This window comes from Nelusetta ayraudi, unplaced genomic scaffold (genome assembly GCF_046127955.1).
Source record: "Nelusetta ayraudi isolate G7.1 ecotype Tasmania unplaced genomic scaffold, CSIRO-AGI_Nayr_v1 ptg000006l, whole genome shotgun sequence".
In the NCBI taxonomy this organism is placed as follows: domain Eukaryota; kingdom Metazoa; phylum Chordata; class Actinopteri; order Tetraodontiformes; family Monacanthidae; genus Nelusetta; species Nelusetta ayraudi.
Window position 1 is genome coordinate 3097907 of NW_027466056.1, and position 51565 is coordinate 3149471.

The window sequence follows — 51565 nt, forward strand, 5'->3', positions numbered from 1 at the left end:
ATCCTTTGTCAACTCTATGCGGGAGAGGTCGGTCACTCCGATTCTTTGCTTAGCTAGCGGACTGATCAAAGTTTATTATCATGCTTTAAGTTTTAAAGCCCGTATCTCTTGTTAAAAGATGGTCCATCCCAATTTGTCCTGGCTAACCCAAAAATATGGTCACTGCCAACAGCAGCCCAACGGTTTGGAGGCGCCAGTAGTGTGTGGAGAAATCATTGTGTGGGTGGTGCTAAAGGAAGAATTGAGTGGGCCTACTTATGCATGAAAACAAATGCAATTTATCAGCTGTTGAAATACGAAAACCAACTGCCAGCAATGCTTTCATCAACTGCAATATATATAGTGGAGATTTTTATTGAATTTTTTTTTTTTTTTTTGCATTGTTTTTTTGGCATGTGCAGCACGTTTGGGAGAAAAGAAATAAAAGCATCTCCTTTCTCAAAACTTCTCGAATAAATCAAAGTTTTACTCTTGGCTGTAAAACTGAAGAAGGGACTCAAGAGCCTAACAAACATTGACAGGTGGGCCAAAAATTAAATATCCAAATGTATTGGCACAGGAACAGTTTTTGAGTCCAAAGTAAAATTAGATTAGATGTGCTATAAAAAAAAATTAAAAAAAAAAACATCTTTCAACAGATGACTTTCCTAAATGTTGTTGGAGCCATTTCCAAAGATGTGAGCCAACTCAAACATCTATTGGCTCATGCCAGATGCAGTATATTTGCCCGGAGGAGTCACTCTGTAAAGCTGACAACAAAAAATCTGAGCAACATTAATCTATGTTTCAACAACTGTGCTTTAAAATTCCACCGTTCACCCAATGGCCACTGGGGCCACCATGAAGCTCTGACCTGTCCTTCTGGGACAGTTCAATGGGCCTTTCTCACAGATCCTATTCTCGAAATCACTGTCCCTTCCTCAAATTGTTTTAACGTTGTGTTCCGCCTGTAGAACAGCCACACCCTGGGGGGAAATGGATGGTGCGAGGCCCCCTGGCTACTCGCCAGGACGACAGGTGGAATCATCAGCGGGACAAAGAGTCGACGTTTCGGCGAGGAGTGCGTCGTCTTTCCTGGTACTGCCCGGTGACTTGAGGCAGACGGCACAAGGTACAATCGAATTTCAAGAGTGGAGCGTATGGGTTTCTTTTTTTCTTAAATTACACATCCTGTTTTTTTGGATGAAGAACATCTTGGATGGTTTCTGAAGCCTGTGGGCTGAGAAAAATAAATTGAGGAATGAGGTGAGACTTCTGGGAGTCTTGTCGCTGGAAGCAACTGTTTTGGAACAGGGTGATCTCTAACTGCCTCCGGGTTACGATCAAGTCCTGAGGTGGCCGCGAGGAAAGCGAGGCAGTTCCTCCTGACTATGGGGAGGAGGGAGCTCGGCAACACGAAGTCACAGATTGCCGAGCGTGGCTGCCGCTCTTGTTTCTGCCTGTGAATTACTGTGAGAGTTGCACCCACAAGTGCGCGCAGCTCCAGTTTGGCGAACATGCGCCTGTGTTTCTCCCTTGCGAAAGATAAAAATAAAATAAAAAAATTTTCAGAAGGAAAAATAGGAATACCAAAATTCTCTCTCCCTCGCTTGTGGTTCTTCTCTAGGCTGCGGCGTTGCGCATTTGGCAGCCGCTCAGTATTGATTTCCGGTGTAACAAGGTCTTCACACAGGTCATAACCGCCGTGCTTGACGAGATAGGGAGCCACTCACCCTCCAGTGTCAAAACATCCGGCTCGGCTGGAGGAATTCTGTTGCTCTCTGAGATTGGAGGAGGACTTGAATTTGGTGTTTCAGCAAATGTTAAAAAAAAAAAATGCACTAAAACTACATGCGCTGCCAAGTCATCTGCCTTTCAAGAAAGAGGAGAAAGAATTTCCCTCTGCTCCACTGAACTTCTCATTCAATGCAATCGTCCCTGCAATGACTCTGAGAGAACCGAGACGGTGGAGAAAATGACCTTAAACATTCCTTAATGCGTCGGTTCCGGCATTGAAATGGTGCACGGCTGTACTGCACTAAATTGTACTCGGGCTTCACGATTAGCATGCGGGAGCTCATTGAACAGACCGACATTGTCCTTCGCCAAAACACTTATGACCTTGAAGGAGGTTACACACGCACCTGGCCGCAATTGTTTTAGCTTGGGTGAAAACTCTGCCAGTGGTATATTCGAAAATCTTACATGCAAAGTGAGGGAACATTTAATCTTCTATTATTTGCATGAGAACTAGGGCTGCAACAAACCATTATTTTTGTTGTCGACTAATCTATCAATTATTTTTCCGATTAGTCGATTAGTCGCAATTATCTTCTTTAATTTCAACACCTATTTTGGACTTCTGTTTCACCTGGCTTGCTTCAATCTTCACACCTGTGTTATACTGCTGTACTGTGACAGCATACATTTTTAATCAAATATATCAAAATAGTGACACACAAAGCATTTACCTGTGACATAGTTGTTAAAATTTTTTAACATAAAATATCATCGGTATATTAATTCACGATTTAAAGTTTATATGCCATGTTTATCACAGTTAAATATCTTAAACGGATTTCTTACAACGTAAATATCAAATTATGTATTATGCCCTAAATAACACAGTTAATAAGTGAAAGAATTTCAAAATTCAGTAAACGCTGGTATTGACAGGGGCTGTAATTCACTAACTACTGCCGTAAAGTACGCATTTATATGTATACGCTAAGTGAACAATCGTTTGCTAAGCAAGCTAGTTCCATGACTTGCATGACATGCAAAAAAAAGTATTATGTACTTGCATCACAGGCTGATGATTAATTAACAAATAAGCATGTCGTTTAAAGAATATCTACAAAATATCTATCCTCAACGTTATTTGTGAACTCCTGTCTGCGGTGCGTGACGATACAGCGACTCTTGGGTGTCGGCATTGAAGGTGTTCCCTTATCGGCGTAGCGCTACCCTGGAATGCTATGTTAGCTTCACACAGTTTGCACCTCACGTGCTTCGCTGCTTCTTTTTCTACAAAATATTCCGAAACTTTGGAAACTTTGGGTCGGAGTTTTCGAGACTTTTCAGAGAAGAAGCCGTTCTTCTTCTCTGTTTTTTTGCAGGATGTAAACAACAAGCGACACTGCCACCCTCAGCGCTCAGCACTGCACTGCAGGTCCAAATGAACATGTAGCAGCAATTTACAGTAACAATAACACAACGCGTCGACGCTTCAATTTCCGCGTCAACTAATTAATGTTGTCGACGTAATCGATTACGTCGACAACAATTGTTGCAGCCCTTAATGAGAACCCTCTTGCTGCTCCAATGCCTCCGTCAGAAACCTGTGGTCCTTTTAAGTTGATCCCTGAAAAGAAGGGAGTCGAGCCAGAATGAGGGCCCTCTTTGGCCAGATGGACATCAGGAAACCAGGTGACTCACACATTAGATTCGTTGCGCGTCCCGCTGACAAAACTTGGCTCTGTTTATGCTTCAACGTTCCCAAAGTCATCCAGAGGGGTCCGAGGCACGGCCAAGTAAAACATTTCATTAAGCTTCTTGTTAGGGATTATTGGGTTATTACCCAATTCCAGGCAACTCTGAAAGTCTCAGCTACGGTTATTACTTCCCAAGTTGGCACTGGGTCTAAAAGGAATCCTCCCCGTATGCTAGTCGGAGGGTCCTTGGCGCTAAATTCTCTCTCTTTTCTAGTCCAGGGCTCTTAATCCTGCGATGGGATTAGCAGATGGTCGGCAGGCGAGGGAGGAAAGCTCCCAGCCTGGGGCGCCTCAAATGTCTTTCAAGTGATTTGAGGGTCCCATGTTGGCACACGGTCTGGTGTTTTCTCCAGGCCCGTATCCCCCCCAGCCTCCCCACCCTGACCCCTGCCAGAGCAGCAGACACACTCTGACTTCCTGCTGCTGGTTGTGGTCGAACACACTGGGCCAAAACACGCACTGTGGTTTAACGCCTGGGAAAAATATATGTTCTTACCTACGTACTGTATATTGAGCTCACGGATGACGTTTCAGAATGATACAATATCATTGTGGCGCAAACATTTTGCATAGATTTCACCCCAAATTTATATATCCCCATTCTGTGGGCAGTGTGTGATTCTGTCATAGTAAGTCACTAACTTAAAGCTTTCAGTAGGTCGCCACTGTCTCAACAGGACACATGGAAATGAGACAAGTCCTCCCTTATAAAAAAAACTGGTATATTAGTCATCATAATATGGGATCTCTGACACATATTGCGAAATTTAATGCTAACAAACTGACGACACCGTGAGGTTTTAGGAACACAGCCAACACTTCATCGTTGAACCAGCAGGCACCTTCCCAGAATCTCCCAGCTGACACATAACACTTTATAACCTCTCACCAAAGCAGGTGCACTGTAAACTTCCAGTCTAGAGGTTTTTTTTCACACCACACACACACACACACACACACACATACACACACGGCCATTAAATTAGCTGCCGCTAAAACAAACGGCTTGTGATCACCAAAGTATCCCAGTACGTAAGCATGTCTAAATACAAAAAAAATTAAAAAAAAATAGATGAAGAGTGGTTGTTTGAAGAAACTTATTTTCGTCGCATACACACTACCCTGCAGCGTCTCCCCATCTGAAAGTATCAGCATGATGCACGTTGCTCTCGTTCTCAGTCCAAGACACGCACACGCAACATGTATTTATTTGCAGGCAGGGCCGAGTCTTGTCTCTGCGACTTAAGCGCAGCTAACGAACAGACACGATGCTGTGTCAGCAGAGGAGGAGCGGGAAACACTAGGGTGCACCGAGGCCAAGTTCGCCTGGGCAACGCGGGAGCGTCGCTGCATAACAAAAGCCAACACAAAGAGAGAGAGAAAGAGAGGGTGAGAGAGAGAGAGAGAGAGAGAGGGAGAGAGAGAGAGAGAGTACGCTGCAACTGTAATTAATCCCAATGGGTTTGGAAGAAGAAAAAAAATGTGGATTCAAAAAAGTAGTATACCAGTGTTGGGCAACTCTGTGTTAAAGTGGGCAGAAAAAAGCATGTTGTTATTAAATTGGCAGCGCAGCCCTGATAAGAGGCCGCCAGGTGATTTGTTTGTTGTATTAAATACATATTTAAATGGTCGACTGATATTAAAGTAGAATTTTAATTTGCAAAGGAAAACAAAGGTGTGTGTGTGTGTGGGGGGGGGGGGGTTGACGTTCAGTCCGAGGTGTTTTACTGACACCTGCTGGTCATGTGGTTCATGAGTGATTCCAGCAAACTAATGGTCAAATGTAAAATGAATTTCAACGTTGCATAAGGAAGGTGGCAAAATAAGAAGTGGGGTTTTGGGTTTTTTTTTATACATCATTGCATTAAAAAAAAAAAAAAACTTAGATTACGAAGTAACTCAGAATCAATTAAAACCAAAAAGGGAGAAAAAAAATAAAATAAAACACGGTTGGAGCTGCAGACAATCTGGCACGGCAGCATTAGTGTTGCTTATCTCACCGGTGGAAAAGATAAAAGTACAAAGTAATCCATCTTAATGACCACAGTTAAAGGGGTTGCTGATGCAGTACAATTCAAAATTGATAAGGATTAGATAAGAAGTTAATCTGTATTTAAACATTAAAGCACATTCTACATGACAGGACAAGCTAGAAAACATTAGCATTAGCAGCGAGCCCGTATTTACCCGAGTCGTGCTGTTACTGTATGTCCTCATACTGATCAGACCTTTGAGCTTTAAAGTCGTCATGAAACTTTACTATTCCATTGACAGCCTCATTCTGGCTCATGAAACCTTGTTCTCTTATATGACCTCTGATAAACCAGCATGTTGGTTGCAGGTGTGGGGGCATTATAACATAACAAAACAGAGAAACATAACATGGTGTATGGACAGAGGCTAGAGCAGGCATGCACAAACTATGGCCTAGTTTTATTTACTATGTCAGTAAATAAAATAGCTGTTTCATCCATTTTTGTGTGTTTTAAGAGTCATTTCAATCAAAAGCTAAATACCGCGGAGCTTCAACACTTCATTTTCAATTGATATTAAAGCATGTTTTCTATATACATCCCATGATGTGTTTTTTCTCCTATGAGGTGGGTCACCAAAACACTCCGTCCATCTGCAGCTGCTTCGACCCCTTTGTCAAGTTTCAGAACCCATTGTGGTGCATGAGTCAAAAAGCTTGTCCATCCCTGGGCTGGAGAGACAGGATGGATTTTGTTTAATATTTGACCTTAAAAGATTACCAACAAAGACCCAATGTAGATATGTATTTACTTATTTCAAAGACATTGCTACCTTGCACTGAAAATCTTTCAACAAATGACACCTCGCCACCACCGTGAGGCTGAGCGTGGTGTTTTTTGCAATGAGCCCAGTCCCTCTCCCTGGTGGACGCTGTTACCGGTCAAGAGAGACGTCAAAGCAGCAGGCTGTCCTCGAGATTCCTCAGCCACGATTGGCTCTGATGCCCTCCCCGCAGCTAACAGCTACCGACTGCCACGTCTGGACCCGAGAGAGGGGGAATGGGAAGACAGAGAGGAGGCAATTAAAAGTTAGCGGCCGGGGGAAAGCGAAAGGTCACGGCTGAAACGAGGGAAGATGGGAGGAGGGGGCAGAGAGGCACCTTCACCGCTCCACGTCAATTCAGTCTCACCGAATCGTTCATTTGCAAGACGTCAAGACGAATAAAGGCTTCGCCGGTGAGTAGCGGTGGTCATTGCCGATACAGAACGAGAGGCTGTGTGATTTTGAACGTGTGCTTCCGAGCCACTTCAAACCCATTTGTTTCATTGCCAAATGGCATTACGAAGTTACCAGGCAGATTTTAAATATTAACCAAAGGCGAAGAGTCCATTTACAGTCTGTTCCGAGGCAGAAGGTAGATCTTTATCTTCATCTTATCCACTCTACTCACTATAAAGGCTTATGTCAGCCCCGGCTCGCCTGCTGTTTTTGCGAGCAGGGAGCTGAACTGAGCGCAAAAGCAATGTTTGTCTCTGCTGGCAAGTGCCTTCTGCTGCTGCTCCCAGTGCTGGGAGGAGTAGCCACTGTGGAGGGGTGAGTTTGTTTTTTTAATTCAATGACATAGGATGCCCATCATTTGTTTGAAAAATACAAAAAGTAGATTATTTAGAAATATTATTAGAAACCCAAGGTGGAATGTTGTTGTTGCTTCGTATGTCAATGTACAGTGTTTTTGTTCACGCTTTTTAGATCCATCAACCTGTCAAACTCCGGTGCGTCGAACTCTGGTCTATACCTAGAGATCTGTGTTAGGCTGTCAGATACATTGAGTTTATTCAAATACTTTGAGGGGTATTTTTTTTTTTTCATGCAAAAAGAAAAAAACGTTGTTTAAAAGTTAAAACTAATATCGAAGACTTATTTGTCACTTTAGTGCAGCATGACTTCCTGCTAAAGTAGGCTGGCCTTTTTATTTATTCATGATTTTGTTTGTACCGTATGTATTGCATATTTTATATATTCGCCCCCAGGTACATTCGCAAAAGGTGTTTTCACCGTTAGGACAGTGAGAAGTGTCGGATGTCTTTGTCTGAGAAAACAAGACTTACCTTGACCCCTTATCTCAATACACTGTATGTCCCCATACACACAGGACTCTAAGAATGAACGCTTATCAGCTGCAAGACATTGTAGACATGTGTGAGGGTGCTTCTCCTCCTCGCACGTATGCTGTTTAAAGTGTGATTCATAAATCATTTCTTTTCAGCTGTTTCCCTCTCGAGTGATTGAGTTTGCACAGGATGTCATTTCAATTTTTCTTTTTCTTTGTGCAACAGCGTAGAGTATGACTACTTCAAATACCATCCCATGGAGGAGGTGGGTGACAATATCCCAGTCATGTCCTCAGCACACACATAGATGAAATGAAAACACAGTGAGGAGTTGACAGTGCCGCTTATTTCAGATCAGTGACTGGATGGCGCAGATTCAAAAGGACCACTCTGATGTTGTGACCATCGTGGACTATGGAAAGACCTACGAAAAGAAAACCATCAGCCTACTCAAGGTATAAAAAAACATAGTATAGTATAGTATATTTACATATATAGATATGGAATATAGCAATAGACGGCAAATCATTTGTCCTTCAGATTGGGGTGAACACTGGAGCCAAAAAGAAAGCCATCTGGATGGACTGTGGCATCCACGCCAGGGAATGGATTGCTCCGGCCTTCTGCCAGTACTTTGTCAAACAGGTGACACAGATCATGCAATTACCTTTGGAAAAAAATAAAATAAAACGTCCTATCCTTCACATCCTCCTAAATGTTTTTGCTTTGGGCCTCATCAGATCCTGGATGCGTCCAAAACTGAGGGCAAAATGAAGGAGATGATGGCCAACGTGGACTTCTACGTCACGCCGGTGCTCAACGTGGACGGCTACATGTACACTTGGGAGAACAGCACGAACGACGAGGTCAGTACCCGCAATTAATGGGCATTTTTCACATTACTTCTGTTGGGCTCTTGAGCTCGGAGCCACCACAGGACGAGGAGAAGATGGAATTTGTCAATTAATACCAAAAAACAACTACTGGTAATGCGACCTCGGTAATAGTCTAGACGTTCCCAATATTGAGCGTAAAATGCCAGGAACCACCTGGTTTAACCTCCCTGCTTTCTTTCAGTACCGCCTGTGGAGGAAGAGCAGGTCCCCTGGGCCAGCAGGCTGCTTGTGTAATGGAACCGACCTCAACCGCAACTTTGATGCCAACTGGGGAAGTGAGTGCTTTGCTTTTCAAAATCTCATTTTGTTGTAATATGTTATTATTTCTTTTTTTTTAACTTATAAGTTAAAAGCACTTTTTGGGAACACCGTACCGTACCACAAAGGCAAAACAATGTGTTACTGCTACAGCCAAGTAAACACACACACACACACACACACACACACGGCCCAGTAATTTTAAGAGCTAGCGATAGGAATCATAAAAGGGTCGTTATCTTTTCATTTTGTCATGTATACAGCTATTTAGAAAGCACTTGTATGACATTGGGGGAGGAGGAAGGCAGGTGCTGATAAGTCGTTAATAACTTATTTAAACAACACAACAGTTAGTGGGAGGGGAATTAATTTTTGATGACGTTTACTGGAATATTGCATTGTTGCATTTTTGAAGAAGATAGAGAAGTTTTGATTTGGGTTTCTTTGATCATGGTTCAGAATATTGACAACAGTGACCTGCTCGCGACAAGACATCGAATAATTGATAGCAAGAGACGACCACTGCCTGCCAGAGTCGGTTCGCTAGCCCTTCAGACTTCGAATCGAACCTCGTGTTCCCCACCTGAATGTTGAGTATATTTCCTCGACCTCCCGGGTGGCCATGTATGTCCATGTCTTCGGAAAACGACAAAAAAAAAAAAAAAAAAAATTCTAACACACAGTGAGCTTAGTTGCGTGCTTATATTGTGTTGCATTTCTTACTTCTTTCCATCTTCTTTGCTTTCCCTTCCTTTTCCTCATCCATCCGTACGGAGTTCCGCCTTGTTGCTGCCGCTTCCGCTTCCGCCAAGTGCTATCAGCCCAGAGTGCAAGGCTTTTCATCTCATTTAATTCATTTTGTTGGCTCGACCCGCTGAGAGGAGAGAGAATATTAATATATAATATTATATTATTAATAATAATAACAATAATAATAATAATAATAATAATAATAATAATAATAATAATAATAATGATGATATGGCGTGTAAACACATCATCCAGGATAAACAGCCTCAAATGCCAAAAGCAATGGGAAAAATGTGAACGTGTTGCTTAGAAGCAGATTTAGTGTGTGCACACAACAGGCTTGGAGTTATTATTTCAGCTGCAAGCTCCCACAGTGTCATGACAATGGAGCAAATTAATGTTTTTATTTGAAAAGTACCACAGACAGGGACTCAAGATGCCCATGTTGAAAATCTATAAATCACTTGCCTCAATTTTTCTCAGCCATCGGCGTATCGAGAAACTGCTGCAATCAGACCTACTGTGGGACCCAGCCTATGTCGGAGTCCGAGGCCCAGGCGGTGACTTTCTTTGTAGGATCCCGCCTCGAGGACTTCCTGTGTTTCCTCACCATTCACTCCTACGGCCAGCTGCTCTTGCTTCCCTACGGACATCCGAATTTCACAGCTGAAAACTACGACGAGCTGGTATTTACATCCTCGCTCGCCCTGACACTGTTGCACCAATCCTAGGGACACAAAGTGCCCACAACCCAACGTAATCATTCCTATGTGCGATGAATAAGAAAATATGCTGTACAAGCAAGAGGTACACAAAATGATTTATTGAATCCACGCTGTCTGCACAATGTAATGTCCTTTTAGCAGCTCACACACATTGGAAACGGCAACGCGCCACATCACTCAGCGTATCTGCATATTCAACTGTTCTGACAGGGTGCGAGAACATTTCACACTCCCCCATGACGGCATTTGAGCAACATATTAAAGAAAAAACAAAAATCGTGAGGGGAAAAAAAGGTGTCACAAGCTTATTTTCACATGCAATTCATCTCATCTGTACTGAAAAACAGCCTCAGAATCACCCAGGTAGTGACACATGTTGGCAGACTGCAACAAGTGTTTGGATCAATACATCAAATAATTGTAAAGGGTTTTTCCTCTTCTCAGATGGATGTGGGTCTGGGTGCAGCTGATGCCATCCGGAAGGTGCACGGGATGAACTACACCGTAGGAACTTCACCTGACGTACTATGTAAGTGCAAGTGTTGCTTCTGGTGAGGTAGTCATCAACCATACGCAAGCACACACAAAAAATTGACCCAGGAGAAAGTATCTCCCAAAAGCCTAAAAATAAAAAATAATATCTGCATCCTGTTTCTGCAGACCCCAACTCTGGCTCGTCCAGGGACTGGGCCCGCCTGAACGGAATCCCCTTCGCCTTCACCTTCGAGCTCAGAGACAAGGGGACGTTCGGCTTCAAGCTCCCAGAGGATCAGATCCAGCCCACGTGCGAGGAGGCCTACGCAGGAGCCCAGCACATAATCACGTATGCCCACGACAAACACTTCCCTAAAACTGAGTCTGCAGCCACTGTTGCCGCTGCGAGCCTTTGGACCCTCCTGCTGGCAGTGTGCGTCGCTGGCAACGCCCCCATGTAAAAAGGCTATCCCAAAAAAAGCACTTGTAAGCCCTGTTCTTGGTGCTTTCTTAAATTTTGAATGAACTTTTCATGAATGTAATATTTCTGATATTTAATGTGACAAGGGTCAGTGAATATGAACACAAATGAAGAGGAGGGAAAAAACAGTAATATTTATTATTTATGTGCGAGTGTGTTGCGCACACTGAACAGGCTGTTCATGCACTTAATTCAATAAATTCAGCTTGCATAAAAGAAGCGATCGTGTCGACTCCATCATTTCCATTTGCCTTCCATCTCAATGTGTCCTGATGTGCAAATACCCATCGTGGGCGCAACCGTTTTTTTTTTTGTTTTTGTTTTTTTTAAATCCTGTCTGCCAAAAAAGTGTCCATCGCCGAACTCCCGAACGGGTGGAAGCCTTGTCGTCTCAGACCAGCGAGGGGCAGGAAGAGCTGCTCCTCGGGTGGAAACTGGTCCCACCGCGTCCACGTCCAACCTGGGAGAGATGGGGAAAAAAAACAACCCATCACACCAACAAAAACATACCCAGGGTGACACGCAGCACTACCTCTCCTGCGCACCCTCGTTTTTCTCCGGCTCCCGGTTCTCCGGCTCCGCCGACTGCTCCCGGTCCAGCTCCCCTCGCATGAAGATGGTGACGTAGTGGTACTGCTCCTCCACCCTGATGGAGTTGACCACTGATGCCAGGCGTACGTTCACCAGGCGCACACCTGCCTCCTCCATCACCTCCCGGCGGGCACACTCCTCCCACGTCTCCCTTTTTCGGAATGACACAGTTGTTGACGTCACGAGCGCTGGCTGTCATCGGAATTCGATCGTTTCACACATACAAAACACACATACACAAAAATAACCGTTTTAAACACTACCATAATCCCATTCGTCAGAGTCCTAACATACATTTAATGTTGCACAAATCCTTTCACAAAATATGCAATTTTGATGACCTTCCAAAAATTGTAACACGTGTTTAAAAAAAAAGAAGAAGAAGAAGAAGAAGAAGAAGAAGAAGAAGAAGAAGAAGAAGAAGAAGAAGATCTCAATAACTGTACCATACATTGGCATATTAACAGATCTGTAAAAGTCTGCACGGTCTCATAAATATTGCAATAACAGCAAATATGGGCGTTGTAATATGTCTATTTTCTTGGGAAGGTATCTTAACCGTGTGTTCCACAAGGCTGAAAACACATTCTGTGAGAGTTCATTCAAACGAGGAGTCAGTCCGCTAAGCATCATCTACTTACCTACCCGAACTCGAGGTGGCCGCCGGGCAGCTGGAACGTCCCTCGGCCCACGTCGCTTCTCCGCTTCCCCAGGAGAACGCAGCCCGGGTGGGTCGAGTCCGTCACCAGCACTCCGACACCAACCCCTGGACGTTTTAACACTTTGTCAGACATCCGGTTAGGCTAATAAAAGAAACCAAAGGAATTCGCATTCATGAAGTAAAGCAACCTGAACGCAACATAGCGTTTGTGCAACAGGAAGCACAGACTACGGTTCGGGGATACTTCCGGAACTTGTCGTTGTTGTGTTTTCCGATGTAACACTGCCACCTAGCGACGAGTTGAGAGTTTTGTTGTTTGTTTTTTTTTCACGTTTTGACGCTTCTCTTCACTTTTAAGTGCCCTTGAAAATATATATCATGTATTGTCTCGCGTGTACAATTGACGGCCATAGTTGTAAAAAAAACAATTTGTAATTTCAGGAAATTTACAACAGCACAACGCCAGCCGCCAATTCAAACCTGTAATAAACGTTTGGTAGTTGTAATCCCCATTAAATGAACTTTACAGAGACATTTAACAGCCCATTATGTACCAGTTAATACAATGTGCTGATGCATAATGGAATAAACATGGGTATGTATGTCTTTTAAAAAAAATAACAAAAGTCCTATGTGTGCTGCAGTCTTTCCACCGACACCCGTTTTCCCGGCTCGACCTGCCCGGTGGCTCTCACCCCGCCCCGATCACCCGTCCCGGCTCTGGTCTGTGACGAGAGGCGCCAGTTTCCTCCTGCTAGACGCCTCTCACCCCAGACTTCTCTTCACACCACTACGCATTTGCCGGCGCCAGGATGGCCTCCAAACTGTGGACGGAGGAGCAATTCAACTGCCCCGTGTGCCTGGAGCTGCCCAGCGACCCAGTCACCATCCCCTGCGGCCACAGCTACTGCATGGCCTGCATCAAGGACTACTGGAGCAAGGACGACGGCAAGGGGATGTACAGCTGCCCGCAGTGCCGCCAGACCTTCTACCCCAAGCCCCCCCTGTCTAGGAACACCATGCTGGCCGAGGCCGTGGAACAGCTCCGCCAAGGGGCCCGAAAGTCTGACGTCCGCGAGTCCATGCGACTGGCCTCCACCAAGGCGAGGCTCTCCACGGCGGCGGTGGCATGCGACATGTGCAAAGGCGAGAGGCGCGAGGCCATCCGGAGCTGCCTGTCGTGCATGGCGTCGTTCTGCGAGGCCCACCTGAAGCCTCACAAGACCAAGAAGGAGCTGAAGAAGCACGAGCTCATCCCGCCCACGGGCAACCTGGCCGAGAAGATCTGCGTCCAGCACAAGTACCTGCAGGAGTTCTTCTGCCGCCAGTGCAGGATTTTTGTGTGCTGGCTGTGCACCAGCAACCAGCACAAGGGCCACGAGTGCGTGTCCACCAAGGTGGAGCGCTCGGAGAGAGAGGTAGGAGGCTTTGGAGGGTCCTCTGTCCCGACTCTGTTCGGACTGAAAGACAAAGCTTGATTTGACCTGTGTCAAAATGACATGAGCAGTTTTTTTTTCCAATTGTCTGTTCAGCTGACTGAATTTTCAAAAGAAAGTAAAAATAATTAAATTCTATATGTTCACATATGTATATGTGTGTGTGTGTGTGTGTGTGTGTGTGTGTGTGTGTGTGTGTGTGTGTGTGTGTGTGTGTGTGGACACATATAAACAATGTATACACACACACACATATATATATATACAGACACACATATATATTTAATTATTTTTACTTTCATTTAAAAAACTACAAATGTTCCTTTCAGCTGTACTGACAACAACTGAAAAAAAAAACTACTCCTGTCACTTCAACACTTGTAGAATTAAGCCCTTGTCTTACAGTCAGTAAAAATGAATAAGTAAAGAAATAAAGCAACACGTTGCCTTCACTAATTGTATTTTGAGGGTTTTTCATTGGGTACGGAAAATGATAGACTCGCATTTGTATCGTCAGGCTTTTGACCTTTGACCTTGAACCACACGGCATCACCTTTGGTATTTCAGGCACATTTCCATTTGTCGGACGTGCTGCCACCTCGTCTCTGTCCAAGAGCGAGGAAGTGGCCCGGGCCGGGCCCTGAGGACATTCCTGATCAACTGCATTCCTGCAGCCGCCGGCAGCACTCCACCTATTAGTTTCCCAGTCTGTCCGCGTCACGCCGTTTCCTCGTGCCCGTGCCAAAGCTGCTTTTGTCGTTGTTGCAGAAAGTGCTGTCCGAGTTGCAGGCGGAGAACCTGCGGAAGCTCAAAGACCGAGAGCAGGAGCTGAAAGAGCTGAAGAAGGCCATGGAGGTGATGAAGGTGAGGCGGAGGAGCGTTAGTAGGCCCAAACTAACCTGGAAACAGGTCGAGTACATGCCCTTTGACCCCTGGTAGACGTCCCCTGACCCTTAATCTTCCTCCTGCCCCCCTTTTACGCGCAGCACTCGGCGGACCGGGTGCAGCAGGACGGTGGCAAGGTGCTACAGGAGCTGCAGCGCTCGATGGAGCGGCTGCAGGAGCTGGTGGAGGAGCAGATGGAGCAGGCCAACGTTGAGAAGATGGGCCAGGCGGAGGAGGTGGCCGACAGCCTGGAGGCTGAAATCCGGGCACTGCGGAAGAGGGATGGCGAGATGAAGGACCTGGCTCGGTGCGAGGACCACATCCACTACCTGCAGGTGGGAGAGGAGACGAGACGAGGGGGTGGGGGTGGGGGTGGGGGACGGGGGTTGACGTCGTCCACCAACAGTTTTTGTTTTCCCGCCAACCTCCGGGACCACAGACGTGCGAGTCCCTGAATGCACCGCTGGAAACGGGAGACCTGCCGGCCGTGGTGGTCCACCAGGAAGCCTCCTTCCTGCCCGTGCAGCAAGTCATCCTGGACCTCAGGGACCAAGTGGAGGAGCTGTGCAACCAGGAGCTAAGCAAGATCATCAAGCAAGGTCTGCAAAATATCTGTATACCTGTATCCCGTCGAACCCCCCCGCCCCCGTTTAACATATTATGTTTCTTATTGTCCTCACAGTTAACGACACGTCAATCTTCGCTTTTGAAGACCGTGAGTCATAGAAATTGTATCTTTTGCTATTCATTCATTCACAAAGATGCCGTCGGTTGTTGTTTTGAACTTTACATTTTCAATTTTCACAATCCAGCCAACCGCAATGCAGGACTGAGAGGGGGGATTCGGAAACGTGAGTCTGGGTAGTGCTGCTGTGGGTCTTAACTTTTATGGGGTTTTTTTCCCCAACAAAACGCTAATAAGTCCATCTCTTGTTCATTTCAGTGTTTTCTGGACTGGCTCCTCGACAAGCGGCCACTCGCTCCCCAGGTGCGTTTTCTTTTTTCTAAAGTGTCAATTTTAGATAACTGTGTATAACTGTGACTCCCTGCTCACCTGGCCTGGCAACCCCACAGCTCCCAGCATAACCAGCACAGCCTCGGTGGGATCACGGGTTGGAGACCGACGAGGAATCGGTAATTGCACTGCAATGAAGAACGCTGATGATGTGGCGACAGAAGGTTAGAGTTATATACTTATTAGGATTTGTTTTTGTTTTATACAAAAGGGGCGAGCCACAACGGTCCAGACGTGAGGAGCCGAGACGCACCACGAGCTACTCCAATCCTAGCAGGTGACAGGCGACCCACAAGTTCACCCAATCTGGGGAGTATGCTCAGAAGAGACAACAGTGAGTCTGACGCAATGGTGTTTTTTTCTACTTTGCCTGGCAGGGGGCGCCACTTCCTCTTCGACTTCCCCCTCCACTTCCTGATAGTGATTTGGCTGATTTTCCCCAATGCAAGAAAACATTTCTTTCTTGGAATGAATGACAAAAAAAGCTTGTCTTTGCCAAATGCTAATCATCCTAAATTGCTAGCATAGCTCAAAAGCTTTTAAATGCTGCGATGAAGTCATACAAAGTTATTCATTTGTCCCTGAAAAAAGGTGCCCGAATGTTTCTGTGTATTTCTTACATGTTTGTGCCTTAATTTAAACTGTTCTTGTTTTTTTTCTGTGTGTGTGTGTGTGTGTGTGTGTGTGTGTGCTAATAAAAGGTGAAAGGTCCCTCTGGAGCAGGTCAAGTCAGCTCAGCATGTCACCCACTCCAGCTCCAGCTCCAGATCCAGCTCCAGCTCCAGTTCCAGCTCCAGCTCCAGCTCCAGTTGCAAGTCCAGCTCCTGCTGCTCCAGCGTTAAGTGGAGGTACAAAACTGGCCAACAAGCCCAGAAAATTCATGATTCTCCCTCAACAAAAAGGATTTTTTATTTTATTTTGAAATGCCTTTTGTATGTTTTTTGTTTTTTGATTTTCTGCTGTGTCAGGCTTCAGTCGGCTGGGGTCAATCAGCAGCCTCAGCAGCCTCAGCAGCATCTTCCGCTCCCACCGCCGCGGCACCACCCCGGCCACCCCAGTCCAAAGCGACACCCCGCCAGCGGGAGGAAATCCATGTAAGGCCCAATTCTGCTTTCCAAAATAAGTCAATGGTCAGAAACCGAATAACATCAACATCCTGAACCCAAAGAAGCACAGAATGACAGAAGAATCAGTTTTAGTGTGTACCCTAAAATAACAAGACCCAGTCGCGTTGCATCACACTGCACTACACTAATTGACAACATGTTCACCAACGTCTTAGACAATAATATAAGTGGATTATTAAAAAATGGCCACTGGCCAGTTACCTGCGTATACAATATACGATTGCAATTACTATAAAGGCCATCGAGCCAAACTGCCCACAATAGAGACGAGTCAGGACTGAGGACTTTATGAACACCTTGGAAAATGATTTGATTGCATACAACTGGGACTCTGTCTGTATATATTGAAAATGATGTCAATGTAGCATATGATACATTTCTTAGAATTTTTAAAGTATTATATGATTAAAAAAAAAAAAAAAGTCTAGTAATGAGGAAAAATAAATCTAAGAATAATCCTTGGATTTCAAAAGATTTACAAAATGCATGTAGAAAGAAAAATACACAATATAGAGAATTTATACAGCACAGAACTGAAGAAGCAGAAAATTGATATAATAAATATAAAAACAAACTAATATTACGAGGACATGTACAAAAGAATGCTATACTAAAATATTAGAAAACAATAAAGACAATATTAAAGGCATATGGAGAGATACCCCAAGATATATCAATTGCCCTCAGTATTTTATATGTATTGTATTTGTAATGTATCTAGGTCATTAAAATGTGTCCTTTTTGCAGATGATACTACTGTAATGTTCTGGTCACTGAGGAAAATTTGCAGCAACTTCTGTTATGTTAGAAATTAGTAAATTCAAAAAATAGTTTGATAAGAATAAATTATCTTTCATTTAAATAAAACTAAGTTTATGACATTTGGAAACTATTAAAAAACATTCAGGCACAGAGATGGAAGGGGTACGTTTAGAGAGGGTACATGAAAATACATTTCTGGGGTTAAAAATTGAGGACAAAATTAGCTGGAGACCTCATACCAAACATGTTCAAACTATACTATCCAGAAGGATTTCAGTTCTGTCCAAAGCAAAGTATTTTCTGAACAGTAAATCACTCCATATTCAATATAACTCATTAATATTACCATATTTAAATTATTGCTCTGGCAAACACAAATAGAAGCTCTTTACAACCGTTGTGCATGCAGCACGATTGATGTTTAAAGCAAGGAATAATTTGCTACCTAATAATATACAGGAAATGTTCTTCAATAGGGAGCGGGGTTATAAGCTCAGGAGACAATTTAACTTAAAGGTTGATTGTAACTGAGCGTCTTGTGTGCTGTCGACAGGGGCGATGACTTCTCTGCCTGAGACGCCGACGGAAAGTAAGTTGAAGCTGCCTTCATTTTGAGTGTTGACCAAAAAAAATAAATGAAAAAACATGTCCAATGTGTTTCAACCTGCTTCTTGCAGTTAATCCCGGCCTCTTCCTGGACACACCCGCCCCGGACGCCATGACTCAGCCTCCAGTTTTCCCTGCACGTGCGTTCACCTGCCCACATAAACTTCAATGAGAAATAGAATTTCTTTTTTTTTTTTCTTTTTTTTTTAGAATATTGTACCTTTGAAAAATGTCTCTCCCTATGCGTTACTCTTGCTTTTTATTTTAATTCAGTAAGAGAAATCAACATTGACAGCATCCAGGCACCGGAGCCGAGGACCCGAGAGGAGTTCCTCCAGTGTGAGTCTCCACCAATCGAGTCGCTTCTCACTGACTTCAATCAGTCTGAAAAACTGTTTCCTTTAAAGTCAAAACGCTAAAAATAAATAAATAAATAAAAAACAATTTGTGAAAGAAAACACTACAATTTGAGATTATTCAGCTTAAACATGACCCACAGAAATAGAATTGAATAGCAAAAATATAACAGAAACTGGTGCACACTGCCCCCCACTGTCTCAGTTAGGAAGTCCTACTTTGCTTAATTTAGCGAACCAATTTAGCCTAATTTACGACGCAAATTCAAACAACACGAGACTGAACGTCCGCTTAAACCTCTCGTCTTTTCAGACGCCATCGCTTTGACCCTTGACCCCGACACGGCCCACCGGAGGCTGGCCCTCACCGAGGGCAACACCAAGGCCACCCTGCAGGTGGCGGCGCAGCCCCTCCCCGACAGCCCGCGCCGCTTCGACGGCTGGACGCAGGTGATGTGCTCGGCGCCGCTGCACGGCCAGCGCTGCTACTGGGAGGTGGAGTGGCGGGGCCGGGGCTCGTCGCTGGGCGTGGCCTATGGGGCGTTGAAACGCAAGGGCACGGAGGCCAGGTCAGGTCTGGGCTACAACGCCCAGTCATGGACCCTGGAGCTGTCGGACGCGTGCTGCTCGGCCATGCACGACAACCAGAAGAAGGACATAGCGGTCACTTACTCGCCGCGCCTGGGCGTCTACCTGGACTCGTCGGTGGGCACGCTGACGTTCTACAGCGTGGCCGAGACCATGACGCACCTGCACACCTTCAGGACCAACTTCACCCAGCCGCTGTACGCTGCCTTTGGCGTGGGCAGCGGGGTCGGGGTGGGCCTGGACTTCGCACTGGGCCAGTTCAGCTCCTCCTCTGACAGCGTTAAGATCTGCCCCATGTAACGCACGCGGCAGACAGTCAGGGGGCGTATGACTCTGGGAATGTCAAAGCAAAAAACGCCAACGATCATCCCTTAACAGTTTTTTTTTTTTTTTATTGCACTTTGAAATCACGTTTGTTTCTGTAAAGATGAACATTTGTTTGAAGTCATGCGACCCAGCGAGTAAGATTTAGCAGCATCTAGTGGTCAGATGCTGTTAAGAGAGGGAATTCATTCTAATTAATTAGACTGATTAATCAGTTGTCGAAATGACAATGGCCCTGGAGAGACCATGTGACTTCAGCATCGCTCACCACATTATTCTCTCATAATTCATCATCTCATTACCTTTTATTTCCTTTGACATCTTTTCTCATGTCATGATCTATTCCAACGTTTCTCAACTGGTGGGTCACGGCCCAAAAGTGGGTTGCGGAGCCGTTTTCATTGGGTCGCCCTTTAAAAAGGGGATTTTAAATATATATGTATATTAATAGATAAATAAACGTTTGGCATTTATTTTGCAGGACACACAATTCAACTCAATCATTTTAATAATTTATTGACTAGACATGACAGAAAATGGGCTTAGGATTTGATTTTTGTGAAATAAATGTGGGTCCCGAGAGTCCACCAGTTGAGAACCACTGATCTATTCTATCTATTCTCATATTATATCAGTTAATGCTAATTTATTTGAAGTGAAATTATACAATCGTGGGACTAAAAAAAACTTGAAATACGGTTTACTTGAAATAAAAAATCTGGAAACTTTTGGCCTTTATCGCTCATTCGCTCGGCAAAAGGCTCCCAGTCTGAAGCGTTTTCATCCAGCCTCAGGACCAGTCAGCACTGTTCAAGTCGCGACAGTTGCAGTCTTGTCGTCATCCTTCGTTAGATGGAAAGGAAGAGGAGAAGAAAAAAACGACACTGGCCGTGCCACGTCATGCTTTGTTGTACCTTCCGACAGACACGAGGCGGCACATAGCTCCACCCAGCATGTGGCTGTGACTGACCTATGGAGAGGTATCAGTGTGATGTCACAAAGGGCTTGGGTGTCCGCCAGCAGGCTACTGTTCTCCTTAAGGCTTGTGTTCTTTTGTAAAAAAAAATTAAAAAAAATAAAAAAAATTGAGTAATAATAATAACAATAAAAAACACTGATGGATGAGTCACTCTCTTTGTTTCCACTGCTTTATTTTAAAAAAGAGGCAACAGAGTAAATAGCCTTAAATAGTTTACAAAGGACCATGAGGGGGCAATATGTTACAGGTTTGGGGGGGGAGGGGTCAACCTTAAATTTGATGTATCCGAACGGTGTGAATGTCCCTCCTCCCCCCTGATTCCTTCACACACAAACATCAAAACCGATTAAAGCACAAAGTAGAACACAAGTGAGTGAGTCAGTGTGCTGTCCTTGTCTGAAGTGAAGCTCCCACGCGGGTCCCTTCTGTGCTGTTGAACAAACAAGCTCCACGTATATTAAAATGTTAGATATTATGAACACAGGCACGCGTAGCACGAAATTTATCCCGTTAATGTGTTAAAATCTATATGTGTATATATCTATACTTCAAGTGGCGGGAAAAAGTCGCCAAAAGAACAGATTCAATGTTAAAAAAAAATAAATAAAAGTGCGTCAGCTGAGCAGGCGGGGCCTTGTCGGCATGACGGGTTCAAAGGTCACAGGGCAGGTGGACTCTCAAGCTTCTTTGCCTTTCCCCCCCACCCCCACCCCTCCGGTGGCAGAAGAGCAAACTGCAACGCTAAAACAGACTCGGTACGATGTGCTAATTCCCTCCGATCAGACGGAACCCTGAACGTCCCACAGGCGCAGAGACCTGTACGGTTGGTGACGGCAAATAATAATAATAATAATAATAATAATAATAATAATAATAATAATAGTAATATTACCCTCCAAAATGGTGAAATGTATTTTTACTGAACCCCGAACGCCACCTCCACTTGCCACCAGCGTGCAACCAATATGAGCGAGTGTGGCTTCTGAACAGCGCCGGTGTCCACTTTAAGGCTTCTATAGCGCTAAAAACAAAATAGGCCCAGATGTCTGGGGGGGGAAGAGTCTGTGTGTGTGGGGGGGGGGAGGCTTGGACGGTCACCTGATGCAGGAAGTGGAGTTAAAAAAACGAGCACAAGGAGATGAGGAGGAGAGCTCGAGACGCTGAGCCTCTAGCCAGTCATCCGCTCATGCATTCCCTTATTTTCTAGCAGTTTGCCGACTGTTTTTTTTTTAATTCTTTTCTTTTTTTTTCTTTTTTTTTTTTTACAGACCTAAAGCTTTTCCGAACTACAAAGAAAAAGAAAAACAATAAAGCCCTTCAAAGTGACCCTGGATGCTCAGCCTCAACCTTTGACTTTTCACTCAATTCTCACTTCACTTTCCTTGATCAACTTTCAAACTCTCTCTTCTCGCAGCACGACACCTTCTTCTTCGTAGCGACATTTTCCGGCCCACATCTGAACAAACTTTCTTCACTTGCGTGTCCTCCTTCACTTCCTCCTCCTCCTCCTACCTGCAGCTGAGCACCCAGAGCCTCATGGGAAACACCTTAAACATGATACAGGAGAACAGAACTTCAGCCTTTTAGTTTAGTTTTTTTGTGCTTTAAAAACTCTGTCAGACAGGGGGAGGAGGGCTGGGGGGGGGGGGTTTGTTCTGGCCATTATCTTCAGGGGGGTAAAGTTTCATCCTCCTCCTCCCATCAGCGTTTGGTTGAGCCGGACGGCAAGCCGGAGGCGGGCTGGCGCCGCCGCTCCCCGAGGTCGCCCCACGGTGGCGGCGGGAGGGCGAGGGAGGTGGGGTGAGGAGGGGGAGGAGCGGCGAGGGAGGTGGGGTGAGGAGGGGGAGGAGCGGCGAAGGGGTGCGCCACCGACCTCGCCGCCGCCCGGCCGCCGATCATGGCGGGCAGGCTCTGGTTGCGACGCAGGCCGTCCAGCAGGCTGCCCCCGCTGGCCGACAGCAGGGTGGCGGAGGAGGGGTGGGGGTCCGGGCGCCGCGTTGGGGGCGGAGCCTCACCGCCACCGTGCAGCACCTTGGCGAAGCCGAGGCGCCGCAGCCTCTCCACCAGGCCCACGGCGCCGGCCGACTCGGCCCGGGCTCTGCCGGGGGCCAGGTTGGCGGCGAGGGCGGGGGTGGCGTCCCGGGAGGAGGAGGGGCTGGGCAGATCTGGGTGCGGCGCCCGACCCAGGTTCAGCCCGTAGACGTCCTGCAGGAAGAGCTCGGCCGGCCGAGACGCCAGGAAGTTGTCGGCGGCAGCGGGGTGGTGGTGGTGGTGCTGGTGGTGCTGGTGGGGGGGGGGGGCCGGGGAGGGCGAGGGGGAGGGCGACTGGGAGGGCGAGTTGGGGGGAGTGCACGGCAGGAGGAGGAGTGGTGGCTTGGGGGCGGTGGGCGGGGCTGGGCGAGCAGGCGGGGCCTGGGCGGCCGAGATGCCTCGCTCCAGCACCAGCTTGGCCAGCAGGAGGGGGGGCCGGGCCAGGGGCCGGGGGGGGAAGGAGTCCAGGCCCAGGTTCAGCCGGCAGGGGGTGACGGGCGTGCTGGGACCCGCCCGCAGGGAGCTGGGCGTGTTGGCTGGCAGGGACGAGCGAGAGCTGAGCAGGAGAGAGAGAGAGAGAGAGGCGGCAGAGGTCAGAGGTCAGAGGTCAGCGGTGGTGGTCGTGCTATTGCATTTCATCTGGCTCAGGCGTGGCCTGGTAAACTTTCCAATACGGACCCACTTGAAGAAATGATATTAATAGTCAGTAAGCCATGACAGCTGCATTTCATCCATTTTTTCAATAAAGAGCTGAAACACTGTGGGGCTTCAAAGACAGTGACTTGCTGCTGCTGCTCCGCTACCCCCCCCCCCCCCCTCTCTGTCACATCTCGAAACTCACTGTGGCCCCACCAGTCTAAAAGTTGGCCCACCGCTGCTCTAGCTCAGAAGTCCTGCAGCAGACAGGTGCAGGTTAATACCTCACATGCATCCTGTCATTCACCACATCTGCATCATAACCTGCACAGCAACAAACAGAACGTATCCACACGGCCTGCTGTCTCCCAGCCAAACCTTTCCTCCGCTTCTCCTGTTATTTAACTGCTGTAGAACCGAATGAGGTCAAACCTGTGCGTGACGAGTGTTCTTCCTTTTCTTTCAAACATGTATAAAGGACCTGCACCAAAATGATCCGTGTGCTTTTCTGCAGAACATCTCACCATCTGTTCAACCTGCACCTTCAAGCTGGAATCAAATGCGCAAGACCTCATTGATCGCTTGGACTTTTTCCCATCACAGGGGTTAACACACCACCACCACCACCCCCCCTTCCCCCTGCCCCTCCCCCCTTCCCCAGCGGAAGGGCACCCACCTGGGGGTCACCTGAGTGACGTCGCTGGGGTGCAGGATGCGGCAGGTGGTGAAGGTGTAGGTGGAGGAGGTGGAGCTCTGGCACTTGCCCGGGTGTGGCGCTGCGAGCGAGGGGGGGACGGACACAGAGGGTCAAAGGTCAGAGGTCACATGCAAAAAAAAATTAAAATAGAAAAATAAATAACAATAATTTGAGCATCTGGATGAAGGCGTCGCTCACCTGAAGATGTTGTGGTTGCCAAGGTGGTGGAGGTGGAGGTGGAGGTGGAGGTGGTGGTGGTGGTGGTGGTGGTGTTGGTGGAGGTGGTGAGAGCCTGTGATTGGTCCTGGCTGGGGCTGGAGTTCTCCGCCAGGAGGGAGGGGGTTGATGGAGTGGGAGGAGGAGGGGGAGGGGGAGGAGCGGGCGAGAACCGCTTCCTGTCCCGCCTCTCGTCGGGCGTGGACGATACCCGCACCTTGAAGGTGATCCCGCCCTCCTCCTCTTCCCGTTGGTCCTCCTTCTCCTCCTCCTTCTCGTCTTTCCCACGCTCGGCGGCACCCTTCTCCAGCACGCCTCCCCCTCCCTCCTCCTCCTCTTCCTGGTCGTCCTCCTCCATGTCGGACAGGCGGTAGACGGCGTCCTGCGGCAGCGGGCAGAAGCCCTTGGTGACCACGCCCGGGTGGGGGTCCAGGATGGTGGCCAGGTGCGGCTTGGCCAACTGCTGCCAGTGGTGGAGAGTCAGGGAGCCTGGAGGGAGAACAAAGAGTGGGTTTCCAAAAAAAAAAAAGCTAAAGAGCTCCATAATGTTACATGTTTTTTGAGAATGTGATTAAATGATTGATTGACTGAATGTATTCATTATTCAAATTATCGTCATTTCAAAGCACAGAAACACAAACAATGAAGGAAGTTTTAAATCAAGCGACCGTACAATCTGTCTTTGACTAAACAGGCTGAGGCAGAAGCTAAATGCTTATATAGAGTTTGATTCCGGGTCTGGGGCCTTTCTGTGTCTGTGTCTGCGTGGGTTCTCTCCGGGTTCTCTCCGGGTTCTCCGGCTTCCTCCCACACTCCAAAAACATGCATGTGAGGTCAACTGAACAATCTAAATTGTCCGTAGGTGTGCATGTGAGTGTGAATGGTTGTCTGTGTCTATGTGGTGATGAACTGGCCACTTGTCCAGGGTGTCACCCTGCCTTCACCCTAAGACAGCTGGGATAGGCTCCAGCAGACCCCCGTGACCCTGAGCTCGGGAAGAAGCGGGTATGGAAAATGGGTGGATGGGTTATGTGTTTTTGCTTCTGTAGATTAAGATGTTGCACTGCATCAGGAAAAATTCTCAATCAAAAAGCTCAATTAAAAGTGCAGAAAACGAGGAGGCCGGGTGGAGTGGGGAGGAGGCTCCGCCCACCTTCCATGGGCTTGACGATCTGCAGCTTCTCCGGCAGGAAGGTCTTGAATGCAGAGGAGGAGGAGCAGGAGGCAAAGGAGAGCTCCGACAGGTTGGAGAAGGAGGAGAAGGAGGCGGCGCTGCCCGTTGGCGAGCCGCACCCGCCGTCGTCGTCAGCCAGCGCCTGCAGCTTCCGCTCGCGCTCCGCCTGGAAGAACTGCCGCTCGCACAGGAAGTTCTGCCGCCGCAGCGTCAGGCGGTGGAGGGCCCGGGTCAGGTCGTTGCCCCCCGGCGAGCCGGGCCGGCCCAGTCGCACCTCCTCCCTGGAAAAAAGACGCTTTAGCGAGGAGGCTGAGGAGGTGGGGGGGAGGAGAATGCCGAGTCTCTCTCTCTCTCTCGTACCCTTGGGCCGACTGGAAGGGCTGCGCCGTCATCACCAGCGAGCTCTGGCCCGAGCCCGGGATGGCGGGCGTGGCCGCTGCCGCACGAGACGCCGAGGCGTTGATGGAGCGAACCGTCTGGAAAACTTTCTTCTGGGACGATCTGGAGTTGAGGGGGTTGACAAAATTTCAAAACTTCTCCGTGACTTTTCCACGACCTTTTTCATGATATTTCCATGACCTTACCACAACCAATCAATGCAGAATTTTCATACTTAAAGGTCCAGTGTGTAATATTTGGCCTGATTCAAGATTTTTATACTGGTAAAAGCTTAACATACTGCCCATAAATAAAGGTGTATAGTTGCAGTACAATAAAAGTAATTTGGTTACCCATAGAACAGTTCTTCTAAATATATACATACAAGACAAAAACATACATACAGCAATAAGGGTCTTGTTCCGAATCGGAAAGACACAAGACATTTTCTCTCCTATTCTTAGTCGATGTTGTACTCCCTCGACCCATCAGATATTAGGAATGTGATACAGAAGTGGGAACGTGATGTGGATGGGCAATTTATTGAAGATGACTGGCTGGAAGCAAAAGCCTCTGTCAAAAACACATTGGTATGCAACCCAATGAGAGAAACTCAATGTAAGATTCTGCATAGATCCCACACAACACCATTCATCCTTAACAAGATGGATAACCAGGTCTCTCCCTTCTGTGTTAAATGCAATTCATCAGTTGGGACATACATTCACTATTTCTGGGAATGCCGTATGATTAAGAGATTTTGGAACAATGTTGCCCAGGAGCTGAGTGAAACTTTCTCTCTCAGAGTCAAAAAGGATCCTGGCCTCTTCATACTGGGCTTGCCCGCCCTCAAAGAAGTTATCTCTGAGTAGATTCAATTTTAAACTTTGTGACAGGCTCCTGTTTCTGGCCAGAAGATGCATTCTGGGACGGTGGATTAGTGACAAACCCCCAACAGTCACACAGTGCTACCAAGAAACGTTTAAAGTTCTGCCCTTAGAAAGACTCCCTGCACGAATGAAGGGGGATGAGCGTCTATTTGAGAGAGCATGGTCGGCCTACCTAAGATATTTACCTCCACCCCTCCGCAGCAAATGTTTACTGCAGTGATGGGTACATTTACAAAATTGTTTTTCTCATCTCCAATTGAATCTGTCTTCCATCAACACCTTACACCCTGATACTGCCTTGTGTTCTGGTACTGTTCTTTCACTTATTTACTTGTTTATTTTTTCTTCTCTACCTCCATCATACAGGATGACTGACGTAACTAAGTGGAGTGTGTGTGTATGTACATGTGTATTGGTGACTACAGAGGGCACGTGTTGTTATGTTGTTTGTCTGTTCTGTTATGATAAAAACTAATAAAATCTATTTTAAATATATATTTAAAAAAAAAAACGGGTCTTGTTCCAAGTTAGCTGCCATCTTGCACCGCCATATTTCTACGGAAGCCTGGTGTGGACAAACCAGCGAGTCACCTGACAGCACGTTTCGTATTTAGAGTGAATGATCGCGTCCTCAAATAAACCAACAAAGAAGAAGGTGGACGAGGCATCCAAGTTTGTGCGCGCAGGCCACTGTAGCTGACTGGCAAACTCGGGGGAGGGAGGGTGGGTGAAAGAGCGCTGCAATCTAAAATGTAACCACTTGATGTCACCGTTTCCTCTCAGAATCTCCAAATATTACACACTTCACCTTGAAAAGACATGTGAACCGTTGTCAATTACCTTATGGAAGAAATAGTTGTTAAAAATATTCAAAATACAGACAAAGCATTTGCGTTGGTCTAAATAAAGTTAAGTGCAGGTGAAACCTGTCGTTGGTGCGTTGGGGTAAACTACATAGGCGGAGCTAGTTGGCAAGGCTAATTCTATTTACAGAGCATTGCATTGTTGGAGACAAAGGAGGCAGGGGCGGGGCATAGTCTACGTTAGAGTAGAACAAATAAATGTGCTAGTTTGTAAAATTCGGTCAAAGTTTGGTCAAATTTCAGGACTTTACCAAAACTTTTAGTGAATTCACAAAATTCCACGACTCTTCCAGGGTTCCCCCGACCGTGGAAACCCTGTCAGAAGGTCAGGAGACGTTTTTCAAAGCGGCCGAGAAAAAGCCTTTCAATCATTCATAAAAAAACGAGACGTGCAACTGGGCCGACCTTTGGTCCTGGAAGGCCGACTCCTCCTCCACGCTCAGCTCTCGCCTCATGGTGCCCTCGATCTCCGCCGCCAGGGAGTCCTGAGCGCAAAAAATATTAAACAGAGGGAGAGTTAGAAGGGGGCTGTGGTGGGCAGCGTGAGCCCCGCCCAGATAATTCCTGGCTCGGCCTCTCACCATGGGGTAGAGGCCGTAGGAGAGGTGCCGGCGCTGGCCAGCAGAGGGCGTGCTCTTGTTGCGCAGCTCCCTGATCTCCTCCTGCGACTCCTGGAGCATCTCCACGCACTCTACGTTCCGGTCGGCCAGCTCGTTCAGCTGCAGCGCACACACACACACACACACACACACACACACACACACACACACACACACACACACACACACGTACATCAGTCAGTAACTGTTATCAACCTGTGTGTGTGTGTGTGTGTGTGTGTGTGTGTATGTGTGTGTGTGTGTGTGTGTGTGTGCGTGCGTGCGAGCGTGCACGTACCTCTGCCGTGAGCTGCCTCTGAGCGTCCTTGGAGGCCTGCAGGTGGATCCTCAGCTCCTCCTTCTCCAGGGCCAGCTGTGGGGGACAGACAGCGTTTAACATGCCATTCCCCTTCCCGCCCCCAGGGGGTAGGCGGCAGACCGAAAGCACAATCGGGGAGCGGCCGACCTCACCTCCTTGACCCGGTGCTGCAGCTCGACGATCTGGGAGAGCAGCTGGGCGATCTCCTCCTGGTGCCGCAGCAGCTCCTCGTTCTTCTGCGACAGCTCGTCTGACAGCGACACCATCTGGCTGTTGGACTCTCCTGCAGGGGCGAGAGCGAGCGGGCCATATCAAAAACTCCCTTCTTCTCCTCCTCCTGTGTGTTTAACTGTGCGTGTGTGTGTGTGTGTGTTTGCACTCACGCAGCTCCTTGACGCAGTCGCTCACCAGCTGCTGCTCCTTCTCCTCGTAGCTGATGGTGTCGCTCTTCAGCTGACGCGCCTGCGGAGGAAATTTTCACCATTTAAACCAGGGGTGGGAAAACTAAGGCCCGGTAGAAATATGCGGCCCGTTAAACTTATTAATCTGGTCCGTTGAACTTGAAGAAATTCTATTAATAGTAAGTAAGCCATGAAATAGCTGTATGTCATCCTTTTCAATAGACCTTGAAGCACATGCCATCGTCATATCCTATGATATATTTTATTTTCTCCTATGAGGTGGATCACCAAAACACTCCATCCATCTGCTGCTGCTCCGGCCCCTCTGTCACATTTCAGAACCCATCGTGGCCCCACTAGTCATAAAGTTTGTCCAACCCTGATAGGAACCTTCAACTTCCTACTTCCTGTTTCCTCCCCGACCACTTCCTCTCCTCTGTCTCGCTTCTCGTACCTCAGACCTGAGCGTCAGGTTCTCCTCCTCCAGATCCTGCAGCTTGCTCCGCATCACCTCCAGCTGGCTGAGCGCGGCGGCAGCGGTGGCGGCGGCGCCCCCCAGGGACGGGTGCTGGTGCTGCAGCAGCGGCGTGGTGGCGCTTGAGTCCGTCTCGCTCTCCTCGGTGACGCTGGCCACCATCCGCAGCAGCTCGTCCTTCTTGCCGAGCTCGTGCTGCAGCTGGTGCACCTGCGGATGGCGACGACGAGCGCGTTTTGAGAAAATAAATGGTTCAAACTAACTAGCGGGTCGAGGCTAACCAGGCTAACCCGGCTGGCCAGGCTCACTGACCTGGTCCAGGGCCTGTGCCAGCTGCTCCTCCAGGGCCTCGTTGCGCTCCTGCAGCAGGTGGTTCCTCTGCAGGAGGGACTGGCCGATCCGGGCAGCCAGCTCCAGGTCTCGGTCCCGCTGTTCAGAGTCAGTCAAGTCGGCCATTCAGATTATAGGGGGTGCGGGGGGGGAGTTTAGAGAGAGAAAAAAAAAAACTTACCTCGACCAGAAGCTGCGTGACCACCTCCATGTCGTTGTAGGTCTTGGTCATCTGCTCCACGCGGTCGGCGCTGAGGACTGGAAGTGGGGGAGGAAGGGGGAGAGGAATTTTCACTTTCACATTGACTGGAGCAGACACAGTGAGTCCATGCAAAAACACAATAAGCGTGATGAGAGTACTGTCTTTTTGCAAATACGCAAAAAGGCAATAACAAAAACAACTATGAAGCAAAAAAAAAAACTAGAAATAATTCCAAACTATTACATACACAAGCACAAGTCTGCAGCGTTGCACTTTTAAACGCTACACAACAGTGTCCAGACCACAAGCAGCACTCAGCCTCGTCAACCTTGGCCACCTTTTAATCATCAGCATCCCATTAACATCAATGGGGGAAATGAAAGTGAAAAAAGCCGCTGCCAGTGGTCTGAATGCCCGGATACCAAACACATACACGCACACACACGATAGCAGCTCTACGCTAGTGCAAAAAAAATCTCCTGTCGGCATGCTACAGACTACTGCAGCTAGGATTGAAGATGTTGCAGAGCAGCAGCAGCAGCAGCAGCAGCAGCAGAGGAAAAAGGCAGCAAGTAGCAGGTGGGCGGAGCCAAGTGAAGAGGAAAAAGATACCTTTGGAGAAGCTCTGGGAGCCAGATTGGGAATAAGAGGTGGGCTCCAAAGCCAGATACGCTAGTGAGAGAAGTGGGGAGACAGAAGAAGGAGGAGGAGGAGGAGGAGAAGAAGAAGAAGAAGAAAGAGTTAGAGAGGAAGAGGAAGGAGGAGAGCTGAAGCGTTGGAGAGAATCGTCGTCACGTGGAGGGAAACATTAGTTTGTCCGAGAGTCGGAGGTTCTACACGGCGGCGGCTAACTCTGCCTCAGGACCTGAGTGGGCGTGGCCAAGGCGGCGCAGCTCAGCTCTGCCCCCACACCTGCGAGGAGACAAGGGGAGCGTCTCTGATCACCGGGTGCAAAGAAGACGCGAACGCGGCGGAGCGAGCAGTGTCCTCCGCTAATCCGAGGCCCACGGTCAAAAATAACCTCGGGTGGAGGGCGGGGCAGGGGCGGGGCTTGTGACGTCTAATGTCAGCGTGCACGCGAGTCCGAGCGCGTTTTCCCGCCCCCCTCGATACAATACGCGGCGTGTTGCGTAGCACCTGCAGCGTCACATCATCGCACACAGGTTCATAGAAAGAAAGGAAAGAGGCAAAATACGCCGTGCACAGTCACAATCACACACTCGCTTTTCTGGTTGAACTGAAAACTCAGTTTTCAGCTGCACTGACTGCGAAAGTTGTCGGCACGCACGTGACGAAGCTCGTTGGTTGCGTGAAGTCGGAAATCGGATCCCTTCCTCAAAATCTGTCAGCGGCGAATCGCTGCAGCTGAATCTCAGAAAACAAAGAAAAAAATCTAACGAGACTTGAGATTAGAAACACCAAGTAAAATGTTAAGGTCTGAAAACATGCAGTTGACAGCTGCATATTTCACTGATTTCTGTTTAATTGTGTTTGCGTACTCAATCTGAAATGAAAATGTTCCAAATATGTGTGTATAATATGCAAGGCAGCCAGTGATCATGGTGTCTCTAACGCCACGATTGATTGTGAATGTAACAGTCGCAGGGGGAGAGGAGGTTCACCAGAAGCCTTTCAATCATTCATATTAATACACAGTGAAAGAAGAATACTGACGCCGTTTGTGCTTCATTATCCTCCTAAAAATAAACAGCCATTGTATGGAACACCATGCATGCACCATTCCAGACGCATTCCGTGCGTGTGACCGCTGCTTCCATTGCGAGTGCGGGGCCACACGCGCTGCAGATGCATCAGCCTCTATTTATAGGCGGGGTTCAAGTTCAGCGCAGCACAAGTGGAGCACACATTTTCCTCCGAGCCGGAACCTGGAAACCCAAAGCCTTCTTCCCCTCCCCCACCGCCACCCGACGCCTCCTCCCTCCCGCACGTGCAGGGACGCAAACAAACGTACGAGCGACGAGGGAGAAGCGGAGGAAGCTGCAGGTCAAACAACTGTTGCATGCTGGGACTTTTTTTTTTTTAAACTAAATAAATCACTAAATGACTGCTGAGCCTCACAGGGAGCTCATTCAGAGCAGCTCCTCCCCCCCACCTTTCTGCATGACCTTGCAGTCATGAGAGGAGCAGAAGACAGACCCACCCGGCCCCCCGCCCCCCACCGGGACCTCCAGGGATTGGTCCTCCTATTTCCCCGCTCACCTTCCACCGTGAAGCCGCCGTCAGCCTCCTCGCCGCGGACGGCCGGCATGTTTCCCTCCGGCTCAGCCCGTCCACTCTGTGACTTTGGTGTCTAACACTCCTCCCTCCCTCATCCCTCTCTCCCTCCCTCCCTCATCGTTATCATCGTCGTCTTCCCCGGTCCCGTGATCTGGCTGGATTACTTGGATTCCTCTGCCTCACTGTCACCCCGCGCACACACTCCCTCTCTCTCTCTCTCTGTCCAGCTATCTTCCTCTAACACACACACACACACACACACACTTTACTATTTACTACCTCAAATTCTTTAATGATTCTCCTACTCTCTATGTCCTATTTAATGAACTGATTTGCTGTTGAATGATTGTGCGGCTGAGAAGTTGAATTTCCTTTAAATTAAGTACTCATCTATCTATCTATCTATCTATCTATCTATCTATCTACTCACACACAAACACACTTTACACTGTGCGCCATCGAACAACATCACTGTTAAACCCGTGTGAGTTTAATTGAAGGCGACCTCGGCCGAGCAGCAGCAGAAATCCCTCACGTGGCTAATGCACTCAGCTCGCCATCTGCTCGGCCAATGGCGAGCCGCGCCGCCCGGCCCTTGGCCAATGGCAGGAGAGCGGACCTCGGGAGGTATGGTGCGACGGGGGGGGGTTTGCATGTAAATTAAACAAAATTAGAAGAGGGGTCGGTTGGGGGGGGGGGGACTCACTCATGTAGCGGAAGGTCTCCTCGGCCAGCAGCGGCGAGATGGCGTCGGGGGGGCCAGGGGGGTCGTCAGGTGAGCAGCTGGGCGACACCACCCAGTCCTGGCTGTCCGACAGGTAGACGGAGCCGGCTGAGCCCGAGCCCAGGGAGCCCGAGCCATAGTGCCTGGCGCTGCTGCCCAGACCCTCATCTGGAGGAGGAGGAGGAGGAGGAGGAAGAAGAAGAGGAGGAGGAGGAGGAGGAGGAAAAAAAGACAATCAGGTTCCAGTCTGGGCTTCTCTGCTCGTGCCAGTGGTGTAGAGGTTTGAGGCACCACTGGAGATGGAAAAGAATGTTGTGCAATCAATGTTGCACTTATCTCGTGCACCTTTTATGGCACGTGCACGGTAAGAACGCTGCGGTCAATGAGTGACACGAGGGTGTGCTTTCTGCTTCAGCGGCTATGTGGTTCACTGGGGCAGATGTGGCTAAACCAGGCGTGGACAAACTGCGGCCCGGGGGCCATATGCGGCCTGTCAAGCTTTATAATCCGGCCCGCCGGACTTGAAGAAAGGATATTAATAGTCAGCAAGTCATAAAATAGTAGTGTTTCAACTATTTTGTCAGTGTTTTAAGAGTCATTTCAATAAAGAGCTAAACACCGTGGGACACTGATTTTGTTGTAACTTTGCTTTTGCTCCTTTTCAATTGACACATGGTTTATACATATCCAATTATATATTTTTTGTTCTCATATGAGGTGGGTCATCCTAACATTCCATCCACCTGCTGCTGCACTGGACCCTCTATCAAATTTAAGAACCCACTGTGGCCCCACCAGTCAAAGAGTTTACCCACCCCTGGGTTGAACTCTAGCAACACGAAGCAGAGACTTAAAAGAATAAAACAGACAAACACACACAAGAATGGGCATCTTCTCTAGAAAGGTGTGAGCGTGAGAGTGAGAGTGAGAGTGAGAGAGAGCGAGAGAGCGAGAGAGAGAGAGAGAGAGAGAGAGAGTGAGAGAGTGAGAGTGAGAGTGAGAGTGAGAGAGAGCGAGAGAGCGAGAGAGAGAGAGAGAGAGAGAGAGAGTGAGTGAGCGAGAGTGAGAGAGAGAGAGAGAGTGAGAGCGAGAGAGAGAGCGAGAGTACCCGTCTCAGTGCTGGACTCCTTCTTCTCCACCGCCGCCCGCGGCTTGGACTCGAACATGATCCGTCCTCCCGAAAAAAAGGGCGAAAGGGCGGACTGACGACTCACTCACATCCTGTTGGGGGCGCCGATGGGCAGTGCACCGTTACCTGCGGCAAGGAGGTTGGGGGTGGGAGATACATTAAAACATGTTGTGTACATGTTGAGAGTGTGTTAGTGCCTCCGACCAGTCGTGATGTCACAAAGGGGTCTGCGAAATACCCCCAAGCTGGGGTCGTCGTTGTCGATCCACCTCACAGCCGCCTCGTTTTGGCCTTGTTCGAAATGTGTAAAAGGTCCAACAGGAAGCGGAGTGTTTCTGCGAGCAGCTAGTGCTAGCAAGGGGCTAAATATATTGTATTAAAGCACTGTTTAAATCTGTGAGGCTGCTCACTGAAATAAAAATGCAGATCTTTATGTACTCTGAACTCTTCCTAAAATACAGAATTGCCATACAGTTTGCATTCAATACCGTAATCTACACAGCTGCAGGCAATAACATTGCACAGCCAATACACAACAACTGCATACCGGCTGTGTAGCTTGCATAGAGTATGCTATGAATCAGAATCGGTGGTTCTGTTCCACACATAAAGGACCAAAATTTGACATTAAGTCGTGTGTGATGGCACAGCCAGCATCACTATCCCAAGATGTACTTATTATTTTTATTTGCATTTTCTTTATTTAATTCCTTTGTAAAAAACCCATCAATTCTGCACTTTATTGATTATTGTGTAACATTTCAATACAATTTAAACATTATTTCTAATGTGTGTTGGTAACAAAGCAGTTCAAACTATGTGAACCATATTCTTTTTTGAAACCCTATTTTAAGTTATGATTTCCCACTGCTGGCGAGCCACTGGCCTGTGATGGTCATGGCCCCGACCACTGCTTGCAGGAGGCCTCCTTTATTTTTCTGAATGAAAGTTGGCAACACTACTTCCTATGCTGCTCCCCTTATTTCCACCTTCATTTGGATTCTAAAAAATAAATAAACTTGCCACATCCCTCCAACAGCCCTCTGGGTCTGTTTCAAGGAGGCCTCGAGGAGGGACAGAGCCCCTCCCACATCCTGTTTGCCATGTCAGACAGGAAGGAGGCTGATCTCCCTCCAGCGTCTCTCTTACTGTAAATGCAGCTGTCTGCCGCTGAACGCACACTATTCACTCACATGCATCTGTCTCACTGGAAACATCGGAGTGAAGAACTCCATGCTGCTCAGCAAACCTGAAGGCTAATTCAGTCAGCCCCTGAATGCAACACATCCCATGATGCACTCTGACCACAGTTCCGCAAGAAAAAAAAAGGCTTGGATCATTTTCCACTCTGTGCAACAAATCACTATTGCATGACCGACACTTGCAGCTGGACTTGGCCGGCCGCACTGGTTCTGCGTCCGCTCGAGCAGCATCCCCCCCAGACCCGTCGGCATCGCCGGTCTCGTCCCACATTGTGCAAATCGCGGCGGGTGCGTGCGCCCGCTGGAAAGTGGCTTAACCTCTGGCGACATCCATCCTCTCGCTTACATAACGCGACTGGAGGAGGAGATTACAGCTGTGAGTGCAGCGCTGCAGGACACCGATGAGGCTTCCTGATGTCCCCGCATCCTTGACGTCCGTGCGCATTCAGACACGGGAGTCATCTCTTCCACGAGTGAGTCACCTCCAGCCGGACCGTGTCCCGTGAGTCACCCTGTGATTAATCCTCATGCCCCAGACTGTTTATCATCCCAGGAATCCGTCCGTCAAGAGCAAATAAATGCGCTGCAAATGCGAGTTTAATTATTCGCCCTTTTATGCCTTTGCACCCCCGTAAACTTTATGCTCATGCCACAAGAGGCATAAAACGATAAATGTTGCAACTTGGCAGCCACCTTCCATCGCAGCTCGACCTTTCGGCGGGCGGTCGCGTCCAGCGCAGCAGAAAAGAGGGCGGCGCTGACGCCAATCTGTGCAAGACGGACAAATCAAGGGGACGACACAGTGCTCGCATCAGCTCCCGTCAGCCCTTGTTTGTTTCATATCCCCGTCGACTCTTCCTGATGCCCTGCAACAACTGCAGTAGCAGGACAGATGTTTTTTTCTCTGGTCGACTGAAGCAGCCTGAGCTCTAAACACACGAGGCTGCTAGTTGTAAACCCTTTCCTTCTGTGCTATCTTAACAGTGTCTCCAAAAAAAACAACAACATCCTTGTCCCTTTTTATCTGTGTTCATATTTGACAAGCCTCCCGGAGCCGACGCTGTGTCTTGGGAAATGAAAAGGATGTGGAGCAGGAAGTGAGATTTGTGAGGCTTCTTGCCTTCTTGCTAAGGGGACCCCTTAGCAGGAAGTTGCACGTGCCTCGCAAGAAAAAAAATCTTTTTTTGTTTGTTGTTTATGCAACCACATATGACATCAGCACCGAATCAACACCTTGTAGCGTGGTGGTTTCACTCTTTGTGTTTGGCGTCTTGACCTTAATTCACCCGGAAGTTTAGCTTAAACGCGTTGCAAACGATAAGAATTGGATCATTAACACTGGAATAAAATACAGAAAGAACACAGGTCAATGTACCGGAGTAACCTTACACGGCAAAACTGCGTGTCGACTTGGCACACCGTGATAAGTATCACTAACTGGTACATAGCTGCTATAGGGCTATAAAGATTATTATGGGCAGTGCATCTTATTTTGTTAGCCCATAAACAAAAACATTTAGCAGGCCAGCTAACGTCGCGCGTACCGTTACGTCAGCAACAGCTGTACACGATTGGGCAATGCATGTGTTGTTACATTACATATCGGACCAGCGATTCACTGAACCCATTTATTGAATTGTTATTTTATTGTATTGTCTGTTTAGCAGCTGCGTGTGTCCTTCCGCCAGCGCTGACAGCGAAATAACAGTGTGCAGCGGCGGCTAAACGAGCTCCATCACGAGCTCATCGCGCGAGAACCTAATTTGAATATAAAATTAATACTACAACAACAAAAACAACAACAAAAAAAAAAAAATCTCTTGGAAACGCAACACCTACCCGATGTCAAAGTTGCTCCGCGACATCGGCGGCTGTCAATCTCCCAAAGCAAAACCTCAGACAATGGAGGGCAACGGAGGGAGGGAGAGCGAGGAGAATATGCCCCTGACGTCATCGACGTGCGACGGGGGAATAAGAGGGGGGGGGGGGGGGGGAGAGGAGGCACGATGACGTAGTAATCCCGCGCCGATCATCTGTGTCAAATTAAAAGTCCCTGTCAAAAAACGGCGCTGGCGGAAGCTACCCGCTTTTCGGCTCGTTCCGGACACTTAAAACGCCTAAAGTGTGTAAAAACGCCGCTTTTTCACAAGTGTGAGACTGTGAGCTTTGTGGAATAAACGCCTTTTGAGGATGGCGCCCGTCTGTGCGCGTTTCTAACTTGCTTACGGGCAGCCGTCGAGAGGAGGTAAGCGGCTTGTTTTGTTTTTTTTTATCAGGGAAAAAAAAAACATTAATATGGAAACGTTTCCTGGTGGGAGGTTCCATTATCTCGATCTAGGCACATGCAATTCTTGCACATTTGCAGTAACCCGCCTGTCTGTCGAAATGACTAAGTCACCTTGCTGTTTGTTGTTGTTGTTGTTGTTGTTGTGTCGAGAAGCTTGCGCCGAACGTGTTTTCCGCCCACGTGGATATAAATCGTTTAAACGCAATCGATCAACTTTATTAAACATTACTACCCCAGTAGTAATAAAACATAATCACCGCGGTACAATAGAAAAAATCAATAAGGAATGAGCAGTAAATCAGAGATCGACACACACTTCCTCTCTGCTTTATCCGGCATCTGGTTTTGTTCGTTCACCTCCAGACCGGAAGATGAACCCAGGTGGACCGCAAGGATTTGGATGGATGCTGGCTCTGGCTCTGGCTCTGGCTCTGGCTGATTTGTAGTCTGGAGGTGGGATCGGATTGGGTCTCATATTACAGCGCACCGCACCGCACCGCTCCGCTCTCCCCACCACTGCGGCCGGGGATCGGATGGATGTCTACCAGAGAGTGTGATTGCATCGCCGCCCAGAGGACTCCATGTCTTTCCTGGTAAGAAAAGCTACAGACTGTAGTCACCAATCAGGACGTGCTGCTGCTGCTGCTGCTGCTGCTGCTGCTGCTGCTGCTGCTGATGATGATGATGATGATGATGATGATGATGATGATCATGATGATGATGATGATGATGATCATGATGATGATGATGATGATGATGATGATGATCCGGACTCACTGCCTTTCTCACACATTAGGTTTGTAAAAACGAAAAACAAAACAAAACTGACATCAAGATGTTGCAGGTTATTGAAATCCTCTTTTGCATATGCATACAAATGCTCTCCTCCGGGGCTTCCATCACATGTGTGCAAAAATCCCTGTGCGCCTGCGCACCTACCTCACACATTGATGCAGCCTTCCATCTCGCTCTGGGAGAGTCACTCCGCATCGAGATCTCACACATCCACTGTTCCATATCCACGCTCGCTCCTCCCAGCCTGTTCCCTCACGACTCCTCCCCCCTCCGCTCCTCCCCCGGCAGGCATGTCTCACCTCACCTCTGCTCCCTCCCCCCTTCCTCGTTCACCAGGACTGTTCCTGCATCTCCCACGCTCAGGTCCAGCCCCTGGACATAGAGGAGCGCTACGAGGACACCAGCCACCACTTCCTGGTCAGTAGCCCAGACGCTGTCGGCATGAGGGGGTGGGGGGGTGGAGGGGTTCCCACCCCGTTATCACTCCCCGTCACTCTCCAAGTGTCACCTGTCCCCAAGTGTCCTGGCATTTCTTTTTCTTCTTTTAGCCGCTATAGACAACAAATATCTATATGAAAAACTACAGCATTGGTAAATAAGTGCCAGTCCATGTGGTAAAGTCATTCTTGGCTAAGCTGCTCTGCATTTTGCAAGCTGATCCTCATTTGCGCTGTCCACCCCTCCTCCTCCCACACCGCCTGTCACACACGCACATGTCAGTGACTCCAGACTGCAGGTTTGCAATGCAAAAGAGCTCCAAAAAAAAAAAAACAGCGTTGCTAAGTGACTGTGCACCAAGTGACTGTGTGTGTGTGTGTGTGTGTGTGTGTGTGTGTGTGTGTGTGTGTGTGTGTCCCTCAGAGCTGCGACGGTTCTCAGTACACCCTGCCGGGGGCGACGGCCACCACAGCAGCAGCAGGTGGCGCCAATGACATCACGAGGCTGTCGGCCGAGCCGGCCCACTACCAGCTCCTCTCCGAGCTGGGTGAGTGAGCTATGACCTCCGCGACCTCCCAGGGGCACAGCGGAAGTGGCAGCAGCCAGTCGGCTGACCAAGCACCCCTCTGTTCCTTTTGTGTCGCAGGGAGGGGCTTCAACAACCTGAGCCTGGTGAGCATGGCCCGCCACGCCCCTTCCGGCCAACTGGTGGCGCTCAAGCGGACCAACCTGGACGAGTGCGCGGAGGAGGAGCTGCTGCAGCTGATGGTCAGAGCCGCCCTGACCCCTGACCTCTGACCCCCGCCTCCTCCGTCACTCACTGCTTCTGTGTCAGATCAAACCTTTGCCTGCGTGTCCTGTCTCCGCCCCCAGAACGAGGTTCTGCTGTCGCGGCTCTTCCGCCACGCCAACCTGCTGACCTCGCGCCTGGTCTTCAGCTCCTGCTGCCAGCTGTGGGTGCTGACGCCGCTCATGACCTACGGTCCGTTGTCACCCCGTCCTCCTCCTCCTCCTCTATTCCGAGCCTCTCTTTAGTGAGATTCTAACCTGAGCGGCCTTTTCTTTCTTCCCCTGCAGGCTCGGCCGACGCCCTGCTGAGGGCGCACTTCCCCGACGGCATGAGCGAATCGCTCATCGCCTACCTGCTGCACGGCGTGCTGAAGGCGCTGGAGTACCTGCACCGCATGGGCTACGTTCACAGGTCGGCGCAAGATAAAATAAGAAATGTAAAAAGTCCCCACGCCGACTCTATGCACCTCATTATTAAAGGTCGGGTGTGAAAAAATTTGGCTTGATTTATGATTTTTGTACTGGTAAAAGCTGAACATACTGCCCATAAATACATCAGTAAGAGTGTATACTCGCAGAAACAATAAAAGTAATGTGGTTTTCCAACCCTGAGACCAGTTCTCATATATATATATAAGAATATATATAGAGCAAGAGTCTTGCTCAGGGCTGGGCAAACTTTTTGACTGGTGGGGCCACAATGAGTTCTAAAATTTGACAGAGGGGCCGGAGCAGCAGCAGATGGATGGAGTGTTTTGGTGACCCACCTCATAGGAGAATAAAATATATAATATATCATAGGATATGTAGAAAACATGCGCTTTAATGTCAATTGTAAATTAACAAAAGCGTTACAACATTATGTCTGTCTCTGAAGCTCCATGGTGTTTAGTTCTTCACTGAAATGACTCTTAAAACACTGAAAAATATATTATGACTTAATAACTATTAGTGTAATTTCCTCAGGTACGGAGGGCTGGATTAAAGAGCTAAACGGGCCACATATGGCCCCCATGCCGTAGTTTGCCCATGCCTTGTCTTGCTGTTAGTTAGCTGCCATCTATTTAGTGCCTTAAATAGGCAAGACACTGCCAGGCGGGTTTCCTTTAAGTATCTCTCTCTCTCTCTCTGTGTCTCTGTGCTCAGGGGGGTGAAGGCCAGTCACATCCTGCTGTCGGGCGAGGGCCGGGTCTACCTGTCGGGGCTGCACAGCGTCTACAGCATGATGCGCGACGGCCGGAGGATGAGGGCCGTGTTCGACATGCCGCACCACAGCCCCGCCCTGCTGCCCTGGCTCAGCCCCGAGCTGCTGCGCCAGGTTGGGGCTGAGCCTGGGCCGCTGGATTGCACATTATAATATTATATATCGCTGTTGGTTGACGTTCTGTTTGGTTCCCCTCAGGACCTGCACGGCTACGGCGTGAAGTCGGACATCTACAGCCTGGGCATCGTGGCCTGCGAGCTGGTCAGCGGCAGGGTGCCCTTCCAAGACATGCCCCCCACCCAGGTAGGCCCCGCCCACCACCACCACCACTACCACCACTGACCTCACAGCTGTTTTATTGTAACAAGTAATGAGTTACATGTAACGTTGTTGCGTAATCTAATTGCAAAATTATGACAGTGAATTCCACTACACACAGATATACCTGTCTGTTCTACATATGTACAATCACTGCAAAATAGAGATAGTTGTGATCAGTGACATTACTGAGAAAAAAAATAAAATGTGTAGTTAAATTACAGTTATTTGTGAAATCATTTGTGATTACAAAATCTAATTACATCTGATCATTTTTTATAGAAATTCTGGGTTTTATGTTTGATCATTTTATTTTTGTTTGCTTAGCATGATTTTCCCCATGCATCAGCACTTTCCCCTGCGCTTACTTACCTCCACATCAAAAAGATTGATACTATTCTGATGCTTCTGATTGGTTCTCCTGTCAAGTTTGGTATTGCAGTGCCCCCTACCCCCTTGCCTGCCAAGTTCAATTGTCTCTCCCTGCAGCGCAGTCTGAGCAATTTCAAAGTCGCAGGAAAGACAACAATGTCGATTAAAAAAACACAGTTCCAGTGCTTGAAGTGTAAAAAATATTTTTGCAGATATCTGGAAAGGCTGCAAATATAATTGTGGAATGCAAAGAATGTTTGCCTGAAATTAAGGATGTTGTCAACCTCTAAAATTGTCCAACTTCATAACACGTCGGACATCTCACGTCTGTTTTGAGGTCAAAACAGTTGAGAACATTTCTTCGAAATTTTAAAAAGTTATCCAAATGAAATTTAAATAGTTACATTACTTTGATAAAGTAATTCAGATAGTCGCACGACTATCACATATCCAATACGGTAACTTGCAATTGTAACCACCCACATTTGCAAAGTTACTGCACTTCCCTTCGCTGCCGTCGCAGATGCTGCTGCAGAAGCTGCGCGGCTCCCACTGCTGCCTGCTGGACGTGGCTCCCTTCCCGCTGGGCGAGCTGGGCGGCCTCAAGGTGTCTCGCTCGGGCGTGGACTCGGGCATCGGCGAGAGCGTGGCGGCGGGCAGCCTGACGCACAGCGCCACGGCGCCGCCCACCGACCGGCCCCAGAGCCCCGCCCCCAAGAACCACTCGGCCACGCTGCACAGCCTGGTGCAGCTGTGCCTGCAGCAGCAGCCTGAGCACAGGTAGCCCCACTGTTGCTGTTGCTCATGTATTCATGAGTGTGTATGAATGCGTGATTTTTAATTTTTTTTTTGGGTGCTCCGCAGACCTTCTGCATCCTCGCTGTTGACCCACGCTTTCTTCAAGCAGGTGAGTTTCTCAATGCCGCCCTCACTTCCTATCTACGGAGAATTACTTCCTGTCCATGCTGACTACTTCCGGTCTATTTAGAGCTGCTTTATGTTTGCGTAGAACTATTTCCTATCTATACAGAATTGCTTCCTTTCTATTCAGAACTAGTTTCTGTTTGCGCAGAACTACTTCCTGTCTATGCAGAGCAACTTCCAGGCTGTGTCTCTATTCAGGGTCTGCATCCTTCGAAGCCTGCATTTGAAGGCCAGTTACGTCGAAACACTGCGCAAAGGCCTGTCCCAATTTGACTGCTCTAAATCCGCCCTTCAATTGCGTCCTCCTTTTAGCCCATTCAGAGGATGCACCGATACGATCCTTCGCAGCCTCACATATCCCAGGATGCTTTGCGTGCTGCTGCAAAGCATCCTGGGATCCTGGGAAGTCAGCTGGAATAGCGGCATCTACTGGCAAAGACACAACATAAATTTAAGTATTCAAATTTCACTTAAAATATTACGTTTTTACCGTAGGGTTTTTACTTATTTGAACATCCAAGGTCATGTTGCGAAGGACCCGCCGGCCGCTGGAGGACCCAGCCGACAGAGGGTGCAGACTCACAGCCCTAGTCTATGCAACTACCTCCTGTCTTAACACACAACTACTTCCTGTATGTGCAGAACTACTAGCTCAACTATGCAGAACTACTTGCTGTCTATACAGAATGACTTCCTGTCGAGGCAGAACGACTTCCTGTCTTCCACCCCTGCTGATTTCCATCAGAACGACCCAATCTTCCTTAACCCTCGACGACTTGCATTTTTGCTGGTTGAATGTCGCACCACAACCTTAAAAGAATCAGGCCCTCTACCCCCCGTTTATTTGTTTTGTCGTTTGCCTCACGTTCACCCTCGTGAGTCCCTCTCTCCCCCCCCCTGCCAGGTGAAGCGGCACACCAGAGACTCCTTCCTCAGCCTCATGTACCCAGCGGTGCCCCTGGCCAGCCCCGAGGACCCACCGGTGTCCTGCGCCCCCCTGCCCTCCTGCCACGCCCCCACTCAAACCTCCACAGACACAGTGTGGGACTTCTCCTAACGAGAAGACGACGACGACGACAACAACAGCCAAAATCCTGGCAAACATCAGACAATCAAAGGAAAAAAAGATGAAAAAAAAGAGGCCAAAATTCTACTGTGCTTTTAATTAATTTTTTTTCATCGTGAACTCCAGTCACTGAGCCTTATTTTAGTTTTAGTTTTTTAGATTTTATAAAGATTTTTTTTTGTTATGTTTGTGTACATCCGTTGGAGTTTAAAAACTTGGGCGGCTGATAACGACTGTGAAAGTGCCGGATCAAAGAAGCTGCTCTGATCTTACGGACAGGATCCTTTAATGATGATAATAATAATAATAATTATTATTATTTTAATAATAAATAAGCCGCAGAACACTAATCGGCTGACTAATAATCAAGCACTTCCAAGTAAAAGGCAACTAAGATTTGAAAGGAAAAGTTTCCCCTCCTGAGATGACACTTTAAGTATTTCATTGATAAAGTGAGGAGGGACTCTGAAACATGAAGGACTTTCTTTTTTTCTATGGATGTAATGTGAAGTAAAACCACCAGGGGTGAAGTTAGTCACTCTTGGAGGCCCACTGTGTGACATTTTAAGGCATCTATTAGAATGAAACGGAAATTACATTGTGGGTGATTTTCTTTTAGCTAGATTCAGATGAAATAGCTGTCGTGTTTTCAAGTGCTAATGATAAGTATTTGTATTTACATACATCTACAGCATCTGCAGTAGCCATGGGCTTTGTTGACGTCACAGCTGGTACGAGAAAGACGCTGACAAGAGATCGAGTGACACGTCAGAAAAAACAAGTTACAGTGTTTGCAATACGCTTTTTGACCACTAGATGGTGCCAAAGACCTTGCACGCTGGGCTTTCCGAGCGTGAGCGCATGTGCCAGGGCGAGTTGTTTTATTTGGTTTGTTTGTTTTCCTTTCAAGGTCGTTTGTACTCAGACTGTGAATAGTGAATACTGTGGTACATAGCATGATACTTACTACACACGTGAATTATGTAGTCGTTTGCCAGACCGTGCGAAGGAGACGAGGCGCCGACACTCAGTCGTACTCGTATTTTATAATTTAGTTGTGCCTCTCTCCGCCAATGTGAGCCGTGAACCGTCGTTTTTGTCGTAGGATTTCCTCCGCGCCTCCCGTTGTTCGTGAATGCAGTATCTCAGGAAGGGTTTGGAGGAGAAGTTCTTCCGGCTGACAGCGACACAGATTATTATTATTTATTTATTTTTTTTAACACACTAAAAACTGCAAAATCTTTACAGTGAATCCGTCATCCAAAGTCGTGCGAGCTGATATCCACCGATGAGAATCTGATTATACAGAAAATTATGTTTTAGTTTTTGTTTTGTTTTTCAGACACGATCAAATCATTTTAGGGTTTAAACTTGGTCTTCAAACAGACAGGCTGGATATCAGACGTGTAAATAAATGTGTTACTGTATCGTGAAACCTTGTATGTGTACTTTTATGCACACAGTTCTTATTTACACTCCTTTTGAACGAGTTATCTTATTTTCTGTCTCTCTCGCTCTCGCCGTCGACATAAACAACATTTAAACTGAGCAACCCCAGTAACAGACAGCAGGCGGCGCTCTTTCCTGCCCCAATCAGCCAACACGGTATTTCCACCAAATGTTCTGTGACCACTTATCCACCGTTGCCTTTCTGTTTCAGTGGAACCTGTATTCTGAATATGGTGACCTCCCTGTAAACTGTGACTTAAGTGTACTGTGTGCGAGAGCCGCGGGCCACGCTAACACCGTAGCTGTGTGAGCCTTGTACATGTATATATAAATATAAATGTTTATTAGAAATGCTATTTACAGACATGTATGGAACAGTTTGATTTCCTAAACTTCTGGCTTGCCTTGATTTATTTTATATAAACCTGTGCTGAGGTGGGTGTGTGTGTGTGTGTGTGTGTGTGTGTGTGTGTGTGTGTGTGTGTGTGTGTGTGTGTGTGTGTGTGTGTGTGTGTGTGTGTTCTTGGAAATTTTGAGGACTGGAATATGACTACCAGACTGAGACAGACGCACGGCATTAGAAAGGTCATCTTTTTTTATTATTATTATTACAGTGAATTCCACTATACACAGATATACGTGTCTGTTCTACATATGTACAATCACTTGGTGCAATTATATGTTTGCAGGCCATAATCAAAAAAAACATATTATTGAGGGGTATTACACATGATAAGCAAAATAAAATATGTTTTTTAACGGTGGAGAGGGGGAGGGGTAGCAGAAGGGCTTTGTGGGCGGGTGTAATGAGCGTGGACGACTACATATAAATATATAAGAGGAGGGTCCGGTGGTGAGATCGGCCTTTAACCAGCTTGCGTGAGGAGAAACAGGCCCCAGGTCTCGGAAGGCACGTTGGACGAGAACAGCAACGACTGGGGAGGACTCTGTGCAGCTGATGCCCTTGACGGTCACATGACCACCCAATTGTTACGCCGGGACACCGTTTCACAGATGTGCACTTGCTTTGTTCATGTAAAAAAAGAAACCACCTTCAGCAATTGTGTCTCCCATTTGTTTAGTAAAAGTCCCGTGTTCCTCGTGTTCCGGTTGTGAGTTTTCTTTTTAACGATGCTGTGGCCGCTGCGCTGGCTCGGTTCACACCCCGTCGTCACCTGGTCGTCTCCTCCGGGCTTGTGTCGTACGTCCACCTCCAGGACACGATCACGCCGTACCACCCCCGGCGGGCTGGTTTCCCCCCCCCGACTAAGATGAGCCGTCCTGGCTCTGTCGGACGTCGGCCACACTGTCTGGGACCTTCACCACGACGCCGTCCAGGGCCTTGGTCAGGCAGATCTGGCAACCCAGACGGGACCTGAGAACATAGAAGAGAAGAAGAGAAAGTAAAACCACTTGCACTTGGCCTGGGCATATTCATAAAATATTTTTTTTTTTAAATCCCAGGTTGAGATTTAGGTAAGCACATTGCTGCCACACTAGATAAAAAACTAGGGCTAATTTTTACATGATCATTTTCACATTATTTTGTCAAGTTTCACATTTTGAAAATTATCTCATAAAATGTGAAACTTTCACATCCTAACGTGAAACTAACACATTATTTTGTGGTAATTTTCACATTACAACATGAAAGCTTCACATTTTACGTAATAATTTTTACATTATTTAAGTGTCACGTTTTTTTTTTTACTAAGGGTGTCAAAGTCAACGCGTTATTAACGCGTTAACTCAACGACGCTTTATCGCCGACAATTTTTGCGATCGTGCGATTAACTCACACGGTGCTTTTTGAACCTTTGGCCACTCCGTAGATTGTGGAAACGGGAAATGAATTGACTCACAGCACACAGTCACACGCTTGCAGCCGGCTTGTAAACACAAAAAAAAAAGAAAAAGAAAAGGACACTGAGCGTAGATGAGCACTAGGAAGGACTAACATGGATAAGGCGTCCATTGTAAATGGAAAGTTCCACTTCAGATGGCAGTCTTGACAGGACAAAATTATATGCATTTCCTGTAACGCTGTATTGAGTTTCCACCGGAGTGCGAGCGGTCTTACGTATCACTTGTCTGCGAAGCATACAGCTGACGCGGAGAGCCTTCCGCCCCCTTCCGAGGTAAAGCAAACCACGTTGGATGGTGCGGCACGGAGACCGCTGGCCGCGTGCGTCCACCACACGACAACTTTCAACAGCGGGGGCTAAATGGGAGGCTACGCAATTAAAGTGGTGGAGGACGAGGGTCTGCGCGATATCATTCGTACCGCCTCCGGTGACTTTACACATGTACTGCCTTGTAGAACAACTACAACCACAAATATCCACGACTTGTATGAGGGTGAGAAAGTCAAAGTGGCGGAGGCTTTAGCTCAGACAAGCACTCTGGCGATCACTGGGGACTACTGGACCACACTAATTTTGGTAGTACTAGTAATCATTACTGTGTAATGTTACAGTGAAGCCCATCTGTTAAAAAATAATTATCAACTCAAGGCCAACAAAGATTGTTATCTTTGTTGGGCTTGAGTTGATAATTATTTTTTTTACCCTGTGCATCTTTTGTTTTGTTAGTAGTGCTCGTCATTGCTCCAACACGAATAAACATGCTGCATTTTTCAGAAAGCAAGTATTTGCCTACTCCCATGTTGATATGATTATTAAAAAAATGGAAAAATATCAGTTTATGGTAGATTTAGAGCAGATAAAAAAATATGCGATTAATTTGCGATTAATCGTGAGTTAACTATGGAAAACCATGCGATTAATTGGATACATTTTTTTAATCGACCAAGCACTTTATTTTTTTTCTAGTATGGCAGCAATGCGCTTCAGTAGAGATTTTATCATATTTCTTACTTTTGAGACAGCGTACGGGACAAATATTGACAGCAACATCCTGACCTAAAGGCCCATATGTGTGTGTGTGTGTGTGTGTGTGTGTGTGTGTGCTGCTCATATGTTTACGTACGTGTCGGTCAGGCCGTAGGCCAAGTCGAGCATGTCCATCTCCTCGTCTGTGATCCGTCCCAGGGTCTTGTAGACGTCCTCGTCGAAGATCACATGACAGGTTGAGCAGGCCAGGGTTCCCTCACACGCTCCTAAAACAAACAAAATAAACATTAACACACTTTAACCCCTTAGGTCATAGGTATCAGACTCTGGTCCGTGAGGCAATACAAAATCACAACAAGAACTGCTGGCCTGCCAGCATAAGAGCATATGCACCGCTAATACTGCAAATCCCAGAATGCTCTGCTGGTCAACCAGGACAGGACATTTATTGAAAGATAATATTATGGCTAAAATGGTTTACTGTTGTTATTTTATTTTTGAAGTGTATTATTAGACCATGGAAAAAGGTTACTATTGAAATTTAATCAGAAGGCTGCAAATAAAAAACAAGCATTTGATTTTTGTTTACAATTGATTTATTTTGATGAGTTTTTTAAAATTCGATTTTGCATGTGAGCAATATTAAGTTATTCATATTGTATAGCACTAAGATTTGCTTGTTCCATATTCAGGTTGTAGTAAAACAATGTAAAGTAAAAGGTTAACCATTACATCTGGAGGAAGATTTTTTTCAATAAATATCAATGTTGGCCAAAGGTGCCAAAAGTTTTCAACTTTGGTCCCGCTGTGTATTTGAGTTTGACCATTCTGAATTAGGCTCTAGGGAACATTAACCACAAGATTTGCACCATTATAACCTAATTTCTTTAAATTATACTGAAAGCGAGTTTGCCGATGTTTTCAAATTTTCTCCGCGTCAAACTTGATATATAATGCGGTCGTTGTGTGGCGCGCACGCACCGAAGCCATCGATGTCGAGGTCCTCGTTGATGACGACGTCCAGCAGCGAGTCGCCCGGCGAGCCCTTCACAGTGATCTTCTCCCCGTCTCTGTTGACGAAGTGCACCGTCACCTTGTTCTCCGACCTGAAAGGGGGGGAAACGAGCAAAAGAAGCCGCCACTTTGTTTGAATCAACACCTCTCAAGACAACCTATGAGCAACGATGACTCGCACGGACCAAAGTGTCGCTTTACCACCCTCCAGTGGTCACAACTCATTACTGCAAATACGAGGTCAGCTGTTTCTTGGTCTGTTTTTTCCTGCGGTTTGTTTGTGAACCTTTACCTAAAACTTCAGCATCAAAGAAGATTTTATATATATACATATATATATACATCTATACATATATATATATATATATATATATATATATATATATATATTTCCAAATCATGCAAACATGTTCTCAGCATGAGAATCTACATCCTGTCAGCGTGACACTGTGGGAAACACAAAACAATTCTATCCCAGCAAGCAAAAGCAGAAGAAAAAATAAAGACAACTCTTTAATGCCATGATATTCTCAACTTGGACTAGAATGTTTTGGGTTTGGTTTTTTTTCAGAAGCTCAGAAGCATTCCAGTCCGTGGACGAGCGGGATAAACATTCCTCACCCGATTATCCAAACCAGGTTGGAATTAGATTCTCAAACAAAAAGAATTCCAGCTTCGTACCACAACGAATAGCCAGCTTCAGACTGAAGAACCAGGACCATGGCAGTGGTGCTGTTTAAAATAAGCGCTGTATGAATTTTGGCAGAGAGCCAGAGAGGAGTGGCGAGTGCTATGGAAGGCCTTTCTTTCCTCTCCTTTCTTTCCACACCTTTCATTTATCAACAACGCCTCCAGCCTAGGTACAAGCATCGGTTTTAGGGCAGGGATAAAACCGGACATTTTTTATCAGGAGGATGCAAACATCGGACTAAATACAGATTTGTTTGTTTTTTTTTTAGGCTGGAGGTATTTAATCATTCAAGGTTGCTCGACTGGAGTCACAGATGTTGAGATTGGTATAGAGGTATGTAGTGGCAAATGTTGCTTGCAAACAAAACTTGATTGCACAGCAAAACAAGCTGGAAAATGCACATACTGCAAAAGTGATCTGATATGATTCCACAACAGAAGAAATTAACATCATCCCATGTTATACATTCATTTAAAACATAAGTAGACACACGAAAACATCCAACCAGTCTTGTTCAATCCACTCATTTTTAGGGTTAGAGTGTTATTTTGGTTGAGGGGATAGGGTGGTGGGAGAAGGGGGGGTGGGGTCAGGGCCGTCTGACGTCAACACACACACACACACACACACACACACACACACACACACAGGGGAAATTGCTAAGCAGTTTGAGGACGGGCCGGCAAAACAAAAAACCTTCAACGTGAGCAACATGTCAGCGGCCGTTATGCAATTCGTCAAGTTTTGTCCCGTCCTTGCCTCCAATCGAGACCTTGAACGCGTCTCCTAATCAGGATATAGTGCCATAAACTCCAGTGTTCAGTGTTCTGGGACAGTTCTCCCATAACAAACATGTCTTCTTTTTTTTTTTTTTTTATCACTTTATTTAACAAGGTACACAATATTCAAAATACACTATGCAGGAAACGCACCTGTAGATATGTAGATGATGTCACGTTTCCTCAAAATTAGCAGCATAAAATGTATTATTATTATTATTATTATTATTATTATTATTATTATTATTATTATTATCATTATTATTATCATTCAAGTCTTTGGGCAACCCTCCCCTGTCGTTTGGGCGTTATTATCTACCTGTCGTACGCCAACAGGTCACGTGTCTGTCTATAACTCCTTTTCGCAATTGGCGAGCTTTTGTGAATGAGGCTCAACGACGGTGCGGGTGTCAAGCTTTAGCACTTCACGTACCTCAGATGCGGCGTGGTACTTGAGAAACTCCTCCGAGTGCAAGCGTCGGTCCAGGAAGTGAAGGTCGGGGCAGCGGCAGTCCTCCAGCGGTGGTGAACTCCGGAGCTAACCAGCCTTCTCAGCGCTGTCAGAAAAGCCATCTCCGGGAGACGGGGGCAGAATGTGTCAGCACGAAAACGCCAGCGAAAACAAGCTAATAAGCGAGTAAAGAAAAATATAAAAACGAAGAAGACGCCGACGTTCCGCTTCACTGTCCCAGCAGGCGGTCGGACTCAGTGCCGCGGAGCTAACTGGCTAAAGCTAGCCTAGTTTTATCTGCGAGAAGTCCCTCTGTCACTGTCACACAACCATTGCGTAACGTACGTAAGCGTACGATCCCCCTCTGCGACGTCACGGGGCTCCCCCACCGAGCAGTGACGTATGTTTAATTAATTTGCAAGCGGGGAGAAAAAACAGGGCGGGTGTTTAAAAAAAGAGGTTCTCGGCTGCAAGGACTGTCAAGTGCGAAGTTGACGGTCGGGCAACAGTCGAAGCAGGACCTGCTGCTGCTCAGTGAGTTTCCTGGCAAAGCGAACGTATTTAGGTGTGACGTTACATCAAGATCCGATTAGGAGTGTACAAAATAAATGTGTCCGAAACAAAACGTATCAATTGAATCAGTGTAAAAAATAAATAATTGGGACTTTTAGGGTTTATTATCAGTTTAGTGAATAACGTGGAAACATTTGTGATAGAAATATTGTGGTAGGACTAACCATATTGTTTTCAAATCTCTCGGCGCTCGCACTTGAAGTTTCGTTTGAAAGTCTAGCTTGCCCCCTTTCCTGCGGTTAGCTCGCTTAACTCCCGCGAGCTTTCCGCCGCTACCGGGCCACCGTACGTGCCTGTACACGTGCTTTCCGTAAATTTGCCAATCGAATGTGTGGGTTAGTTTAGTGTGCTCGATTTAATCCCGGGCGTGGACCGGTTTGGCGGGGTTAGCGCGCTAGCTAACGATTTGCGGGGGTGCGACCGCCTTTGTGGTATAAACCGAGGATTGAAAATAAGACACCCCCCGAGAGTGTTGCTTAATCAAGGTCGTCGACCGTCACAATTGGGACTCGGTGAACCTTTTTACATGTTTAAAGAGGTTTGCACACATTTCTCTGACTCAGTAATATGATTTATATAAAGACGGT

At 47.3% G+C, this 51565-nt stretch overlaps 6 protein-coding genes across 13 annotated transcripts; 3 read left to right on the plus strand and 3 right to left on the minus strand.

Moving 5' to 3' along the window:
- Positions 1–6895: 6895 nt before the first annotated feature.
- cpo (carboxypeptidase O) lies at positions 6896–11122 on the plus strand. The gene is made up of 9 exons (XM_076012547.1): positions 6896–7040; positions 7784–7823; positions 7912–8013; positions 8099–8203; positions 8299–8424; positions 8636–8729; positions 9946–10148; positions 10632–10716; positions 10848–11122. The coding sequence occupies exons 1-9, from the start codon at positions 6970–6972 to the stop codon at positions 11120–11122; spliced, it is 1101 nt and encodes a 366-aa protein (XP_075868662.1). The 5' UTR covers positions 6896–6969.
- A 132-nt stretch (positions 11123–11254) lies between these two features.
- Positions 11255–12652, minus strand: nudt15 (nudix (nucleoside diphosphate linked moiety X)-type motif 15). The gene is made up of 3 exons (XM_076016108.1): positions 12379–12652; positions 11688–11884; positions 11255–11602 (listed from the first exon to the last, which is right to left on the minus strand). The coding sequence occupies exons 1-3, from the start codon at positions 12525–12527 to the stop codon at positions 11469–11471; spliced, it is 480 nt and encodes a 159-aa protein (XP_075872223.1). The 5' UTR covers positions 12528–12652; the 3' UTR covers positions 11255–11468.
- A 467-nt stretch (positions 12653–13119) lies between these two features.
- trim25l (tripartite motif containing 25, like) lies at positions 13120–20536 on the plus strand. Its single transcript, XM_076015974.1, has 15 exons — positions 13120–13812; positions 14599–14694; positions 14817–15050; positions 15155–15314; positions 15398–15430; positions 15528–15566; positions 15659–15703; positions 15790–15849; positions 15942–16064; positions 16432–16578; positions 16699–16824; positions 18173–18208; positions 18297–18365; positions 18499–18564; positions 18895–20536. The coding sequence occupies exons 1-15, from the start codon at positions 13207–13209 to the stop codon at positions 19467–19469; spliced, it is 2415 nt and encodes an 804-aa protein (XP_075872089.1). The 5' UTR covers positions 13120–13206; the 3' UTR covers positions 19470–20536.
- A 91-nt stretch (positions 20537–20627) lies between these two features.
- trak2 (trafficking protein, kinesin binding 2) lies at positions 20628–36952 on the minus strand. Of its 6 annotated transcripts, none has more exons than XM_076015872.1 (17): positions 36816–36952; positions 33754–33900; positions 32628–32813; positions 30296–30355; positions 29663–29739; positions 29464–29580; positions 29131–29361; positions 28659–28737; positions 28428–28558; positions 28255–28329; positions 27763–28076; positions 25587–25727; positions 25206–25507; positions 24035–24541; positions 23816–23915; positions 22331–23059; positions 20628–22300 (listed from the first exon to the last, which is right to left on the minus strand). In XM_076015872.1, the coding sequence occupies exons 2-17, from the start codon at positions 33809–33811 to the stop codon at positions 22174–22176; spliced, it is 3234 nt and encodes a 1077-aa protein (XP_075871987.1). In that variant the 5' UTR covers positions 33812–33900; positions 36816–36952; the 3' UTR covers positions 20628–22173. The 6 variants fall into 6 exon arrangements, with proteins under 6 accessions (XP_075871987.1, XP_075872004.1, XP_075871979.1 ...); XM_076015889.1 differs by having other exon boundaries at positions 20628–23059; positions 27763–27842; positions 27939–28076; positions 36816–36951; XM_076015864.1 differs by having other exon boundaries at positions 20628–23059.
- A 64-nt stretch (positions 36953–37016) lies between these two features.
- On the plus strand, positions 37017–45053 carry stradb (STE20 related adaptor beta). 3 transcript variants are annotated; one of them, XM_076016051.1, is made up of 12 exons: positions 37018–37221; positions 37627–37856; positions 38395–38475; positions 38920–39043; positions 39143–39264; positions 39370–39478; positions 39574–39697; positions 40432–40603; positions 40688–40792; positions 41703–41959; positions 42044–42086; positions 43008–45053. In XM_076016051.1, exons 2-12 carry the CDS (start codon positions 37845–37847, stop codon positions 43158–43160), a joined length of 1302 nt encoding a protein of 433 aa, XP_075872166.1. In that variant the 5' UTR covers positions 37018–37221; positions 37627–37844; the 3' UTR covers positions 43161–45053. The 3 variants fall into 3 exon arrangements, with proteins under 3 accessions (XP_075872174.1, XP_075872166.1, XP_075872183.1); XM_076016059.1 differs by lacking the exon at positions 38395–38475 and having other exon boundaries at positions 37017–37221; XM_076016068.1 differs by lacking the exons at positions 37018–37221; positions 37627–37856 and adding an exon at positions 37994–38059.
- Positions 45054–45195: 142 nt separating this feature from the next.
- On the minus strand, positions 45196–50924 carry LOC142881738 (adrenodoxin-like). The gene is made up of 4 exons (XM_076016107.1): positions 50388–50924; positions 48452–48576; positions 47607–47736; positions 45196–45993 (listed from the first exon to the last, which is right to left on the minus strand). Exons 1-4 carry the CDS (start codon positions 50525–50527, stop codon positions 45885–45887), a joined length of 504 nt encoding a protein of 167 aa, XP_075872222.1. The 5' UTR covers positions 50528–50924; the 3' UTR covers positions 45196–45884.
- Positions 50925–51565: the final 641 nt, after the last annotated feature.

Excerpts from the sequence above, each read along its gene's own strand:
- cpo (XM_076012547.1), top strand. The coding sequence starts at position 6,970 with ATGTTTGTCTCTGCTGGCAAGTGCCTTCTGCTGCTGCTCCCAGTGCTG. Across the intron at positions 8,425-8,635 it reads AGAACAGCACGAACGACGAG|TACCGCCTGTGGAGGAAGAG; the intron begins GTCAGTACCCGC and ends GCTTTCTTTCAG. Across the intron at positions 8,730-9,945 it reads CTTTGATGCCAACTGGGGAA|CCATCGGCGTATCGAGAAAC; the intron begins GTGAGTGCTTTG and ends AATTTTTCTCAG.
- nudt15 (XM_076016108.1), bottom strand. The coding sequence starts at position 12,527 with ATGTCTGACAAAGTGTTAAAACGTCCAGGGGTTGGTGTCGGAGTGCTG. Across the intron at positions 11,885-12,378 it reads GGCGGCCACCTCGAGTTCGG|GGAGACGTGGGAGGAGTGTG; the intron begins GTAGGTAAGTAG and ends ATTCCGAAAAAG. Across the intron at positions 11,603-11,687 it reads GGAGCCGGAGAAAAACGAGG|GTTGGACGTGGACGCGGTGG; the intron begins GTGCGCAGGAGA and ends CATCTCTCCCAG.
- trim25l (XM_076015974.1), top strand. The coding sequence starts at position 13,207 with ATGGCCTCCAAACTGTGGACGGAGGAGCAATTCAACTGCCCCGTGTGC. Across the intron at positions 15,051-15,154 it reads ACCACATCCACTACCTGCAG|ACGTGCGAGTCCCTGAATGC; the intron begins GTGGGAGAGGAG and ends CCGGGACCACAG. Across the intron at positions 16,579-16,698 it reads TGCTCCAGCGTTAAGTGGAG|GCTTCAGTCGGCTGGGGTCA; the intron begins GTACAAAACTGG and ends CTGCTGTGTCAG.
- trak2 (XM_076015864.1), bottom strand. The coding sequence starts at position 33,811 with ATGTTCGAGTCCAAGCCGCGGGCGGCGGTGGAGAAGAAGGAGTCCAGC. Across the intron at positions 29,740-30,295 it reads CTCCCAGAGCTTCTCCAAAG|TCCTCAGCGCCGACCGCGTG; the intron begins GTATCTTTTTCC and ends CCCCACTTCCAG. Across the intron at positions 28,738-29,130 it reads ACCTGACGCTCAGGTCTGAG|GCGCGTCAGCTGAAGAGCGA; the intron begins GTACGAGAAGCG and ends TTTCCTCCGCAG.
- stradb (XM_076016051.1), top strand. Across the intron at positions 40,604-40,687 it reads GCCCCGAGCTGCTGCGCCAG|GACCTGCACGGCTACGGCGT; the intron begins GTTGGGGCTGAG and ends GGTTCCCCTCAG. Across the intron at positions 40,793-41,702 it reads AAGACATGCCCCCCACCCAG|ATGCTGCTGCAGAAGCTGCG; the intron begins GTAGGCCCCGCC and ends CTGCCGTCGCAG.
- LOC142881738 (XM_076016107.1), bottom strand. The coding sequence starts at position 50,527 with ATGGCTTTTCTGACAGCGCTGAGAAGGCTGGTTAGCTCCGGAGTTCAC. Across the intron at positions 47,737-48,451 it reads CCTCGACATCGATGGCTTCG|GAGCGTGTGAGGGAACCCTG; the intron begins GTGCGTGCGCGC and ends TGTTTGTTTTAG. Across the intron at positions 45,994-47,606 it reads GCCTACGGCCTGACCGACAC|GTCCCGTCTGGGTTGCCAGA; the intron begins GTACGTAAACAT and ends CTATGTTCTCAG.